Source organism: Ixodes scapularis, unplaced genomic scaffold, assembly GCF_016920785.2.
Source record: "Ixodes scapularis isolate PalLabHiFi unplaced genomic scaffold, ASM1692078v2 PGA_scaffold5__190_contigs__length_132052651, whole genome shotgun sequence".
NCBI classification, from domain to species: Eukaryota; Metazoa; Arthropoda; class Arachnida; order Ixodida; family Ixodidae; genus Ixodes; species Ixodes scapularis.
The window spans coordinates 119749247-119805539 of record NW_024609880.1 but is presented as its reverse complement, the minus strand read 5'-3'; the positions used below and the strand labels follow the sequence as shown (position 1 = coordinate 119805539).

Genomic DNA, 56293 nt, shown 5'->3' with positions numbered 1-56293 from the left:
GTCAAGACTGGGACCGGTCCGTCCAGGACCTAGCCTTGTGATGGAAGGTTGAGCCTTTTTGGGGGCATCTCGCGCCGGTCCGAAGATGTTGACTACAACAGGCGTTTCATGAGAGCACTCAGTCATCGGGTCGTCGTGACATCTTATTCGGAGAGGTTTCTTGTTGCCAGCCCAACTGCTGACATGTGCCACAGGCCGCAAGTTCTGGCGACAGGATGTCCACCAGCGTGTAAAGCCTGGAATTATCACGGAATTTAAATGCGTCCGGAGAAGGGAGGGAATCGTCAGAAGAATCGTCCAAACGTTTTCAAGTTAGGGAAAGTGTGCGATGTGGGCGGCACAGTGGCATGCAACGAAGCAGGTGGGTGTGGCGTAAATAACCTCTTTACTGAGTAACAGTTGCCCGAGTCATTACGGGGCAGCGCAAGCCAATACCCGATTCGCAAGATTAAACAAAAACAGTCCGAACAGCCGCTGTAACCCCATCCTCCGCATTTTCTTATTTTGTAATGATCAGGGAATTGAATAAAATCATTAAAGAAAAACCTTGGGAAAATAAGTGAATTTGAAATATGCAACTTTATAGACGCCCTCTCTTATCATGCAGGCATATTTTGGCTAAAATCTAGAGTTACCTTGGCCTTCAAAGTTTTCAACAGCCTTCCGTCTTTCTACACCGAGAAGTACAGCACTCACTATGCGATGCTTGCAGCACCCTAAGTTAATTATAAAGGGCTCAGAGATATTTTTCTTCGTCAATGCCGTATATAATACTCAGAGTATAATTATCTGCTACGTCTTCATGAGCCTCAAATTCTGAAATTTCATGGTTGCAGTTGAAGTATTTATTTCCCCTATAATTCGAAAAACTCAGCGACAAGTGACGGGACCCAAACGTTAGTCGGGACGATGTTCGCGGGAGGTTCAATTCTAATTCGGTAGATTTGTCAGCGAGATGATTTCTCTCTCGGCCATTTATGGGGCGGTGAATGTCTTAGCGCGTTACATCTGAAATTTTGAAACGGCCGGCAAGCCTCAGTATCAAAGCGCGGCGCGTTAACGTAGCTGAGTCAGGTAAGATGAACGGCACAATGCTCCGGCGCTTGTGGCTTCTACGAAATACCGCCAGCCCATCCAACGTGGGCGTCCATGAGATCCCCGGGCGTCAAGTCACAGTCAGTGCCGTTGCCTTTGCTTTCCTCAGTTAAGGGTTCAACTGAACGTGGGCATTGTTTCACGTTCGTTTACCCGAGTGAATGGTGTAGGTGCAGCTTGTTTTTCACTAATCCTCGAACGCGATTTTGTCGAGGCGAGAACACTGAAAGGGTTACAGACCTCAACAGTCAACTTATTGGTGAATCTGGAAGGCTGCTCGCTGCCGTAGGTATTAGGCTACGAGAAGTCTATTTTCTTGGCTTGAATCGAAGATCACCGACCGGGTGTCGTTGGGCCGAGACAAAATTTCAAATCCCGAACGTTCAGTCCTGCATAGTCAAATTTGGTGCGCCGTGTTTGGAAAAAGGGAATAATAAAGATTTTAACGAGGCAAATGACTGTTTAATGGAAAACAATGACCGTGATAAGAAATGGCGACTCTACCATTTCAAAAAAATTCCCGTTCATATTTTTTTTACAAAACTATTTTACCGCAGTTATTGCGAAACTTGCATTTGTTTCATCAACTAGAAGTCTTGGTTGCGTACGTTCTCTAACTCTAACGGTTGCGCGAAAGTTTCTGCACCATAAACAATACAGCATGTACGATCATAAACTGTATACTCAAACCCCGACACACGGGCCAAATCCGGCTCGCGGACGTCTTCCGACTGTCCCGTAGCTGGCTGCAGTACTCCCAATGAAACACTGCCCGCGGGCCGCGTAGAGCAGGCCCGCTGGTACCGGCACAAATATAAGCGCGCGTAAAGGAACTGCGCCCGACCAGGCATTAGCTGCGTAAACGAAATTACAAGAAAAACGAGATGAAACTTCCAGACTTGTTCATTTATACAGTTACCATAAGGCCATGAGGGAGGAGGAGGAGGGAAGGGTATTGAGAAGAGGGTAGGCTCCTCCTCCCTCTCCTTCTCCTCCCCTCATTCTTCAATATCCTCCGAGGGGGGGGGGGGGGGGGGGTCACGTGACCTTTGGGTGAGGGGGCGCGTGAATCTGGGGGGTCACGTGACCTAAAGGGTCACGCGACCTGGGGGGTCACGTGACCTCGGGGGAAGGGGTCACGTGACCTCGGAGGTCACGTGGTCTGGGGGTCACGTGACTTAGGTGGCTCACGTAACATCGGGGGTTCACGTGACCTTGGGGGGTCACGTAACCTTCTGGTTACGCCGACGGCGACGCCGCTCAAGCCGGAAACGGGCCCCTAAGAACTGGGCTCTAAGACGAGATAAAACTTCCTACCATAAGGCACGTCCTCTCGTCATATTATTAAGGGCGAATGGTACCCCGACATATGACTTCAAGATGTTCTGACATTATCTCAACTTCTCCGGTGTAAAAATGGTTCAAACTTTCCAGGCATATTATGTTGTGCTTCTAGTGATACCAAGCAAAAAATGATGTAAAAGTAGTGAGGCATCTTTAACTTATAAAAATATGAAATTAATAGTTTTCTTACCTTATTTAAGGAACATTTAGAATATAGCTAGTGCTAATAAAGCAATGAAACTTCTCTCACACCTTCTATGCAATATGGCATTTGACTGAACTAAATTAATAAAATTTAACTTTTTGTTCCTGCCTCGCGCAGATCCTCATCGAGATTTATCTCTTTTTTGTGGATCGCGCGGTGAAGGAGCATCTTGCTCGCTCGGGTAATGAATGTAAGATCTTCCGGTACGTTGACGACTATCGCGTTCTTTATACTATCTGAAACTCAGATGTTTCCATCCTTCAGGCATTCAAAACTAACGCCAGCGGCCTCACCTTCAAAAGGGAAGACCCTACTCAGGAGGGCCTTCAATTCCTTGATCTTTTACTGACCTATTTGTCTCACGATCTATGCTGGTCTTTTCAACAGCGCTCCCAGAAACCTGTCCTCAACTTCTCTAGCCATCATTCAAAAACCGTTAAGTCCGGAATTATTCAGTCTCTCCTTTCCTCCCCTTGCAAAAAGTCTTACGATCAAAAGATCAGAGGGAGCCTGTCGCTGCAGCCCACCAGGCTCCGGAGGCCGGGCTACCCGATTGACCTTTTAGATAACATCAGCAAGAAACTCATCCTGCAGTCTAGGAGCCGCCCAAAGGAGGCCCCCTCTGGGATCCGGTCTCCCGCTCTGCGTGCATCTCTTACTCCCACAACACGGCACACCAACTCTGCGCGCTTGCACATCGATTCGGCACCAGAGTTCTTTTCACATGCAAATTTAAATTGGGACGCATGTGCAAGCAAGTCACAAGGCCAAAATCCCCCCCTCCCCACATGCACAAAAATAACAAAAAAAAAAACAAAAACAAAAAAACACGCGCAGTGCTTTCGGCCCTGCACAAGGGAGAAGGTGTATAGTATTCCTCTTGTGTGCGGAGCTGAGTGCATCGGTCAGACGAGGCGCTGCGTGAATGACCGTTTCCGGGAGCACGCCAAGGAGATCTCGTCACCCTCTCCGGGCTTTTTCCATCCAGTCGTGGCTCACGCCAAAAACTGCCCCTCCTGCAACTCCGAGTTCTCGACAGCCAACATTTTTGGAGGGCACAAATTTAGATTCGGCAGGGAAATCCTTGAGTCTCTACATATCAAATCTTCAGTCTCAAACCTGTCCAGCCCATCTCTTTCTCTTTCCGATCGAGAGATTCGCTTCCTGCGTTGCGAGAACGTTCCTCGAAAGACATAAAAAGTCTAAAGTCTTGTATCTTCTTCTCCTCCTATTCTCCGCGCCTATTTCCCCCCTCTCCCCTCCCTTCCCCAAGAGGGCATCGCCGGCACATCTCCTTTTCTCGGCGCCTTTCTCCCCTCCTCCCTTCCTTCCCCAAGAGGGGAACGTCGGCACTCGTGGCTGCGTGTAACCGCGACGTGTCGATTGACACACAGCAGACAACCGCCCCCTTCCACCCTGCACGCTTAGCTGCAGCCAGGGCCACAAGGCTTACGCTTCTCTCACCCAAAATCCTCCCTCTTTACCTCCCCGACGCCCGCCCTCGAGCTTCAGGAGGCGAAGTCGAGCCAGTAAAGGTTTTGTTGAAAATCGAGAGCCCTGCATTGTCTGTTTGTCTTAAATGTCCCTCTTTCCTTATCGTAAAATTAATTGTATATTTCTTGATATTTTGTAATTTTTCGGAATTTGAAAAAAAAAACTCAGGAAGGTATAAAAACATTTTGAAAGAACGATCGCTTAGTACACAACTTTAGGTTGGTGCCTAATTACTTAATAATATTCCCTATATTACACTAAGATACAAACATTAAAGGGGGCCAATTTAAGTCCAGATAGGAGCTCCAAAAACAGGGGACATTACGGTATTACTTATTTTTTATTAATCTTCAAGCTCCGGTTTCAGCCACGGCACTTGTGTCCTTTGTTCTCATATAAGTGATAATTAAATTGCATGTGTTAAATTTCCAAAGCCTTCTTTTGTTGTGTTTATTTGAATTACAATATCTTCAGTTTATACAGAAGCGGCCTTATTAAGAGCCAGAAAAAGCAATGTGGGCAGCGGTGCCCGCAACTTTCGAAATAGCCAAAAGTTTAATCCACCTCATATGCTCAACATATATAACAATTAGAGAAGTAACTTGTGTTGTTAATATATATATATATATATATATATATATATATATATATATATATATATATATATATATCTTTCTTTTTTTTTAAAGATGAGTTTTATGATGCTGCCAGGCGCTGGCCTCGTGGGCGACACACGCCGGCGTTCGCCAACGAGGCATCAACGGTGTGAGGCGCCTCCGCAAGGTCCTTCAACGGTCTCCTGAAAACACGCTCAATTCAGTTGAAGTGGACGTTATCCTCACTTCTATGCATTCTATTTACGTAAGGTAGTGATACTGGCGTTTTTATTTTAAAGGGACACTAAACCAAACAATTTAGTGTCCATAATAAGTAGCGCACGTTCTTTCCAAGAGTAGAAGCCGCCGGTGTGCGCGAGCACAAGCGACGAAAATGACGTCATAGTCGCCCATTCGCGCTGAAGACGACAGTGAAATGTATGGGCTCCTGGCTGAAGGAGAATAGGAACCGGCTTTTCATCTCCACAAGTGAAAGCTACGTGCTCGTTAGACCAATTGATCGATTACTTTTTACACCAGGCCCTACTGTGGAGATGAAAAGCTTCTCATCATTCTCATTTTCCCTGGAGCCCACAAACTTCAGTGTCATCTTAAGCGTGAATGGGGAACTATGATGTCAATTTTGTTGCGTGTGCTCGCGCACACCTGCGGCTGCTGGCTCGTGGAATGATCGTGCGCCGGTTATTATAGATACTGAAATTGCGACGGCGTAGGACCGGATGTGCTGCTATGGAGCGGGTCCTAAGCCCTCGCAAGAGGCTTAAAAACTGGTCTTGTTTCATCCGGTCCTATTCCGCCGCAACTCTGTCAACGGGTCATCACTCTACTTCTGCCCAGGCAACTGTCGACGAACGCAGGCCTGCATTGTCTGCTTCCCGAGTCTGGAAACGAATACAGCGCGTAGGCCTTCTCTGTCGTATGTCGAGATAAAAATCTCGACATACGACAGAGAAGGCTGAATAGGTATTTACCGGTGGAACACGATAACAGTGACTGGCAACATAAGACAGTTGCCATCGGGTTCGTTTAAGTTTATAGGCACAAATTTGCCCCCCTTCAAACTTTAAGTTTTCTGAGTTGTTTATCGTCAGCCATTTTTCATCCGTGACAATATGAATTCGCTGTTCTGTACTGCGTTAGAAGTTGAACTGTAAAATTACACGAAATCATATTTTCACGAATATGACAACAGAGGTGTAAAATCTGTATTTTGTATAAGCGAATATGCCAAATCTAAGCTAAATAAAAATCATTTTATTTAAAATGAATATACAAAAAGATGACACCGCGTAATTAGGGTTTGTAAACAAAGAAACATCATTATTTGATTCGCTTGAACATACACAACCACATGAAAGCAAACAAGAAAAATATTGCATTCTTTAAACTAATTATGTGTTTCTTTCAATCTTCAGGATTGCTTTGAATCGACAGGAAATATCGCCGCTTACCCACAGCGACCTTAAACTCTAGTCAAAGATGTATGGTCGTGACACGGGCCCTTGTGAAAGTATAAGGCATAGATTCCTTTGTGCAAGATATTTGACAGCGACTTTTGTCTTCAAAATTCTTTAATGACAGAAATGCGGCGTTCGAAAAGCAATCTTTTGAATTTTGTAGAACACATTAAACAGTCATTTCGGCGGGTTATTTTGACCCGCCAAATTTAGCGGGTCAAATGAATTGGTGTACAGGTGACGTAACGTCAATTTTCCCGCTAAATTCAGTGTGGAAAATTAATTTATCTGTAGGTCTCGTAACGTCAGGTCACATGAGATCGCATTTCCCGCTACATTTAGCGGGGAAACTGAATTAGTGTTTAGGCCACGTTACTGAAGTTTCCCCGCTAAATTTAGCGGGAAATGCCCGGACGAACGGACGGACAGTCAGAAAATTTGAGAAATTGGCGATTTAGTTAAAAACTATTTCGTGCTATCAAATGATACTCCAATCTCTTTAATCTCCAACGTTGGGCGACGACTCAAACAATCGAGTGAGTGGGACGCCATTTTCCGCATTCCACTGCTGCACCTAAATCACGTCAAACCCAACAATGCTAAAAAAAAACCTCAGGAATTTTGATCCCCGGAGAATCAGTTGACGTGTGTGTTTAGGCACGGCACTCGTAAACAGCAGAAGCGTTAGCATGTACCAGGCGCCGTGCCTTCGATCTCCAGCTGCCGTGCGAAAGTGAATAATGGACACGGGTGTCCTGGGTTCAATACTCGCACGTGCCGGCGTATCGGCGTGCCGTCGCGTACCACTACAACGTGACGCATCTTAAAAACACGTCTACACTCTATTTCACCTTACGGTGCACCGATGAGCTCGCGCTTCTAGCCTTTGCTGCGGAGTATAGCACGGGTACCGCACTGGGTAGATTTTCATCTACAGCGGGGACACCTGCGGGGCCGGCTTGCGATACTGCGTTTCTGCTTAAAGCCAGACGCCGCCGATGAGACAAAGGCGAGCATGTGGTCCTGAGCAGCGCTTGCACTGCACGAGCGGGAGTGCTTGGCAGAGACTCTGAGAGCCCGGAGCTCGCTCTTTTAGCATCCGTTGCGCTTACACTTTAAGAGACTTTGAAATGAATGAAGAAAAAGAAGATTTTTCTTTAGAGCGCAAAGATAAAACACTTATACATATTTTCGTAATTTTTTTTTTTTTTCACACAAAAAAAGAAGAAACCCTGCAATATTTACGTTGTTAGACGATATTTCGGTGGGGGGCAGGACACGACACGTGCGCACAGATCAGTGGCCCCGCCCACTACTATTGGACAGAGTCTCGAACCGATATTTTTATCGGTTCGCAATCGGTTAGGGGTTCATGGCTTTCGGTTCAGTTCCGGTTCAGTTCCGGGCAGCGAAAATGAGGTTCGAACCGGTCTGAACTGGTTCGTACCAGTTCGAATCGCTAAATTTAGAATATATTTTCTGCGTTCTTTTGGCAATAGGCACGATTTCTAAAGTGAAACTGTAACTATATTGCTTTTCATCGTTCGTAGAATCTACTTTTAATTTCAAGGACCAAAAACAAATCGCTTTATTTAATTTCGATGAAACCGTAAAATAAAAGCTAGGTCACCGTATATGACTCAACATCTTTGTTTTGTTTTACCGTAGTCGTAAATATTTTACCTGATCCGAAAAATTATCTGTTTAATAGGTCGCCTAAAATACTCATGATTATTACAAGTTTACGTCGCACTATTAAAAGTAGAATCCTGTTGTGCTCTTGAACTTAGCAATTAATTACAGTTCATAAAGTCGTGAAATGAACACGTCCTCGCCACATATACTGTGAAATCTAGTTTACAAAATACGTTTTACAATATATATGATGACGACGCGACTGAGCTAGAAGCAATAATATTTTCGAAGTGTTAGGAAAGCTTTAGAACAAACCCTTTCAGTGTACCTTCTACAGAAACACTGAGCGGCAATAACAACGCTTGCTTTCCTGGCCAATATTGTTTGCACTCAGCACCGTGATGCAGGCGAATACTTCTGCAGAAAAGAGTGACCTTCGTACTCAGATCGGATCTGACCTAAAATGGCGCGTATCGAGATGAACATTTTCGACATAGCTTGGCGTTTGAGGTGTTTTCTGGACAAGATGCCGGTCAGTTCAATTTGTAAATAAGCATCACCCTTGTTTTTTTTTTGTTAAATCGAGCAATGCTTGACATTGCAGCTACTTAACTGGTTACTCTCTGACGGCCTACGTCCGCAATCGCCGTATTTTTGCCACGCGCCGCTGTGTACTTTGTTTTCGTCCAGCCCACAGACACTAAAAGTTTTTTTTTTTCCATCACATAAAAGAGGCAACATACTTCTTTATATTTGGGGAGTTGAATATGCGTCAGGAACTCCCAGATCACTTATAGACGTGCCTATCGAGGATAAAAACGTCGGTAAAGATTTTCAGAGCATATTTCGGATAATTTGGGGTTGCATTTACTTACGATCTATATCTTTAGTGTGATCGGTCCTTTATTTAAGTTGTCAATTCTACAGGCAGTAATAAAATATTTTTTTCTTGACATTAATAAATTTGACTGTACGAACTTCAGATCCTCCCGTGTCGCTTACTGTCTTCCCGTGTCGATAATTGAGACCGACACGGGAGGACGATAATCGAAAATACGCCATCTGTTGCGTCTGCGGAAAAGATTTTTTTTTTTCTTTTCGCTGTTTAACAGTGTGAAACACCGGGTCGCTAGTATATGCCAGAAAGGACTGTGTGCTCATGTTATAAACCATGTGCTGGACGAGAGATAATAAATGGTATTCCTCTAAATAATCCGATACACGAAGCCTTACTGCAAAAAAAAATATATTGAGATGCATGTTCTAAACGTAAACACGTTTGACGGAACTCCGTCTGGTTGGGTCAAAAATTCGAGCACCAAAACCTTCACCAACCATGTCCTAAACATTTAGGAGCCCCCCCTCCCCCCCCCTCCCCCCCTCCCCCCCCCCTCCCCCCCCCCCCTTTCAGGGTCTACAAGATGTCGATTCATTACTAGCTCGCCCGCACTCCATACCTGCTTACAGCTCATTTTAATAGGTCCAGCTAAATAAGTCGACAGGCACTTAACCACCGGCGTATGTCAACGGAGTAGGGCACTTGAAGAAGAGAAAGTGAGTGAAGAAAACGACACAGCGTAGATGGAAAAGAAGCTGCTGCTCTTTACGTGCAAATAGTTGACCATGATGAAGAAAAAAAATCGTTTTTGAAACGTCGGGTTCCTAACACTTTAGGACATGGTTGGTTATGGTCCGTATTTCTCTAATAGAGTTGCGTGCATTGATGTTCCTAATTAGACATAAATAGCGCGAAGGAGAGACAATGTATTTCTAATTTTTATTACATTAGGACATCGGCTTGCACGAGCTAGAATCTTCGGAAGATACTGCGTCGGGTGGCTAAAGTTATATTCAATTTTACGTGCGCTTATTCTGGGACCTCAATTTACAACTCTGTGCTTTATCAGTCATGCGTGCTCTAACAATTTATTGGGCTGCCGCATATCATCGCGAGACTGCTATATATACTGCACAACTGTACAGTTTGAAAATCCCATTTTGCTTTACTTCGCATCTGCTTAAAGGGGCGGTGCAGCGATATTCGATTGGAATGTTTTTCACTTTACACGAGCTATATGGCACCAGTGGGAGACAACGATACTCGCACGCAACGCCACTGGGCGAGAAGCTCCTTTGTTGTGGTGTAATTTCAAGTACAAAAGCGGGCGGTCTCATTCAATATCTCCTTCCCAAAAATTGATGACTTACCTGGGCGGTCGCAGTACCACACATTGACATTACTTGAATGCAGCTCATAGATTGGACCCGGGCAATGCGTGGGCACTCGATTTGGGCTCGTGATATTCGATAACTCGAGAATACTGAAAATGAAAACGGTCAGGAGCCCTTTTTAGAAAGGGTCTCGGCTAGTTTCCACGGTTTACAAAAATCACATTCCACAATTGCTTAACCACAGTCCAGCCAGCGCTCGCTCGCGAATAGACCGATCTCACCAGCCAGATTAGTCACGCCGCCGCTGCCGCAATCCGTCGAGGGAACTTTTGTCTTTCTGCACGTCGACAACCTTGCTGGAGCTCTGCGCAAGCAGAGCATAAGACGGCGCGTGCCTTTTCGTGCACTTGCTGCCTGTCGCACAGTTGTGCGTGCATAACACTCGAACACAGCAGGGAACGCGCCCTCACACATTTCTTTCGAAAGGTTTATATTAGCAGACCGCACGCAGAAGAAATCCGTTGGCAGCAAAAGAGCCGTCGCCATGCAAGCGTTTCTTTTTTTTTTGCTATGTTTTGCTTTTACTGTTCGCGTGTATTTTTCAATTGAAGGTGCCTTACAGAAAGATTATGTTCATTTTAATAAACCATGGTTGTCGCGAGCAGTCTCGATTCTGGTCTCAACTGCCTTGATATTGCCGCGCGCAGGGCTGAGAAAGCAACGCTCGGTCTCGGACCTCCAGAAAGTTCCCGTTTATTCATGTAGCGCACGCACGTAACTTCTATTATTTATATCCATGTATCTTCTGCTTTTGTTTTCTAGAAAGTGCGTGTTCATTCTCGCCCCGATCACGCGACGCTCGAGCCGCTTTCGCCGAATCTTCGAGATAGCGACGTACTCTAGATAAGAGGCCGCCCGCGACCTTGTCGAGTCAGTCTCGCCTCAGCGTTTGATCGTGCTGCTTCGCCGCCTTCGACGCCCGCGACGCTCTGTTGTTATCTTTCTTTTGTACCCTTTTATTTTTGGCACACGTTCGCCACATTAAACGTTTATTTATTCCTGTTTATTTCTTGATTATTAGTCACCACCCGTGACATTTTGGTGGAGGTGCGGGGTACCGCATGTTCGTGCAGCGCAGCCCCCCAAGTTCCCGCACTGCAAGTCCGAACCCAAGCTCCCGAGGACCCAACGAAGACCAGATCGAGACTCGATCAAGTCGCCGAACCCAAGGGCTACACCCGGAATACGGACCTTTACCACCCAGGACCAGGCAGCCGACGATGGCCAACCAGTCGCAGACCCCCGCCGCTCCTGCCGTCGTTTACCTACCCGTCGCTCCTCGGACACCGGCTCCATTCCACGGCGAGCAGTACGAAGACGCCGAAGACTGGATTGACCAGTATGAACGCGTTGCCCGCCACAATTGCTGGACGGACGAGCAGCGCCTACACAATGTCTATTTTTCGCTTGAGGGGACTGCCAAGCACTGGTACGAGAATCATGAGTCCTCCCTGACGTCGTGGGACATTTTCAAGAACGATCTCAAGGCTACCTTCATCAACCACCACCGCCGAGAGAGAGCCGAGGACCTACTGCGAACCAGAACCCAGGGCCCCAACGAGAGTGTCACCGGCTTTGTAGAGGACGTCCTGCGCCTGAGCGCCCGCGCCGACCCTCGGGCTACAGAGGAGAAGAAGCTACGAATCCTCATGCGGGGCGTGAGAGAAAACATCTTTGGTGGCCTTGTCCGCAGCCCTCCGACAACTGTCGAAGACTTTGTCGCCGAGGCAACGAACATCGAGCGTGCCCTGCAAGCCCGAGCCAGCCACTACCAGAGGCTACCCGGCGTCAGCGCGGTTCCGCCGTCCGCTTGCGACCTTGGGTCCAGCATCCCAAGCATTCGCGAGATCATTCGCGACGTCGTCCGGGAGGAGCTGCGAAAGCTACTACCCGCCGCGGACCGACCAGCTTCGCTCTCCATCGCTGAGGTCGAGCGGGAAGAGGTGCAGAGAGCCATTCAACCAGAGGCTCCCATCAGCGCAGCAGTCTCCGAAGAACCCGCGCTAACTTACGCCGCAGTGGCCCGATGGCCACCGCCTCCACCTCGCGCCTATGTCGCGCCGCCCCGACGCCAGTCTCCTGCGCCGCAGCACGACCGACGCCACGACGACCAGCCCCAGTACGCCAGCCAGGAGCCCCGTGCACCCCGGAAGACTGATGTGTGGCGAACGCCCGACCGACGCCCTCTGTGCTTCCACTGCGGGGAGGCAGACCACACCTACCGCCGATGCCCATACCGTCGACTCGGGCTGCGCGGATTCCACCCAAGCGACCCGCGCCCCCGGTATGGTGAACGCCCTCGGGAGATCGGCGAGTACCTGCGACGACCCCAGTCCCCCGAGCCTGCGTCCCGCCGAGAGTTCCGGTCGCCCTCGCCGCGACGTCCAGCTTCGCCGATGCACCGACCCCGACGTGAAAGCCTGTCGCCCCTCACTCCTCGCCGGGGAAACTATAGCGCGGCAACCCCTGGAGGTATAGTTGCCGAAGACGACCGACGTAAAGAGCCTCCAAGAACGACGGAGCGCTCCCACTCTCCCGACGCCACGCATCACAACGACGCTCCTGCATCGGTGTCCAACAACCTGAACGTTATGATCGACGGCCTCGATGCATCGGCACTCGTGGACACCGGAGCAGACTACTCAGTCTTGAGTGGGAGGCTCTCTCGCCGCCTGCGAAAAGTCATGACGCCGTGGGATGGACCCCAAATACGAACCGCCGGAGGACATCTCATCACGGCAGTCGGGAGATGCACTGCTCGCGTCGAGATCCACGGTGAAACGTGCCCTGTGAAGTTCGTCGTTCTGCAAGACTGTTCGAGGGACGTTATCCTCGGAATGGACTTTCTCTGCGAGTATGGCGCCGTCATCGACCTCGGGGCAAACCAGTTGACGCTGCGGAAACCTGTTTTACCGCCGGTGGAGACCAACCCAACATCAACCGCGATCCGAGTTATCGCCGACCATGTGAACCTACCGCCGCGGTCGAGTGTTTTCGTCACCGTTATGGCCGACGTCGCCATGCACGGCGAAGCTCTTCTGGAAGGCAGCGTCCAACTGCTCCTCGAAAAAGGAATTGGCGTCGCAAGAGGCGTAACGGATCTCCAAGAAAGACACTGTTCTTGTGACGAACTTTCGAGAGGAGCCGCAGCACCTAACGAAGGGTACCACCGTGGGCCACGTCGAGGAGCTTCAAGCGCCAGCGGTGGTCACCGCAATCTCCGAGGAAACCTCGTCGCCACAGCAGAAAAGCACGACGCCGCCGCCGCTCGACATTGACCCCGAGCTCCCAGCTACGAAGCGCCGGCAACTGATTGATCTCCTTGCCGAATACAGTGACTGTTTTGCCACGACATCAAAGATTCGCCAAACACCAATGGCGAAACATCGCATTGTTACCGACGACGACGCACTTCCTGTCCACCAGTCGCCGTATCGGGTCTCCTTAAAGGAAAGGAAAGTGATTCAAGATCAAGTCCAGGAGATGCTCGACGACGACATCATTCAACCCTCAAGGAGCCCATGGGCGTCCCCAGTCGTCCTTGTAAAGAAGAAGGACGGAACCCTGCGGTTCTGCGTGGACTATCGTCGACTGAACGCCGTGACAAGGAAGGACGTCTATCCGCTCCCCCGCATCGATGATACGTTAGACCGACTGCGCCACTCCCGATATTTTTCGTCGATGGACCTGAAGAGTGGTTATTGGCAGATTGAAGTCGACGAACGTGACCTGGAGAAAACTGCCTTCGTCACTCCCGACGGACTATACGAATTCAAAGTGATGCCGTTCGGACTTTGTACAGCACCAGCCACCTTCCAGCGCGTCATGGACACCGTGCTGGCAGGTCTGAAATGGCAGAGCTGCCTTGTCTACCTGGACGATGTCGTGGTATTCTCACGAGATTTCGACGAACACCTCAGACGACTTCGAGCCGTGCTTAAAGCCATCAAGACCGCCGGCCTGTCACTCAAGCCAACAAAGTGTCGGTTCGCCTATGGGGAACTAAAGTTCCTTGGCCACGTCGTGAACAACAAGGGTGTTCTACCTGACCCCGAGAAGACCCGCGCCGTAGCTGCATTTACGCCGCCGTCTGACAAGAAGGCCGTGAGAAGATTTCTCGGACTCTGTGCCTACTACAGGCGCTTTGTTCGAGACTTCGCCAAGCTATCCGCACCGCTGACACACCTCACGAAGGACGCCGTAAAGTTCGAGTGGACAGAAGAACACCAGAGGTCATTCGACGAGCTCAAACGAAGACTCCAGACGCCCCCGATTCTTGGCCATTTCGACCAGTTTGCTGAAACCGAGATCCACACCGACGCCAGTAACACCGGACTGGGTGCGGTACTAGTCCAAGTGCAGGACGGAGTCGAGCGAGTTATCGCATATGCAAGTCGGACGCTGTCTAAAGCGGAGAGGAACTATTCAACGACCGAAAAGGAGTGCCTCGCTGTCGTATGGGCAATAACAAAGTTTCGCCCATATTTGTATGGGAGTTCTTTTCGCGCAGTCACAGACCACCACTCGCTCTGCTGGCTGGCGAATCTGAAGGACCCCTCCGGACGCCTCGCTCGGTGGAGCCTACGACTGCAGGAGTTCGACATGGCTGTGGTGTACAAGTCCGGCCGGAAGCACAATGACGCCGACTGCCTGTCAAGGGCCCCAGTCGAGGCCGGTCCTGCCTGCACCAAAGAGGACGACGATGAGTGTTTCCTCGGCGCTCTGGATGTAAGCGACATGGCAGCACTCCAACGAGACGACCCTGAGCTGCGAGCACTCATCGAACACCTAGAGGGGCAAGGAAGCGCCGTTCCCCGCGGTTTTGTTCGAACACTGCCAACCTTCTCCATCCGACAAGGCGTACTGTACAAGGAGAACTTCAGCGACAGCAACACGGCGTGGCTGTTGGTAATCCCTTCCAGTCTTCGAGAAGAAATTTTTCAAGCCTGCCACGATGACCCGACGGCGGGACACCTTGGTTACAGCAGGACTCTTGCGAGGATGCGCGAAAAGTACTACTGGCCCAAGCTTGCGAAGACAGTACACCACTACACCCGATCTTGCCACGAGTGTCAACGAAGGAAGAAGCCACCGACGAGACCGGCAGGACTTCTTCAGCCTATTGCGCCGCCATCTGCCCCATTCCAGCAAATCGGTATGGATTTACTCGGACGTTTCCCACCGTCGACGCAAGGAAACCGATGGATAATCGTCGCAACCGATTATCTCACGCGGTACGCCGAGACAAAAGCCCTTCCATCAGGAACGGCTGTTGAAGTCGCCAAGTTTTTCATCGAGTCCATTGTCCTCCGGCACGGCGCTCCCGAAGTCCTGATCTCAGACCGTGCATCATCATTCATGGCCCAGCTGACGCAAGAAGTCCTTCGTCTCAGCCACACCAGCCATCGTCGCACCACGGCGTACCACCCGCAGACCAAAGGGCTGACGGAGAGACTCAACAAAACCATCGCCGACATGATCTTCATGTACGTCGACGTGGAGCACAAGACATGGGACGAGGTGTTGCCGTACGTCACATTTGCCTACAACACGGCCGTACAAGAGACCACCGGAGTGACACCCTTTCAACTGGTGCATGGGCGCAAAGTAACGACCATGCTGGACGCGATGCTGCCCCATGAGCCAGCTGACAGTGAGAGCGACGACGCCCAGGTGGTTGCTCAACGGGCCGAAGAAGTCCGCCAGCTCGCCCGACTCAGGATTCAAGACCAGCAACGCGCCGACGCGGGCCAATACAACCTTCGTCGCAGGGACGTTCACTTCCAGCCCGGAGACAGGGTGTGGGTTTGGACGCCCATCCGTCACCGCGGCCTCAGTGAGAAACTGCTGAAACGGTACTTTGGACCATACAAGGTACTTCGTCGCCTCGGCGAGCTGAACTACGAGGTGATGCCCGACGGAACACGAACATCGTCACGCCGCCCACCACGACCTGAGGTCGTCCACGTCGTGCGCCTGAAGCCGTACTACGCTCGATAGGACTGTTGACCTTATGTGCATGCTCCAAAAGACTCTTGAGTTTATCGTTCTTTTTTATTTTGTTTTGTTTTACACTGCATCGGGGCGATGCACTTTTAAAGGGGGGAGTAATGCCGCGCGCAGGGCTGAGAAAGCAACGCTCGGTCTCGGACCTCCAGAAAGTTCCCGTTTATTCATGTAGCGCACGCACGTAACTTCTATTATTTATATCCATGTATCTTCTGCTTTTGTTTTCTAGAAACTGCGTGTTCATTCTCGCCCCGATCACGCGAAGCTCGAGCCGCTTTCGCCGAATCTTCGAGATGGCGACGTACTCTAGATAAGAGGCCGCCCGCGACCTTGTCGAGTCAGTCTCGCCTCAGCGTTTGATCGTGCTGCTTCGCCGCCTTCGACGCCCGCGACACTCTGTTGTTATCTTTCTTTTGTACCCTTTTATTTTTGGCTCAAGTTCGCCACATTAAACGTTTATTTATTCCTGTTTATTTCTTGATTATTAGTCACCACCCGTGGCAATATGGAGGCAGGGCCATCTATCAATACGAACGCCAAACACGCCCCGGAACACAATGTGGTCGTCTGCGTCGCCGCCCGCCGTTGGCTTTGGCAAGTTTCTTGGCTTTTCAGTTTTACAAGAAAAAAATCCACCTGTAAAATAAACTTTAGATTACTGTGTGCAGGCGTCGATTTTTACGGTCCGTTTTAAACTGAGCCTGGTGACTTGGGACACCCTACATATAGTCCCTGACGGTTTAAGAAACACCGGGCGTCACGGATAACATTCACTCTTCTCGCTTCGTGATGCATTCTTGGCCTCTGTTTTCAGCAAATGCCGAGATCTAATTGGTTTCGGAGCAATAATAAAACTATTGGGTCCTGCCACGCGCTGTCTTATTTAGGACGTCAGTGTCCATAGTTAACCACGTTATATCTCCTTTCCTTGTTTCTGATAATAATCACCCCACGGCAGTGCAAGCTAGAAAGTGATAAAAAGTAGACGATTGGCTTGATCTGGAGTACGTCTACGGCATAGTTAACTGTTTTTCTTTCTTAATATTCTCGGGTTAATGTTGAGTTTATTCGAACGACGGTGTACGGCAAAGTGGAACTTTTTCGTTTCTGTTACCTCAAGGCTGTTTCAAGCGTTTGTGCCAGGTGCAACCACAAAAACCAAAGTGACTAGGGCATCGAAACAAGCATTGCTTTCCGAAGCTCCTCTGGAATTTTTGCTCCGTTGCGAATTACGAACACTTGTCTCCCATGTAACCGCAGCCTCTGTGAACAATGCTTTTTTTTCCCTTATGAGAATCTTGTCAAAAACGTCAGCTATGATCCGGTACAGCTGTATTGTAAAATAACAAAAAAAATAGAAACCTATTTTATCACATACGCAGTGCTCAGTCAGTCTCAGAAGAGGAGTGAATGCTGATAGAATACGTTGTAATGGGGCTCCAGAACGCATTGTTGTTCGCATGTCTCGCCACGGCTGAGGTCTGGGCACTGTACAAGGAATGGACGCCGAGCTTTCACTGGGAGGAGAAAATGACAATGAAAAACCCGGAAAACAACCCTACCTTCAACTACCCAGAGCTTGGGTCTTTGCAAGATGCATGGAAGGTATGTGATTAAGATAATAGGGGATGGAGAATGAAATTCAGTGTGTTTTTGAGGCTTTACGAGATTTGGTTTAAAAATACACGAAAGCTATACTTATCCGGACTGTGCAGGTGAGCTACACGGTCAGAGAGAGATTTTATGAATAAATAAACATCAAGACCAATGAGTTAATTAGCTCAAATGTGTTAATGAACTTTTTAATGATTAAAGGTAAAGATATGAGTCCAGTCAGAAATTAGCTGAGTGTCATTGAAAACTTCTGAATCAGTAAATACGCGTGGAGCGTGTATGAAGCTCGATATCGCGCTAAAGTTACAATTATATCATCTGCAGCTTTTCTCCAGGTGACATACGCCATAAGAGGTGAAGCCGGGGGAGACTTCAGGTATAGAGAGACACGCCTCCAACGATGACCAAAACCAAAAGACGCTATTAGACGAAACGCACACCTGATTCGGTGTCAGCAGCGGCTTCGGTGCGGTTTTGGTCACCCTTAGGGGCGTTCCACCGACCACGTCCTCCACTTCCGGCTTCACACCGGCTTTTCTCATTTGGCTAGCTTGTGTCCCTGTGTTGCCTCTTCTTCTTCCTACCTCCATGTTTTCGATAGAAATGCAGTGTTTTATTGAAGACTGGGTAGTGTTGGGACCGGAGACGCTCGTGTGAGGCGCGTGGTGTAGATCGTGACAGGTGTCGACACCGGTGCATTGGTAGTGAGCTCAACGGGGTGGTGGTTGGGCACTTGCTCCTCGATAGCCTCTTTTATACTGACAAAGCCTGGCAGATGGTCACGATAAGCTGCCGCCGAAATGGAAAAGGTAGAGCGGCAGACAACAGATGAGAGGAGAGCCACGTGACTTGCTCCCCGCTGCCGCGAGAAGCCCAAACACACTTCTCCTGAGTGAAAAAAAGAGTGTTTCGGGTCCTCCCCGCTACAAAAGCTGTGCGCTGACATTCGGGTTCCCCGAGAAACGGTTCTTCGATGCTCTATGCTACGAGATCCCCCGCTCCAAATCGGCGAAGGGCACTCCATGACTTTGTCCTCGAACCGCCAGGCTTTGTGAGTATTACCGGCGAGATGCTTGGGTGGCGCCCTCCCTGGTTACCTCTCGTGACGTCATTACTTTCTGAACCAGAAGTTTGATGGTGCTTGTATTTAGGATGGTGGAAGCTAGAAACCAATACGCTTTTAAACGAACACTAACAATACCGTCAAAATCGAAGTACTTACATTACTCTTATTTCTGTCGACGAGAAATCCTTTGCTGACGTTGAAGACAGCATTCGGGCAATCGTGGAAGGCCGTTTACTGCGACGCTTTCCATCGGTCACGTTGCCAATAGGGGAGGCTACGCTACATGCTCGCGCGCACGTGCGGCGGCATGTGCGGGCTTCAGCGACTTTCTGCTCTCGACTCCAGCGTCGTGATTGTTGTCTATACGCGCAGCCTCACGAGCTGCCACTGCCTAGCCGCGCCGGTCCAAACACTACCCCGCATTCTAGTACACTGTAGTAAAACGACCTCATTAAGCGTTCCCCGCGTGCGTGACGTCGCCATAACTGTAGTTCACAGGAGGCAAGCGCCAGTTGACGAGACAGCTCGTGCCGCCTCGTGCTCTGCTCGCGCAGACCCTAGGCGCGGTTGTTGCGCGTGCAGAAAGACACTAGGCGCATTCGATTTACTTGAACCTTTCGCACCTGTGCAGAAAAGTATAGCGCGGTGTACTTCCTGTATGAATATTGCGATACGACCGGAAGATCACCGCCCTACACTTTTCTGCACCAGTGCAGGAGGCAAAGTGTCGACCCGGAAGCGAACCGAACCGAAAACGGGAACCGAACCGAACCGTTACTTTTAGCCGAACCGGAACTGAACCGAACCGAAATTTCCGCCGCCATCTTGGAACTGAACCGTAACCAAACCGGTATTGAACCGAAAAATTATGATAGTAACCAATACAAAACGGTTCACTGTAATTTTTTTTTTGTATTACAAAATGAATGTTTTTTTTTTTTAAATCGAAATTGGCAGCTGTATTTCTACAGTATGATTCAAGGAGACGCCAGACTCTTTAAATCGACCGCAAAATTCGGTTTCTTAACCTATCGCGCTACGACTTTGTGCAGCGTTGCCCACAGATGGTGCATCTTTTTTTTGTTAAGTTTGCAAACAACGAACTTACCTGAGGAAAAAGTAAAGAAAGAAAAAGGCTTAGCTCCTATGAAAACGCAGCGACGCAACCGGTCTTCAAACAACACGGCGCCGTTTTGCACGGGAGACAAGAAATGGCGCAACGAACGCCGCCAACGAACAAGCATTTGCCGCTGAGAGCCGGCGTCTTTAGCAGACGAACTTTCTGACTCAAAAGCGGCGCGCGTTCCGCAGGCGGCGACAGTCGCAGAAACAAAAAAAGGCGCGGTAACAACAAGGAACTGCAGTTCCTTGTCTGCTAAATACTCCGGCTCTCGGCGTCGTATGCTCGTTCGTTGGCGGCAGTTGGCGTCGCGACCGCTTGCGCCATCTCTTGTCTCCCGTGCGAAACGGTGCCGTGTTGTTTGAAGACCGATGGCGTCGCTGGGTTTCCATAGGAGCTAAGCCTTTTTCTTTCTTTGATTTTTCCTCAGGTAAGTTAGCTCTTAAAAATTGCACAAAAAAATGCACCATCTGTGGGCAACGCTGCACAAAGTCGTAGCCGGATAGGTTAAGAAACCGAATTTTGCGGTCGATTTAAAGAGCCTGGCGTCTCCTTGAATTACCCTATAGACCAACACGCGGCCCTGACGTCACGCAGCTGCGGTGGCGCTGTCGACGGCACTGCGCATGCGCAGACACTTCGCTTCACGCGAATTTGGTTTCTGCGCAAGCGCAGTGCCCATGTGGGAAAACACGGGTTTGTTTATAAACAGCGTGTCGGTCTATACGTGGTGATCTAATTGCCATATACCGAATCGCAATGCATGAGAAAATGTGGGTTTTTTTGGCGCTTTTGTATCGTTACCATGATTAATCATGTGCCAGGTGGTCACGTGACGGCATGGTGTCAAGGCACGGTGTTTCTCACTGCCAAACAGCGAACAAAAAAAGCCCGTTTCCGCAGACTCAACATATGGCGTATTTTCGAGTATAGTCCTCTCATTTCGGTCTCAAGTGATTATGTGAACTTCATGCAGTCAAATTTATTGATGATTATACAAATATATTTAGTGACTGAATATTTGACAACATGAATAAATGCCGATCATCTTCAAGATATGCTTGACAAGTAAACGCACCCACAAATTGTCTGAAATATGCCCTTCAAGTATTTTCCGGTGTTTTTATCCTCGATAAGCACATATATAAGTCATTTGAAAGAGCCCTAAAAAATTTCTGAGTTTGAAGATGATATAAATACTCACGTGCTCCCAACTCATAAATGTGTTCCTGAAACATAAATGTGTTGCTGACATATGTGTCCCTGACACAAACTATGATGATTGCGGACGCAGACAGTCAGAAAGTGAGTAATTAAGTAGTGCAATGTCGAGTAGAGTATGGAATACTGCTTTTGTTTTATTTAACAAGAAATCAGGAATTTCCAAAGGTGATGGTTATTTGCAAATTGCATTGATAGGCATCTTGTCAAGAACAAACGTCAAACATCAGGATATGGCGAAATATTCACTCGTGTAGGCGCTATTTTAGGACAGATTGGATCTGAGTATACGAAGTTGCGTATAGATTAGAGTGAACAACGTTGGACCACCCTTTTTTGGGTGATCAAAGTTTCTGAGCAAACAATGCTGGTCAGAAAAACAAACGTTGTTATTCCCACTGAATATCTTTAAAAACTTAGGATGAAATGGATTGTCCTAAAACTTTCGTGGCATTTTGAAAATAGTGTTGCTTTTAGCTCAGTCGCGCCGTTGTAATATATATTGTGAAACGTATTTCCTAAACTAGATTTCACGATATGTATGGCGAGGAGGTGCCGATTCTATGATTTTATGCACTGTAATTAATTCCTGAGTTCAAGAAAACAACTAATATTCACCTTTTAATACTGCGACGCAAAGTCGTATCAATCACGGGGATTTTAGGCGACCTACCAGACTGATGACCTTTCGATTCATGTAAAATACATGCGACTGAGGTAAACAACAAGGTGTTGAGTCATACAAACACGCTGTTTTTTAATGTTAATTTATCTTTTCTAAGACTGTTTCGTCGAAATTAAATAACTTATTGTCTTATTTTTAATGCCTGATAATTAAGGTGGATTGTATGAATAATAAAAAAAAATGTATAGTTACTCGTTTCACGGTTAAAATAATGCCCATTGCCAAAACAACGCAGAAAATATATTCACAATTTTTGCTCCCCTGAACTGAGAGGAATTCAAAATGAAAGGACTATGTACTAAGTGTGCACTATAAATGGGTTGCGGAATATCTAAGCGAGATGCCTTATTTTGACCCCAAAGTGACCGTTGTGGGATATACACCTAAAGGTACGGTACATTATCACCCAATCTTTTAGAAACCATACTACTTTATTACGCAAAACGAAAAAAAAAAAAACAGAAATACCTAAACTATAATTAAACATAATCTCGGGAGTGCTAGAGGATCATTAAATATCGTTTCCTAAAAGCATGGGATGACCGTACGCAAAATAATTTTTTTGAGTGTACATTTTAGTACTAAAGAATTATCAAACCTACACATGCGGCGTGCTAGAGGTGTTTAAAATCCGCTGCGTCGTTTGCACGTGTTACTTCTATGTAAACATATACTTATGCTGAACGGTTACACAAATACGCGCTTGCCAGTAATATATTGGCACGTGCACATTCATGTTGTGGTCGTGTTGAAACCAGTCTTAGTGATACAGGCGTTCGATTTGTTCTTTTTGTATGAGTGTTGATTGAGGCTATGCATTATAGATGAACACCATTACTTTGCTGTGATTTAAAGTGGGGCAATGCCTGAATTTTACTGTCAACAGGACCAGTAATACCCGTGCCACACGGACAACTCGAATCCCATTTAGAACGAATGACATTTGAACGATCGGCCAATGAGCGCGCGACGCCCTGAGCGTGGTGCGTTCCACGCGCGGCAGATCGCGAGCTCATTCGTCGATCACACGAATGTCATTCGTTGGAAATGGCAGTCGAGTTCCCGTGTGGCACGGGTTTAAGTGCCCTATTTAGTTGGCCCTGCCTTGCGTCTTCTCCAAGTATTGAGGAAATAAATAAGAGATGTTTTTCTTTTGATGATTGCAGGTCCTAGAAGAAACGTCAACTGATACGTATTTTCTGTTGTTTCGCGCCGCTGTTCCCGTTAAAAAGAAATGTATCTCCGCAACAGTAAAGATTACTGACAAAACCAACAAAACCGCCACTCACATAATAATGATTTACGATACGCAAAAAAAGAAATAGTAAGTACATTACTACTCAGCTTAATAATAATTATAATAATAATAATAATTATTATTATAATAATATATTTATTGCAGGTGCTTTAATAATATTAATATAATAATAATATTATTATTATTAATCATTTATTCATAAATGCCGCTCTCTCCAAGTGTGTTACTGGGGCCGATCAAAACCAGCAGGGGCTTGTGGGACCGGACCCCGCATTAAATATAAAACAAGTCGAAACTCGCACAGTCTCTCGTGCACAAAAGAAGACCCCGCAAAGAAAGACCCCAAACGTCGGAAATCGATCTACGAAGTTCGCTTTTTAGTTTCAAAACGAACAAGGCGTCTTTTATCGGTGGCGTCACTGACAATGATCTGCGCCTAAAGTATGATTCTATGAAACTTGTGATCCTTCTCATGTTAAATGCTTTCATTCCCTCCGGGATGATCGCGGATGCTTTGAAGGGCGCACTAGTGAAGCCACTATTTCAAAGGAGAGAGCATAAAAAACTTGACAATTATCGACCGATTTCCATTTTGCCTTGCATTGAACAAATCTTAGAAAAACACATTTTCCAAACTATGACAGCCTTTCTTGATCGCTTTAGCATTATGTCGCCCAATCAATATGGATTTGTCAATGAGTGTGGGAGCCAGCCACTTCTGGAAGATTTTGCAGACGAATTGCATCCAGCCTTCGAGGGGCATCAGGTTGCTCGCGCGCTTTTTATTGATGTGGCAAAGGCATTTGATAGAGTGAGTCACAAGATTTTACTGACAAAATTGCAAATCGTTGGATTCCCGGGCCCTTTCCTTTTTCTCCTCCGGTACTTTTTAACTGGGAGGAAACAACAAGTTTCTATAAGTAATAGTCGAAGCTCCCGAGTTACCTTAAAAGCTGGTGTTCTGCTTTTTTATCACGTCTTCTATTTAACATTTTTGTAAACGATATGTTCAACTCAGTTTTAACATGCAAATTGTTCCCATACCCGGATGACACAGTGTTACTTTCGAAACATCTTAATTTTTCCGTAGAAATCACTTTAATCTAAGAGGACACTTGCAAACTTCATGACTGGTTAAGATAAAATGTCTTAGGATAAATACATCTTAAACTCAGCTTGTCTTTTTTCGTAATTTCCTTAAAAATTTAACGTCCGATCATCCTCTCTATTTGCATGCTTCGATTTGTATATCGTGTAATTGTTGTCCTATGTCTTATGGGGTTCATGTTAAATACTGAGAAAATCAATTCGACAACGTGATTTGTCGTGGAATTCCAATCTGTCAAAACTTTGTAATCGACTAAGAAACGCACATTGTTTACTGTACAATACCAGCTCTCTAATACCTAATTCAACGAAAAAGACAATAGCTCACGCTTTAGCGAACAGTGTTTTGGGCTACGGAATAACTATTTTTAGGCACAGGACCGGACGATGGGCAAAAACAAGTTGACTCAATCGAAAGAGCGTTCGGAGAAGGCAACTTCCGCAGTCAACTACGTCAGACAAAGGCAGCTTTAGATCTACCCACTAATCCTCCCAATCAGAACTCAGCGTTCTGAAGTCCCCGCACACTTTCGTCTCCTTCTCTTTCTCAGTTTCTCGGCGGATATGTTTTAAAATTAATTTGGTCGTAAATTATAATATTTACAGCGAGAATACCACAATACAAGTGAGAGCTCTGAATCAAGCTGACTACCCGCTTGAAAACGTTATAAGGGCCAACTTCAATGGTATGTATAAACTTTAACCACGCTTTAAAGGGGAGGGGGGCGGTGGGGATTATTGCCTGGTAGCATAAACCTTCGACCCTTCATTCAAATTTATTCAAATTTTCAGGACGAATTAAGCCCTATTAGGAATTATAAATTCCATAGTTTCAGCCTCTTACACCAATTATACAGCATCTTATGCTTCTCAAGCTCCAGAAAAGAAGTGACTTCATTAGGAAATGTGTTAAAGAAAAATTGTAATTTCAATCCAAAGAATTATATTTAATCTGAAGCAAAGTGCAAATAGTACTAGTTAAGGTAACTACAAATTGTACAAAAAACGGTAATTTTAGAAAAAAAATAACACCCTAAAATAAAAAATAAAATTCACAAAATGTTTATTGTGAAAGAGCTTTTTCTCTTAGATTGAGTACTTTATGATGATAATGCAATTAAATGCAACGGTGCAAGCGGTACCCGGATTAGGCGGAATTTTTCGGTCGCGCACCAGCTGTGTTCGGAGATTTGTGTTTGTCCTTTGTCCCTCTTTTTCCTCTTCCCCAGGGATTACTTTCGCCAGTGAGTACTTTAATTTGTTCTTTAGAAAATATTAGTTCAGGATACCCCTAAATTAAGGTTTTACGCTATGAGAACCTCAAATGATGACATTTCCAGCTAAAAAGTGAAACTGAGAAAAATGCATTTGAAGTTTCCACTTCAGGTTTCTCTAGTTTTTTTTTAGTGTGAGGCTTACGAAATTCACCTGAAGCATAGGGGGACCTTCCTTTTTGAAACGTCCTTGTCCTCATAAACGAAGCAAGCTGACAGCTTGCTTTGTTTATAAGCAAGCTATCTTTGGTAGCAGGCATTCGTCTACAGATAAACTGCCGAGAACAAAGAGGCAAATGATACCAAAGAGCCGCAAAGTAGCAATCTGATTGGAATTTTAAGATGTCAACAGGTCAGTTTTAAAGATAACACTTTATCACGTCACCGGGCAGGACCAATTGTAAGCCCTGTTTCGGGTCTCAAAAACTTGGGAAGGTGCGACAGGCTAAATCTAGATAAATAGGCGCTTCCAAGGAGGGTTAGATGTTCGGGCTATGTTACACGAGAACAAAATAGCCTAATTTAGAAAGTGCGAATTTCTTCCCTGATGCTTTGAAGGGCTGCCGACATGCCGAAAAAAAAGTATATATATATGTATATATATATAGAGAGAGAGAGAGTGAGAGAGAATCAAAGAAAAGTAGCAGATCTTCTAAAAAACAGTGCTGCTTTTTTTTAATTTGGTGACCTTTGAACTTGTGCTACTTTTCTGTCTAATCCTTTTCTTAATAAAGAATATTTTCAATGCACACTTGAAAAAAACATAGAACGAGGACCTACATTCATATGGTGAGGCTATCTATCGTTTCAATGTCACTTTTTAACTATGAAAATTCGTGCACCTTAGCCCGATTCTTTATATATATATATATATAAAGAGAGAGAGGCAGATTCTTCTAACTTAAATAGGTGAAACACGGTGTTGAGTAAATATTGGTTTAAATCTAAAAGGTTGGGTTGGATGACATACCGTACTACACAAAATTAACCAGTATGAGTAAATATTCAAACTCGCTTGCTTTGACTGGCCAATATTACAAATATTGCCAAACCATCGTGCTCATGTTTGCTCATTATCGGTTTGTGTAGGCTACATTTAACCATGTTAGGTTCATTGTTGCAACGTTCGGCCGATGTTTAAAGGCTGTCGTGAACCAAACCGAGCCCTGATTAACTCCCGCGTAAGAGATGATCTACAGAGGTTTTCAGGTTAACTCTAAGATACTGAAGCTCCCGCTACCATGAGAAGAAAGCTAGAATTTGGTTTTTAGGGGATACGCTCAGTGTGGGTCATACGGAAATAAATTTTACGAAGTAATGAATTTAAAAAAAGAAAGAAAACTCTCTTTACTAATACAAGCTTGGAAAACTTTCACCTCAACATTGGTGGCAGTAGAGTCGAAAACTTAATCGATTGAGGATTTCTACTCAGAGTAAGAGTGCTCCGAACATTAGGTAGGTTGTTGTAGTAAAGGTGGATTATATAAAGACAATCAATGCGGGTGTGTATTGGGTCCCCACGGGCAGGCATGGTTGTGGCTTTGAAGCGGCCAGACATGTGTCTGGTTGCAGTGGCCTAGCCAGAAAGGTTTATCTGTGGGGTGATGGCTCGGATGTCCATGACTTGGGGTGTGAGGGCAAGGCGAGGCGGAGGGGGTGCAAATATATCTGTGTATATTATAGGTCGGCTGAATTTTGAGGTGGGGGCAGGGGAGGCTTAAGCTCCGTAAGTTCCTAACCCTGGCAACGTCACAGCTAGGTGGCACCTGCTATATCAGCCCATATTGGTGCCACTATCGTCGGAACTAGCTTTACTACAGAGCTGTAAAAGTTACTTATGACAGCTAATTAGATTACAGTTTCAGTTACCCTAGTTTAAATGGATTCAAGTTACAGTTACACACTTACAATTGTAACTCGTTAAAGTTTGTTTAAAAAAATTTAACTAAGTTGTACATCGCAGTTACTTCACTCTACTCTATACTTTTAGTTCAAAGAAAAACTATCTGCCTTGAACTGACATTTTGAACCCTGGAGAGTGGGGAAACAAAGTGGGGAAGCCATTGCTTGCACTCTGAGCTAAGTTTTTCTTCTAAAATTGTAGGGCAGGGAGTTGTTAAGTTTGTGCTAATGAACTCAACAAAGTTTTCTAGTGCTCACCGTTTGGGCACCGGTTTGGTAAAGCAGCTTCGTAGATTGTTCTTCACGAACTACAGCAGGGCGTTCGTGTTTACGGTCATCCATCATTTGCTAAAAAAGTTCGAACTTACCGAAAGGTGTCGGAGTAGGGAAAAGTGCCGTAAGCTCCCAGAGATGCCCCACTTTTGAAAAATAATGCACGCTTATTTTTGGACGATTTGCTATTTTTTTAAATCGCCGAGAGATAGCCCACTTAGTAATTGCAGGGTCTTGGCCTATCATGACCTCGGCCGAAATTGTGTTACCTAGACACGGCGAGAGATAAGCGAACGTCGCCGACTGGGAGGGAGAGTTGTCTTTTGTTCCTCGCCCCTCTATTGCATTACAGGTTTCGTAAATCCCAAAATCTAAAAATAACTATTTTTTCTTCAATTTTTTATTGATCGCACACCCAAACAGTTAGCCCACCTCTTATTTCACCCTATTTGCTTTTGACTTTAGGTGGGCTAACTCTGGGGATGTTATGGTAGGTTTTTTTTTTGTTTGCCTCATTTTCACAGTGCTTCCAATAACCTCAAAGTGCTAGTGAAGACGTTTGGTGCGACAGCTGTGCGGCTCGACCGGCTTACACCTGTTTCGTCACAGAAGGCTGGTTGTAACAAGAATCAAAGACCCTCTTCTGAATTGCAATCTGGGTGTAGTTGGGAAACTTTCTGTGAAGTTCGGTTCTTGCTATGTGAGTCAGACGGCTAGATGTCTTAATGACAGGTTAACTGAACACAAACGAGCGCACAAAGACGAATCCGCACGTTCAGAATTAGCGAATCACCTCTCTTCATGTAGCAATTGTGTCGTTGTTTGGAGAAAATAGTGAAGTGCCCTACTGGGAAAGGGATTGTTACAAATGTTTAGTGAAAGAGTCATTGATATGATGGACAGCCATGCTATTTGTTTTACCAACATGTTTGTTTCTCTAGACATTCGCATGAAAGCGTTTCGTAATCTAAGACCTTTTCTTTCTTGTGGCTCTGTTAGAAGTTGGTTGACCTCATTATTTTTTGTTGTTGAGTGATCGTTCGGTGTTTAACTTTTACTTCGTCCTCAGTTGTTTGTGTTGGTATGAGGATGTAATCTATCATTTCTATTTTGCCGGATCTCGCTTGGACGTTGATATGTACTCTGGATACGAGTATCCTGCTTGGGTACGCGTGACATCATTGCTGTCATCCGTGTCTTCTTTTGATTTGTTCGTTTTTGTTTTGTTTTTTTCGTCTTGGTTTTGGTTTTTATTTAAGGCTGTGTTTCGTCATATAAACCTCAGCTGTGTGTGGAGAATCGTGTTGTCCTGTCCCTCCGTTTACCCGCTCTGCAGGGTTAAAGGCGTCAGTTCTTAACCAGCTCGCCTGCACCCTTGAATTAAAATTTGTTCAGACCCGTTCCATCTGTATCGAGATACCCTGTCATTTTGTCATGCGCTGGAGAACAGATGCACCAAAAAAGCTTTAGCAGGTTACATTCACGATCATCTTACTCGTTGCATTTACTACAGTGCGGTTATATGTTAGCCTGTTTCAGACAATCGTCTCATGAATTTAATTACCGATAGTGTTAACCGTCTGCTTCAGTTCCAAAAGTGCTGCTCACCATATTTAGTACTCAAAAATTACAAATTGTAGTGTGATGAAAAATCAACCCTGTAATGATTCAAATAATCTCAACGACAGGGGCTTCCGCAGATTTGAAGTGCTCGACGATGATGCTCAAAAGGGAAAATTCGGAAAGTAATTGTAACCAAGCCAAGTTACAAGTCACACAGAAATTACTAAGCTCCATTTATACCGCATGTAAGCTAACGCTTTTAAGGCACATTAGACGTCCCCGAAAAATCGGTTTCTCAATGTATCACACTGCGATTCACTCCAAAGGTGCAAGCATGTAGTGGACGGCTACAATGAAAAAATCAAGGAACAAACTTACCTTGTTCAATACAAAAAAAAATGAAAGACGTTTACAAATCTCTATATTGAACTTAGGGCGCGGCTCTTGTAGGGGAGCAGGAGAGGGTACGGAGCGGAGTGTATGCCCCCCGTACCCTCCCCTCCCCCTCTCCTCCACCTCTCCTCCTCCTTTTCTCCTCCCTCACTCCCCTCCTCCACCTATGTACCCTCCCATCCTCCTCTTCCCACAGTTTTCCCGCTAAATTTAGCTGAAAAATTGACGCCACACTACTTCAACACCAGTTTATTTCCCACTCTAAATTTAGCGGGGAAAATGACCCCACATTACTTCGTGTCACATCACCCATAAACAAATTCAGTTTCTCCGCCAGATTTATCGGGTAAACTGACGTCACGTGACCTGAACACGAATCCAATTTTTCGCTAAATTTAGCGGGGTGGTTACACCGACGGCGACGTCCTATACGGGGAAACAGGCGCCAAAGAGCTGCGCTTAATGCGAAAGCATTAACTCTCCCTTGGAGCGAGCCTACGTCTTCGGCTTAGAAGCCGAGGACGTAGGCTCGCTGGCCAAACGCCTAGCCCCCCCCCCCCCCCATCCCCCCCCCCCCCCCCCCCCGAAACGGTACCTAGGTTCCCCTAACCCAAAGGAGCGGAGTAAGCCTGATGATTTCGGCTATTTCTTTTCCTTTTAAACGACGTAACATCATTTATTGATTTTTTTTCGCTGTAAAATTCCACCACCCGCTTGCACCTCTTTAGAAAGTCGCAGCGCGATACGTTGAGAAACCGATTTTGCAGGCGGTCTATATTTAATTAAAAGCCTTAGTTTACATGATGTTGTTACAGACATTTTATTGTAACTTGAAAAAGTATTTAGTTAGAAAAAATTTAACCAACTACAGAAACTCAAATAGTTGTAATTAGTTTCTTCACTGCTTCGGTTCACTGTCAGGTCAGGATTACCGCGCAGCCCGGGAGGATTTCAGGTGCCTAATCGCCTAAACTATATCAAAAGTGCGTTAAATTGCTTTTGTACCCCCAAATCAGGAAAGCTCCCAAACGCTACTCCAGTTCCCCCAGGAAGCTACACGTACGCTGAGTATGATAACTCCACCTGCTATTCCAGAAGTACTCCCTTTCCTAATAAGGGTAAGTTCAGGTTTAATTCTCGACAAGCTTGGAGCTTGTTTCTGTTGGCGCTATATTCAATTTGAATTGCGAATATGATTTTTTCACTTAGGAAATGCTGTGAGTTCTTGGCAGGGTGCACGACACCATGGTGAATCTGCGAAGAATGTTCTAAATGATTTGTTCCCCTCTCCGGAAAGTGGTGACTATGCTGACATGTATGTCGTATACAACGAGCCGCAATGTTATATCCTTAGGAGTTCCGCAGCCGAAGGAGGTACGTGCACTAAAACTTTTAACACATTGTCTCGTTTTTCGCTAATTTAAATGATGAATATAGCAGCTACGGTTTGCTTTATAGCAGAAGAAGAAACAGCCAAATTAAGGTTACTTAAAACAGGAACCTTGAATTAAACCAGCTGTCCATGAGGCGTGTTACGAAGGATTTACTTTGCGATGCTTTTATTAGGATTCGCGCTTAGACGCGTCCCACATGTGTAAGATAAACCCTACTTTCCGCGGTATGTTCATTGCACAGAGGTCGTGTCTAAAGCCGTTGGTCATTTTCGATGCCTCGCAGGCTCTGATCCATGGGTATAGGTTAACCGAAACAGGAATACTATTGGTACTAAAGTTTTGTTTCAACTAAAAACGAGTGCTCCCAACATTGCCCAGTATCGCGCAATAACGATTGCAGAAGGTGACTTCGCAGGACTGTACTGAAATGTCTTGCAATGCAGGTGTCGTGTGGGATTTCAAATACATTCAGAATGTTAGTGCAACTTAATTTCAGTGGAAGTTCGTGCTAAGTGGGAAACTTGCAAGATAATTGAGAATGAGAGGTGGGCCCTAGTACAAAACAACAACGACACAATAGATGTTTTATGCATCGCTTGTGCAACAAATACCTAAAAGTGAATAGCCCACGTCAGCGATAATATGAAGATTTAATTTATGAAGAGAACACCTTGGGGGCATTCTCAGCCCCCCGGCGATCAAAAAAACTGCGTCTATTCTTGTATCACCATAGCTTGGCTAACGGCGAAGGCTACTTACTGCCCGAGTGAACCAATCAAAGCGTCAGAACAAGACACGTGACAATACTCTATTTCACTAGTTATACGTGGTGGGAGCATCCCGCTAAGGTGAATCGTCGCATTACGGCCAAGAGTTCACTAGGGCCGAAAGGGGCGGGAAGGCCGGGAGTGGCTCTGAAGCAGTAGGGCGTAAGGGCCGAGAACTGCATTAAGGCCGATAGTCTTTGAATGGACTGGTGCGACAGCCTTACCGGGGGTCGCGTTGATGATGATAAAATACGTTTATTTTCTTTCATCATTAAAGCTCAGGCAATTTCTCTACGGCATGGCCTAAGAAAAAATTAAAAAAGTTTTACTTAGGCCCGTTTTCTCCAGGTAGGAAATGACGGATCTGAGCAGTTGAAGTCTTCTTCCGGAATTTCCTGCTGGTTTTATCCATTCTCTAAGGTTTTTGGGCTTATCTTCGGGATCTATTGTTGCATGTGTATCCTAACTTTCTCTTCTGAAGTGTTTGCAGTCCCACAGGAGATGATCGATATTTGGATGGATCTTTTCTTTACAAAAGTTACACTCTGGTGGCTTGGGTATGAATTTCGGGTCCTGTCTCAACTTTGCTTGTGTTTCCCATTTCTTGAGGAGGTGCGGGGTTATAGCACTTCCCGTCCTTACCCTTCTCAAGAGATTTGTTTGGTATCTTTTGAGACCAGAAGGGATAGGGTCCTGTTCTTCAGGATGCCTGTTTTGTAGTTGTTGCTGTAGCTGTTTCTTTGCCTTGTTTATGGTAGCTATAGGATCGTATTTTTTACTCAAACATTTTAATACAGTAGAGTACGGGTGATCTCGTTGAGATTGGCCTGGTCTGTCGGAAAAGAGGGAACGACTATACTCTTTCGCGACTTTGTTGGCAATCCGATTTCCCTTAATCCCCGTATGTCCCGGGATCCAACGCAGGAGTATCGTTGCATTCTTCCTCTTCAATGTTGTTAATGCCGCCTCTAGGACGTTTCGTATTGTCGTGCTTACCGCGAGGTGTACCTTACATACTCTAATAACCTCTGGTGAATGGGTAAAAATGGTTATTCTTTTCTTTTCTGTCGCGTTGTGGTTGACAACTTTAGTTTCCAGAAAATGAGATAGATGGCGCCACACTGAGCAAGGCGGATGAAACGCCATTCTCAGTGTCACAACTCAGACTTCATTTTTAGGCTTAATATATTTTCAATCTCGTCATTCTATATTGCTCCGAGCAGGATGCGGGAAACTAGACGTATGGGTATTTTTAAGAGTGTATCTGTCAGTCACTGCAAATACTGCGGTTTTGGGTTTGTTTCACGGCCGGCACCAGTCGGTACGCCGACCTTGCCTAGCCGAATTTGTTTATTTATTTATTTGCTTTTCTGCTCATTATCATTTCGTATTTGTTTGATCAGTAGTTGCTTCATCTTCATATTTTGATTATTACATGCACACACACACACACACGCATGCACGCACGCATGCACGCACGCGCACACGTATTTTCAAATGAATGCTATTAATTAGGGCGCCTTTCTGGTATAACATTCCCATATTCTAATAATCGACTTTATTAGCTATAATAATATAATATTATAGACATAATTATATTTATAAATTATAAAATAATAAACAAAACTATTTATAATACTATAATTGATAGGAGCTCAGTAAAAACGTTATTGCGTCTTTTCAATATTTAGCACTTCAACTAAATTAATAAAATGTCATTGTTCTACCGGGCGGCTGCGAAAAAGATGAGTGAGGTTTGAATTTAGGAATTTCATTTTCAATCTTTTTACCTCGAAACACTGAAGGGAACACATGCATGCAAGCTGTAAAATATTACACACACATAAGCCATGTTAAGAAAAAAAAACCTGGCCGCCAAGTTTTTTTGTTTTTTTTTTTGACCAGCAGCCAGGACACTTCATCAAGGAAGGCGTTCATGTTGTCTGCGAACTGGTGCTGTAGGTTTCACATGTCTGTCACTCCCATTCCTGCTGCGGCGCTGATGCAGCTCCACTCTCGCGCCAGGTTCGTCTTTTGGGTGCAGATGGCGTCGATTGCCGCATACCTTGGCCTGCTCGTGTAAGGCACTTCTCCGTTGCGGAGACATGCCAAACACGTCTCCGTAAAGAATGAAGCAATAAAATAAAAAAAACGCTCTATTTGCCGTTGCAGAGAGGTATACGATGTGCACTGAAAAATAAAATAAACATCTGGCGCCATCTTTGCAATATGGTGGCCACTACGGTCGTCAACCACAACGCAACCCCCGAGGAGGCGGCCACACCAGCACATTCAAAGACTATCGACCTTAATGCAGTTGTCGGCAGTTATGCCCTATTCGGCCTCAAAGCCACTCCCGGCCCTTCCGGCCCTCTAGGCCTTAACGCACGCTCAGCCGTACCGGAACTATCGGCCGAATTGATAGTGGTGCTGTACGTAGTGCTGTCAAAGCCATGAGCGGTGTAGAAGAGAAATCCCCTTTTGGAAACATTTTGAGCGACGGGCGAATCCCCGAGGGGGAAAACAGCGACGTCTGGGACACACAAAAGTAGGGTTGGGGTTAAAAGGGAAGTTCCTTCTTCCTCTCCTCTCCGACTTCTCGAGTTACGCTCTCTCCCTTGTGTCCTTGTTAAAGGGAAACTGAAGCGGTTCTGTATTTGAGAAAAAACACTTCAATGGCCTTCATTTTACCTCCAGGATTAGGAATATCGAGATTATTGCTCAATTTGCTGCACGGAGACTTCAGAAATTAATTTTTAAAGTTCTGCCGAAGCCCCTCCTTCCTGGGGCGTGACGTCACACTAGGCGTTTTCGGAATCTCTGCTCTCGCGCATCTTCAGCGCTTGTCAAAGCTATGCACGCGCACTCTTGCTATTTTCAGAAAGGTCAAAAAGAGACGTCACGACTGCCGTTATTGCGGAAAAATATACCTGGCAAGCTTGCCATTTCCCGCGCTGCCCACACGAGCGACACGCGCTTGGCGGCCCAAAGATCCTAGTATGACGTCACGACTGGTCGGAGGTTTTCCGCATTTTCTCGCTTTTAGTTGCATCTCCAGGGAAAACGAATGTGATATTCAGATTCACGGGATAAAAATACGCCAGAATTCACCTCTAACTCGTTTTTTTCAAGAAGTGTTTCAGCTTCCCTTTAAGGACTGTCAGGTGTTTTACCACCGTCACTCTGATTGGCTCGAAGGTGCCGTAGTTTTCGCTCTTTGCCAAGCCAACGTGAAACGATACATACTAAAGTTTGTTCCTGGGCTTAGCGGACGATAGTCATCCACGTTTCGCACCGCCAGCCTGTTTTGCAGTTGTACCTTTAGCGCACCTCCGCACTTTGCATGTCCATTAAGTCCCAAAGATTATACAATTTAGTGGTCTTTAATGACCTACAGCAAGTTTCTAATAGGAAACATACGTCTCTTTCACTAACTAAAAGTTACCTAACAAGTTTTAGTCAATTGTCCGACTTATTGTGACAACTATCCCACAATAATATGACCCCCTGATTTTACTCCTCATGTGCACACACAGCAGTTGTGTAATTTTCACGTCTTTTGGTATCACTTCAAATTAAAATGAAACACTATGTGTATTTATTAGGCATTGGCGAATGGAGAACTTTGGATCCGAATCGAATTCGAAGCGAATAGTGATTTTGGCCGAATAATTTCGAATCGAATAGTTCGAATAGTACAAGCAACAAATACCACAAGATGTTTTTAAACTATAGTTTTATATTTGTCCTTATTTGGTATTAGAAGTACTGTAATTGTTAATTTGAAGTGTATTGAGTTCGGGAGCACGAAATGGTCGGAAGCTTGCGCCACCTGGCTGGAAATCCAAGCCAGAGTAAGTCAAACCCATTTATTTCAAACTCGCAAAATGGGTCTTATAACGGGTAATTCGATATAAAAGTTTTAATGAATTTGACTCTCAAAAATCCACTTTCTGCTGAAATATTACACAGTGGAGTAGTCTTGCATCCACTGCTGTTTTTTCTTCATTGCATCCGCGATAACGATATTTTTCTACGGTATCGACGGACTCCAAAATGCTGAGGCCGCTGCCTTCTATATTCGCGCATTAGCGCCGAACTATGCCGAGAGCACGGAGTACGTCCGAGCAGGAGCACCTGCTGTTGCATTGCGCCGTTTTCCTCTGCAAGTTGGCTTTCCCCTAAGACAGGTTGCCGCGCTGGGGGAGGCACCCTAACAAAGCAAGCTTTTTTTTTTTTTTTTTTTTGCCGGCGGTTGCGTAACCACTCGGAAGAAAAAATAATATTCCCTTTAGCGGACGGAGCGGGAAGAGGTAGAGTTCCTGTATAGGCTCCCTACGGGAGCCAGAGTTGCGCATTTGTTTTCCCCGCGCCGCCACGCCGCTATTCGCCGAGATCCATCACGTGAGGAGCAAAGCATCCGTTGGCGTGCAAGAAAGCCACCTTTACGGTCGCTCCGCCGACGTTTCTCTTGCCCCGGCGTATGTTTCCCTGCTTTCCGCCTCCTTTTCCTCCTCTCCTGTTTTCCATGCGCGGCGGCGCGCGCGGCGCCGCTATTCGCCAAATTTAGTCACGTGAGGAGCAAAGCATCCATCTCGTGGGGGAAAGCCGGCGCTACGGCCACGCGCCGAGGCTGAATGCGCAACTCTGCTACCGTAGGTAGCATATACAGGAACTCGAGGATGAGGGAGCACGTAGCGCCCTCTCCCCGCTCCCTCTGCAAAATATGTTTTTTTTTCTTTCCTTCCAAACAATCAACGCGGCCGCCCGGAAAAAAAAAAAAAAATAAAAAAAAGGAAGCCAGTGTGCTCTGCAAGCTGGCTTTTCCCCAATGCGCCCGCTTGCGTTGGGGGAAAGCCAGCTTGCAAAGCAAAACGGCGCTCTTGGCAGTTCGATATATCGGTAGCGGCTGCTTATTTTGTTCGATGTAACCATAGTTTTTACTATATGTTATCACTGTAACATTAATGTGCACTAAAATTGTTCCATGTAAGGAATAATTCGATGTAAACGGGTTCGATATCTTCGGGTTTGACTGTATTTAGTAAGGTCGAATAATTCTATAGAGTCGAATAATTCGATATTGTCGAATACTTAAATTCGATTCGAAGCGAATGCCAAATAGAACAGAATTCAATTGGCTATTCGTAATAACCGAATATTCTCCCATCCCTAGTATATACCACATTTTCAAAACGGTCTGAGAGCGTGGTAGAAGTTCAGCTTTCTAGTTACTTCAAATAAATATTGAATTAATCGCAACAAGGTTTTGTTAAGTCCAAAAGTGTTGAAATTAACTTAGCAGACTATTTGAGTGACGTTGGCTCCATTGGTTGCCTACTATGGGCAGGTCGACGCCATTTATTTTCACTTAACCAAAGCATTTGGTCTTGTGCATCATGATCAATGTGTGCCCGAGCTATCGGAATATGAGGTGTGGTTACCGGTGTGCTCGTGGTTTTATCATAACTTTCCTGGCGCATCAACAACGCTCATGTTAACGGTGCGTTATGTAGATCATAGATATCATATTGCGTTCCTCAGGGTTGTATTCTAGGACCCTTGCCGTTTAACATTTTTCCTATAATGTCTCTTTTAGTATTTCCTTCGATTCGTTGATTATATTAAGATGTTAGACGGACCAAGTCACAGGTTGATTGTGAGCTGCTGCAAGACAAATCTGCTATCTTATCGTGATGAGCAACAAAAAATTACGTCGAAACATTAAAAGACACGTTTTGTTTTTGTCACGGAAGAAATATGCTCTTAATTTATTTCTATAAACAAGACAATCAACCATAGCGACGTGAATATTTCATACATGACTTAGGAGTTTATATTGATCCATCCCTCAGTTCTATCATCTGTCGAATTCGGTTAGTTCTTGATTGTGGCTTTTAGGTTTGTGTTCGCGTAAACCTGTTATTTTAAAGAGATTTCATGCCACGTCAGGCTTTATATATATATTGTTCATTCCATACTAGAGTTTTGTTCTGTACTTTGGAACTGTCTAGGATCAACGAGCCCTGCTAGCCCAGAACGTGTGCACAGAAAGTTGGCACAAATAGAGTACGATTCTTATTACTGCACCCGGTTCTTCAGTAGCTACGCGTCAATGTTACTTCGGTTGAACTGGCCAATACTGGCGCCGGAATTTTCGAGAGTATGCATTTTTGTCTAAACTGCAGATAACAGAATACATTGCCTTGGCTTATTTTCTTTGCTTTCACTATATGGCTCTTCCGTGATTAGCTCTAACTATAAAACAAAATTATTCAATGTCTAATCTTGCCTCTCTCTTTCAAGAAAAATTGATACCCATTCAATGAGATATTCGTATCTTATTTAATTTTTTTGGCGTGTGGTGAAATGGCTCGAGTCTGGGGCTAAAAGACGTAACAAAAAAACACTATGCTTACCTTAATTTTGTTTACTTTAGTAACGACATGATTAACGAAAGCAAAAAAGAACACGCAAAAAATAGAAACAAAAACAGACATGCAGAGAGTCCCTTGCTTTTGCACGTTTGAGTGCCTCCACAGTCTCCCAAAACTGTCTGTACCATGTTCGCAATTGATTGGTATTTTGTCGATTTTATAGGATGCGACTTGTGGCTGAGAAAGACCGAGTTGAAAAAAATAGTGGATGACCTGGAAGATGAACTTATAACAAAAAAAGAGGAAATCTATAAGAAGAATAAGGAAGAATTGGGAATCTACGAAAACTGCACTGCGACAGATGATCAAAAAGAAGACCTAGAACGTTACGTAGAAGATGACTTTGAAACCTTGTTGCACGATGTCGTATGGGAACGGATTTCCCTCGACTGCGTTCTCGCCTTCATGATAAACTGTGGAACGCCATTATATAGAGTTTCCGATCCGATAACCTGTAATACCACACTAACAGGGCAATACGTGTCAATTCATTAGAATTCACACGAGTGATTCTCAATTGCATGTCGGATGGTGAGGAAAAGCCGTGTGTACGCAGACTTGACATTTAAAAAAAAAAAAATCTGTCACTGTGTAGTGTCTTGCATCCTTGGAAATAAAGTGAATTGGGGAAACCAATGATTTCATTTCGTTCTCAGTGCAAACAAAACAAAAACGTACAGGGCCCTCCAGCTAACTTGCGCCAAGACTTAAAAAGACCATGAAGGCAATTTTTTTTTTTTTTAAAGAATGTGTTTTCGGAAGCATTGGGGTCCTGGCATGCCACACAATTTTTTCAAGAACGTTGTGATTCTTATTTTCGTACCTGCAAATAAATTTGGGAAACCGAAACAACCATTCAGATTTCTTCCCTTTTTTCGCCTCTGGAAAGAGAAGTGACGTCAGGGAGCACTGTCGGCATCGGTAGGATTTAGCGCACACTCAGTGTGGTTCCCGTGGTTCGCTCTAGTGCACGGCGCTCTGTAAAGAAAACCTGGAATAAATGGACGACAACCCCGCGCTCGCAAACGAGTTTGAGCTCCCGTTCAGCGACTTCACGCCGACTGAACGGGAGATGCTGCTAAGGACGCAGAACTCTGGATTGGCGACCGATGCAGCAATGCTGCGCATTGCTGCATCGGTCGGCAGTTTCTGCAAACTAACGTTGCCGATTGACCGCACGTCTTTAGCCGACCATTCGCGCAACCTACTACTGCCCATAAAAGCGACATGATTGGTGAGACACCAGTTCGCAAAGCGAACACGAGACGACGCACGAAACCAAAACCAAAAGTCCGCTGCCCCCGGCGCTCGTACCTCTTTTTCTTTTTTTTTTTTTTTTGTCCATTGTTGCTCGATGCTTGTTACGCGCCCGAGGTAGCAGTGCGGGATGATTTCAACCAGTGACAAACGGAGGGATCGCTTCATATTATGCTTTTATACACGGTATGAAACCTATTAATTCCCAACTACGACTTCAAAACATTATCCAACGTTCAAATAAACTTTTTTCATCACATCTCACACACCGAAATCGAAACCAAGACCGCGTCTATCGTTTGAACCAATCGCCAGACGAGGAGCCCGCTGTCGTCACGCTTCGACGGCGCACTTTAGTTCACCTTTCTGCCTCCGCCTCGGTGGGGTCTCAGGCATCGTTCCGGCGCTATTATTACCGCGCCTGTTTGCTCGATTAATGCGGCCCCAAAACTTTTGTTCGGGCTAGAACTTGGTCAACAGTATCTGAGACCTGCCCGACATCCATTTCAATCGTCGAATAAAATTTCGAAACTGCCTTCATGGACCCTTTAAAAAAAATGTGGTGCGCGCGACGCGTTTTAAGCGAAGGCAGGATTGTTCAATTGAGCAAGTCAGGTCACTTTTTTTAATGGGCCAAGCTCGCTAATGAACGTAAATGAAGTAGCCGAGTTTTTAAATATTTTCTGCGCATCCTTTCAACGAAATGGTTGTAGGGCGTGTGGAAAACCATCCGATCGTTTTGTTTTCATTCCATTCGTGCCTAATGTTTCCAAGCGTTAAAGGATGCATGGGATATTTTTTAAACTGTTATTCTAGGCAACTAAGGGCGTTCACACTGCAGTTCGCCAGTCACTAGTTAAGTACGACATTTTAAATTTCGTTCGAGATCTTTAAGCTTTTTTAAGGCTAAAAAAATTAGACAAACAACAGGACTATGAACAATACTGCCTTGGTTCAACAAGCGCGCACCAGCTTTTTTTTAAGTCTCGGCCCAAGTAAAACACCCCCTATACAGGGTTGCTTATCCGTCCATACCGCCGGACGCCTTCCTCCCGCGACGGGTAGAAGAAGCCAAAGAACCTTGTGGTGTCCCGGACTACAACCCTAAATCGGTTTGAGAACCGGGCTTGATTCTTGCTCCTTTGCTCACCGACCTCCCCTACTGGCACAAAACCTTTTTTCTGATAAAAAGAAGACGTTTACAACTCTCTGTAACAAATAATTAGAACCCAGCTCTTGAGCGGGAGGAAGGTATGCCCCTCCTTCTCCGTACCCTCTCCTCCTCCCCTCCTCTCCTTCACCATTTCCTCTCCTTATCCTCCCTCTCCCGTCCTCTATCGTGCTTCCTCTTCTTCCTCTTATCCTCCTCCCCCTCCTCCTTCTCCTCCTTCCCCTCCCTTCCTCCCCTCCCTCCTTCCTTGTGACGTCACTCGTGACCCTAGTGACCCTCGAGACGTCTCTCGTGAAGGTCGTGACCTTCACGTGACCTACATTGTGGAGGTCGTGACCTTTGTCGGGACCTTCATGAGGGGATCCGGACATTTCGGTGTCGGACGTTTCGGAATAGGGCGTTTCGGTGCGGTCTTTTCGGTGCACGGACTTTTCTGTGCACGAACTGTTGGGTGCACGTACTTTTCGGTGCACGGACCTTTCGGTGGACGGATTTACGGTGCACGGCCTTTTCAGTGTAAGAGCTTCGGTGTATAGACATTTCGTGCACGGATTTTTCTGTGCATGGACAATTCGGTGTAAATATGTGCCTCGATTTATCTTTAGGATTACAATTGAATTTTTATATCTGAAACTGCATTTTACTTTTTTTTAACAGCTTGCAAACTCTCCAATGAGAACAACTCTCAATTCTAAAGCAACGTTCTCGGCTCATTGTTTTCTTTTCCCGGTTGTGGCCAGAGAACTCTAAGAACTACAAATTAGCACTAAAACCTTTATTGTTTTATTATTATTAAAAGTGCAAACATGAAACCATGCCTGGCTTGAGAACAAGGCAATGATCAAGCTTCTACAATAAAAAAGCGGAGTTGCTCAGCAAACATTTTGCGCCAGTAGCTCGATGGTTCATATTGCTAATATGGTTCCCTAGAATTCTCTAAAAGGCAACACCTGCCAAACTCACACAAACTACTGTCGCTACATAAACCATATATAAAACTAATTTTGCATGTCCTTGTGGGTGACCTTGTCAACTCGCCGAAAGTCAATCCATCGAAGAATACTCGAAGGCCAATTTTTTAAATAAGCCATATGGTCATTGGACAATTTGCGGAGCGAGAAACTCGTCGGAAAGGCCCACTTGCCCCAGGACAATTTGTTGGGCTCCTGGGGTAGAGTTCGACATGAAATCGCTCTTTCATTATCGGCCTTGCTTATCATTTTCCCGTGAAGTTCTTTTTTTTTTTTCAACTTGTCTGGAGAGTTTGACGGAGTCGATACTGCATACAAATCTGCAAACAAAATATTTAAAATTCAGATTTATTTATATGCTTATTGGTTCCTTGGACGATTTGTAACCAAATCGATAATCTGCCAATATTAAAAAAAAAAGAAGTGATGGCTAATTTAGTTTGGATTTTGTTTGCTGGCCATGAAGTGCACGAGTACGGTAACTTGAGCACTCAAACTCTTCGCTGCGCCGTAAAACATGAAGGATATAATGTGGAGCTGTATGTGCAATCTAGGTTACGTGGAGAATTTTCATCGCCCAAATTTAGAAGATGTTGCGGATCTCATGACTGACTGCTAGGGCTTTCTCTCGTCCATCAAGGATCGAATAAAGCTTCGGTTGGGGTTAGTTGGTTCATATCGAATAAAAGGTGATGAGCGATAAATGAGCGATAAGAATTTTTATTAGTTGTATGTATTTAGGTGATTGGGATTGGGTTTGAGGATGGTTCGTGTTTCAATAAATCAGTTGGAAGTTGGCGCCTGTCCGTGTTGTAAGGGTGTTTTTTTTCGTCCTGTTTGCTCGCGCCTTTTAACCTTTTAGTCCATCAAGGTACTGCAAGAAGGATGAGTTTCAACGGCAGCCGAGTTAGAAGAAGGGATATTACACCTTTCGGCAAGATATCTAGTGAAATATGTTGATTCTATGCAGCAAAAGTTTTAAACATCAACATGTGCTTTTTTTTCGTCGAACTAGTTATAGAAATCTGTCCTTCAAAGCAAAACATGCTTGTCAGTGGGGCCACGCTGACACATTTCATACATTTCGCAGACATATAATACAACCTTGTCCATTTACGAAAACTTGTCAAAAATATCTAAAAAGCTACATTACGGGCAACGCCCCAGAGGAATCGCCCGTCCTGCTTGCGGTCGTAGTCCCTTTAAAGCGTCTGCAAGCGCTCCGCAGCCTTGTCATATTTTTGGGTAGCTTGAACCGGCGGCTCATTTCCAGTTTCCCAAGCCGGTGCAGCTGCAGGCAGTCCTCCCTCTGCAGCCCCTCCAGAAACCTCCATAGTGGCAGGTGGGGGCACTGCAGGTGGGCATGAAACCCCCGGTGCCAAGCCTTTACTAAGTTCGTGGTCTTGGGGTCGCCCTGTACAGCGGTCTCGTGGTGGTTTCATAGTTACACCGAGAACTGGGTGTCTCGCCTTCCTCGAGCTGTCGGCCGGCCTATTAAAACATCTCGAAGTACTCCAGTACCGGGAGCAACTACGTGCGGATGGTTGTCGCCAGTTCGGCGAACACGACCACCACGTCTTTCCGGTGGACAATTGATAGAGCTGGGACCATCCTAGCCTCCAAGTTAATCTGGGAATCAAACGCATACAAGTCCTGTAGTCCTTCCGACTGAATCCTACGGTACACGCACTGCGATACGTGAAAAAGCACCGACGGACTTTACAGTTTGGAAACACCTTCCCGAATGGATTGCTGGCCGCAAGTTCATAATCAACAATTATTGTCGTGGGGTTGCAGACACCACCGCACTCACCGTTGAGGGCGGAAGGTGCTCGGTTGTACTAGTGCGGTATTTTCGCTTAAGCTGCATCTACGCCGCGGGCAGGACAGATCTACAATCATCACAGTGCAGGCTGTACACCTGAAAAAAATAACTCCGGCGCCACCTTAAAGCTGCATTCACATGGCCGCCAAATTCCGAGAACAATGTCCGCAGACCTGCGAAATATGCGTATCACGTGGCTTCGACGTCACAACGGACAAGTCCGAGGACATGCGAATTAATGCGGCATGGTTGCCGTGAAACAAGGCGAGAACTGCGAGTCCGAGCTCGTACACTGTTAGCAAATACTGTGTATTTAGCGAATATTTGGGGTGAAAAACACGCTTGTCACACAAATTACCATAAATTTACACGTTGAGTAATGGATCATTAGTTCAAAAATCATGCGAGGTTGTAAAAAACGTGTTTTGGTTCGGTCATACACGGATATCCGTGTAGCCGACCTAAAAACACGCTTCACCCCCGACGACGACCGCAGCACTGCGGGCTATCGAAGCACCGGAATGCTTGGGGAAATACCTAGAAAGGACCGTGGAGACAAATGCCGCCGAAAGAAACATGTATCGGAGACAGATATGCACCAAAAGCAATTACGCCATGTCGCGGGACGGGGCGAACCCCGCGCTTGCCTCGCTCGCTGCCCATCCTGCCACTGATTCTGGTCGATGGCAATGCGGCTTCCCTCATGTCGTCTATATTTGTATTGATTTTAAGGGTCTTGATAATAGTTTCTTACATACCACAAATAAAATTATGGGCCTAATTACTCGTTCTAAAAAGTTAAAATGGATATAAAAAGCGTGCCCTCGATCTGAACACGTGATATTGCAGTTGGTTTCGTTTTGGCTTCAACCCTTCAACTGCAAGGGAAGGTGCGGCCGCTTCTTACGCACCCTCCTCAGAGTTTACGGCGCTCCGTGGTGGCCGCCGTATTAAAAATGTATACCACTTGCTGCATCTGTAGGTCACCTGGGACGAGCATGTCACAAAACAAATTTTGTCACACCAATTGGGACGAGCATGTCACAAAACAAATTTTGTCACACCAATTGGGACGAGCATGTCACAAAACAAATTTTGTCACACCAATTGGGACGAGCATGTCACAAAAATTTTCCAACAAAAACAAAATTTTTAAAGCAATATTTATCGCGCGGGACTGATTTTCGTCTGCGGCTATTTCGTCCGTTGCAAATCGCGCGCCACAAAATTAGTACGATACGTCACGGAGTGACGTTTTCAAGCCAGTCCGCGCGCGTCGGAAGAACGGGAGTTTCAAATCTTGAGAGGATGTGACTCCGACTAAATTACGTCATGTAACGTAAATATTGCAAAAAAAAAATTTTTTTTTTCGCGGAAGATTTGTTTTGTGACATGCTTGTCATGTCACAAAAAGAAAACGTACGCCCGCATGGGGCAGACGTCTTAACCACTACGCTACACTCCAACGTTGTATGTAGCCGCTCAACGTCTATGCAAGAGAGGGCGCTGCGGTCAAATGCGTATATAATCGCGTTAAACTTTGCGTGCATCGGCTGAACGTTTATAGACGAGAAGGCGCTGCGGTCAAATGCTCAACTGCGTATATAACCACGATCCATACCACACATCCTCTTTCTGACATGAACCGTTGACTTAAGCGGTGGAGATGCGTTCCCACGGCTTCTGGCGGACGCAAGCTGATCCGCTAAAATAACCACTGGCTCTGCATTTCACCGACCATAAAGCGGTAATAATGAAGTCGAAACGCAACCCGGAACTCAGCACTACCTATGAGCAATAAAACAACAATCAGCACCATCAGCACTACCCATGAACAATAAAATCAGTATCATCAGCACCACCACAGCTTGGCCCCAATCAACATCATTCACCACGTGGAGATGCGGTAATTTTTTTTTTCTAGCTCTACAAATTGAACTTCTGATCCCGAGAACGTGTCAAATAACTATTTCCACTTTTTTAGAACGTACAGTCACCACGGAAGGAAACCCGAACGCCGGAAGGGGTGGACATTGATGCAGGCAGCTCCGCCTGGAGTGCCCCTGAGAGCTAATAAAAATGAACCTGGGTTCGAGGGTGCGGGTCCTATAGACCTTTCCAGCGGCAGTCTCGAACGAAGCCATTTACAGCGCGCGTCCCTGGTTTTGAGAGTGTACGTCAGTGTTGCCTGACTGCGCTGAGCTGTGGAGTTTCTCGTCAGTGGGTTGTGGCAGCCTGCGTAGGGGCTATTCCTGACGCTGGTGGCGGCTGAATTGCCGCGTTTACTTTTTTATTTTGTGATCTGTGGCGAACGTAATTTATAGAGGTCTTTAAGAAACCAGTGATCTATTTTTGGGAACAAACACAAAGAAATGAAAGCTGTGTTGGTGAGTCCGTGCGCGACAGAACAAATGCAACTGGAATATTTGTTTCATTTTATGTTGATCTTTATACGGCACCATACACTCAGCCGTGTCAATCTACAAAGGTCAAATCTACCGTCAAAAATATTTGAACACACAGCATATCTGAACTGCATAGATATTCCCCGCCCACAACATGAAATTCAACGAGTCTAAATCGAAAAACATATATTGTACGTACCCCACGGTGCCGCGTTATCCGAACAGGAGTTGAGAAAGGTCTCAAATAACACAGCATATCCAATATATAGTGTCGACGACAGTCACTTCACGACGATCAGACGGAATCCGGCGTGTTTTGGGGAACATGTAGAAGACAGCTCTTTTTTTTTTTTTTTTTTTTCACAGTTTCAAGGGAAATGAACGAACGTGTCTATTCCGTCCCCACACCCCGGACCCGACTCCATCAGCTATTTTACGCGAAAACACGGAACACAGCCACTTTTTGGAGATTACCTCAACGGAAATAATCCTCCAAGAACGTCGAACTGCCTGCGTCGCGGGCTGCTTGGCGTTCGCTCTCTTCGTTGGCCGAGCAGGCTACGACCCCTGGTATTCCCTGGTTCTCACAGTGCAAGATAACATACAAAGGGTAAGCATCCTAAGCAGGCGAATAAAGCAAAAACGTCCAAGAAAAGCCGGCGAACTCCGAATGCAAAATGCAGGTGGGGAGTCACGCTGACCGGGTTTCCACAGCTCAGGCGGGTGCCAGAAATTTCTGGCTGATAGGGGTCGCTCGATTCGCAAAATGGCGGCGGCCAGAGCGCTCTTTTTGCAAAGGTCTATACTGAGATGCCCTCAACCCTCGCGCGGTGCGTCTGGGACTTTTGCGTTTCGCCGATGGCGCGCTGTAAGTCCCCTCCCCTCGTTTTCCTCCTTTTCATCGATGGCAATCCTCCTCGCCCTCTGTCCGCCTCGCGCCCCCCGCCGCCATGTCTGAGCGGGGCCCGCAACGCGCGCCACTGCGCACGCCTGTGTGCCGAGCACAACCGGGTGCCGGGCCGTTCATGTTATTAAATACGGCGGACTAGTTTTTTTTTTTTTTTTGGTTCTTCAAATATAAAGAGAGTTTTGTTTTCTAACATGAGGAAACTAGCGTTTGTTCACCTTTATTTATAAGGTACGGGAAGACGTCTCTATCGGCAAATATAATAGCGCGAGCAGAGTTGGAATCGCTCGGGCGTGAAGACAAGCCTTCTCCTATTCCGCTAAACGCAAACGATGAAAAAAAAAAAAAAAGCAGTTGAGTTTTTTGGGACATCAGCATGCACTGCGAAAATATATTTCGTTTACCCGTTTATTACAGCAAAAGCCGTGTGCCGGCACACGATAGAATGCACCTCTCCTTGTTTCTAAATAGAGTTTCGTGGGCAAGGACTGCGTTGCTAGTGGGAGCTCGTGCCGTCGCTTTGAGCATCAATACACCGATCTCACCAGCTAGTTTGAGTACGCCACCGCTGCCGACATGCATTGTGGGAGCTGTAGTCCTTCTGCATGCGCGATAACCCTGCTGGAGGTCTGCGCGAGCAGAGCACGAGGTGGCATGAGCTGTCTCGTGAACTGGCGTCTGCCTCCTACGAACTACAGTCATTTTGGCGTCACGCATGCGTGGAACTCTTGGTGAGATCGGTCTATTGGGCACGCCCCCGCAAGGCTCGCAATCTTTAGCGTACGCTCTACTAAAACGTTTTAGTATCTTGAACGAAGTGCATTTGGAGAATTGGCATCGCTGGAGTTAGGCAAATAAATGACACCACTATCCGTGTAAAGCAGGACTTTTCGCTAATTTTTAGCATCACCGATCGTTTTCTCAATCCAGCAGCTTGGTTTACTTTATACACATTTTATAAGCGTCGAATACTACCTGCAACTGTGCACATGCGCGCGGAGAAATATGCGACGTCTGCTGTTTACGCACCTCGTGCATAAAACTACCCGTCAAATAATCAAGTACACTCACTTGTATCCCCTCCGTTAAAATGAAAAATGGCGTGTGCTCGGTTGCCTTGCCAGCACGTTTCTCATTTATCACATATATTAGTGTTTTGACGTTCTCACGCTTGAGTTCACCCTCAAAGTGCATAAGCTTTGCCGCACACCCGCGGGCGTACCTTACTGAGTGAGTTACAAAACGAAGACAGAGAGATCCTTCAGCAAAGCCTTCTAAATACAAGAGAAATTTTTTTATTGTCAATAATTGATGTTTTATTAATCACAAAAGACAAATCACATAAAAAGATGAAGACAAGAAAATATTTATTGCTACAAGGCAAAATACTGCACATTCGGAAGATGTCGGTGTGAAAAAATGGAAGGATCTGCATATGGCTTGAGTTTCTTGAGGCCAGTCTTTGCCAAGATCACCGGCACAAACCGATCGTTCGTGAAGTGATCCTGAAAAACAAATGCAGCATCGCATATTTTTAGTTGCCATTTGTGAAGCACCGATCGCGGAAATATGTTGCACAAACAAAATCGCGAGGCGCTCGATCGATGGTGACTCTCCTTGCACTGACGCAAGATGCACGCGGTAACACTACAACCCTTTTTTTTTATTTTAGTGGCACCCTAGTCTCTCGCGCATCGTTCTAAAGTCGGCCGACTCAATGGAAGCGAGCTAAGAGTGAGCGAATCAGTTTCTATGCTCAAATACGCGGGAAAAGACGTGTATAAGTCCTTCGTGCCGGTAATATAGTTCCGTGTTTGTCTCGTCTCATGAATGTACTACGCGATCTTCATCGGCGAGACCGAAAGAGACAGGTAATACGATTCAGAGTTTGACAATGATTTACCGCAAAGTCTCCCTCGGAGGCAGCCGAAACTTTTCCGACCGATCCGGTGGAGCGATTGTCTCCGCTGTTGAAGATTCTCCTTTTCCCTCGGGACGGCAAAAAAAGCTTCTTTCTTTTCGCAATGCTGTTTGTGCAATTTACAGCGCAGCATGATGGCATCGCGTTGCCGCTGAGGTTGTGGTAAAATATAAAAAAAACCTATGGCCGGGCCGCGAACTACAGAGCGGCCGCTACGCCTAGCCCAGTGATGGCGCTGGTTTCGAGCAGACGACCGAATCGCGCGGGATCATGGGAAGACAACGGTCACGTGTCGCGCCAGATCCAATTGAAGCGAGGGGAAAGAGAACTTTTGAGAGGGAGAGGGCATCGGCGAGGAGAAATTTCTCTTACCCATTTGAGACAATGCTTTGCGCTACCTTTCAGTATACATGGGCCTTACGTCACTCGGGGTGCTTTTCTGTCGCCGCACTGTCGCCCGGTCGACACCGGGCGGCCGCTTAACCTGGCTATAGCTCTTTACGATAGGCACTGCTCAGACAGGGTGATGAACTTAAGCCGCTACGGAATCGATACGCCCGGCATATCGGTGGTTACCAAAGAGAGCGTCAGCAAGCAATTTCTCGCATTTTAACATTCGACTGATAACCTCGCACAAAAACATGGGCATTTTTCATAAAAAGCCGAGGCATCCATGTCGGTCTGTTGCAGCATTTTTTTTTTTTCATAAAGAGTATGGTCGTGCGACTAAAGAAATTTTATTTCGCGTTTATGACGTTTCACTATTTACCGTGCGTGGCACGTTGTACACCGGAGCCCCAGCGTGGTTCCGGTGACACGTCATCAAGCACTACGGGTCTTCTGTGCACGAAATGTTTCAAGTTTCATTTCGCCCTTTCCATACTCAAGGCGATAATGAATGACAGCGCTGAAGAGATATCGCTGGGAATCCGATACACAAAGCGAGTAACAGTGCTTTTTGTATCGGATGTGACGGCGCTTACAGCGCACCACCGGCGAAACCCGGAACTCCCAGACGCGCCAAGCGAGAGTCGAGAGCATTTTAGTAGGACCCGCACCCTCGCACCCCTGCGCATTTTCCTTAGTTCTCAGGGGCCCTCCAGGTGGAGCAGCCTGTATCAACGGCCACGCGTTCCGGCGTAAGGGTTTCATTTCGTGATTATTACAATGTGCATGTGTTTCTTTTGTATCGCACCTGCCAAGCCAGGTCCACAAGCCCTTGAGGCTTTCACCGGCTCGCTATTGTACTTTAGAAAATGTATTTTCTTCAAAATAAAACTATCTTCTATATGAACTAGAGGAAGGGTATAGTGAGCTCAGCGAGCGCTCACGGCTGCCGCACTCAGTGTCGACGGCTCGAGAGGACGCCACTAAAGCATGTTTTAGATAGGCTGTATGAAGTGGGCAGCCAAGGCGGCTGGCATTGCATTTGCTCCGCGATTAAACACTAATTCAGCATGACACTTCATTGGCCAGAAACGACAGCAAACACAGGGTAATGATCAGTACAGAACGGAAGCCACCTCGCGCTGCCATACCTCCAAACCGCCAACAGCAAGCCAAACCTGCGGCGAAGGTTTTCGGAACGCCCGGAATCGGTCGGATCCTCGAATCCCTAAACGACCGCAGCGCCGCCGCGTACATCCAGGACCTTTCTACGCTCGCCGCTCCTAGGTGCCTGATGGTGCCTGATCCCACCGCCTTTTTTACCGTTTGGTGGAGGGTATGTCGACGAGTCATTTCTATTTTCCGGACTTTATGAACTGCATTTGTTTCTTTTCTGATCAAAAATACTGAACAAAAACTACTTTCATAAATAATTGAAACGGTTCGCGTCACTTATATTTTGTATTTCCACTAAAAAAAAGCTTTTAGCGGCTCTCACCAGTAGTAAACCCAGGACCAAAGACCTCACATTTCGCGCGCTTTCGGCACCGTGGGTCGCCCCCATAGGGGGAGGAGGTTTCCGTATCGTCCGGTTAAAACATGACGCACTGGTATTTAGTTACTCTCTCCGTGCCCGCTGGCTTGTCCGAACCCCAAGAGATGTGGAAACCGCAAAACAGGTAGACGCGTAAATATGATTGCAGGGCTCCTTTAAAGGAGGACCAGCAGAAATATTCTTCCGCCTGGCGGAAAGTCCTCCTCGCCCTCTTTCTTTCTTGTATTGTAGCACGGCGAGGAGAGGGGAAAGGTCCCCTTTTGCGCCGGCTTCTTCTGAGAGGATAAGCCGAGAAAATCCCCATTCTGAGCGACGGGCGATGGGCGCGGCAGCAGCGACCTCGTGAGTAAGAGGTAGCTTCAGCTCCTATCGCGTAATCTACCCCATTTTTTGGCGCTCACCAAGCCTAGCTCCTCGGGTGTCGGTTTTACGGAGGTGCAAGGCTGCGCCCGCGCAGTCACCGAATTGCCGCTTTCGAAGGTCTTTAGTTTAGCCCGTGGCAAAGTAAACGCATACTTGAGAGCTGCGATGCATCCCCGCACCCATTGAAGGAACGTTTCATAGATATTTTCGGTTGATCAAGGAGCTCAAAACACATGCGCGAGAAGTGGTGACTTGAATATGTAAGGATGACTCACATCTTCACAAAACATTCCATCTTCAAGAAAAAACGGCTTATCACGCTCAAACCTGCCTCAAATTGGGATCGATGGAGAAGAAAACGATGTACCAGGCGCGGGCATCTTCTAGAAGGTCTCTGTTTTCTAGGAGCGAGCACAAATTATTGAAGAACTTTAGCAGACTATGTTTTCAGGCCACGCTATATTTAGCGGGAGCTCGCGCTGCCACTTCGATGCATTCTCTGAAGCGCGCGCCTGAAGTGGCAGCGGCCCTTTGAAAACGATTTACTAAAATGCCCTGTTGTGTGCCTAACTCGCAGAACATGATGGCCAGCAAAATGTATGAAATTCATATTTACACATTCCCAACAAGCACCTGAGGTGAGAGGGCATCAAGGGTGGATGTCAATTTTAGAAAGTTTTAGTGGGTCGCATTTAGCCACTTAGATAACCGTATACGGTCCGTACCCCACAACAAAATGTAAGCTAGACTCGCTGTTTACATTCTTCATCGAGTGCGGCTATGGAGCGAAAAGACAATATTAAAACCCTTTTTGACGAGTCTAGCGTGTCGTGTTAGGGTTCAACGTTGCTTGTATCGGTACCATAGCACGGACCGCCACTTCGAAGTATTTGCGGTGTCTCAAAGAAACTAAGGCAAAAGCAGACAATTTTTTTTAACGTGACACACAATTGTATTTAACATTGTAAAAAAACTTTTAGGTACCCTACGCTACGCAGTTAGCACAAACTATCACCGGTGTTTCCCACTTTTTTTTTGTTAGAAGAGAACGATGTTTAGGAAACTGTTAATGCGAGTATCCAACCTAAGCGGTAGATTTTAGTGCGAGTCGATACATTGCTGGGGAAAATAGCAAAAAGCGCGATGTCGTGTTTGCGCTAACAGTGTCGCGTAATGTACGCATACCGCTGCACAATCAACGCTAACATAGTAAATCAGTAAATTTAGTGGCCCCCAAAAAGTGGTGTTATTTTGTTTTATTTTTACGTTTGAAAAGTTGTTATTTTTAAACGAGCAATTCGGTAAAGAGTGCTTCCGTTGGGCACCAACTTACGAGGCATCAATTTTTTCTTCTACACTAAATTCTGCATGGCCCTTGCGTGAAGATGTCAACATTGTGTTTCGTGCTAGCTGTGTCACGCACAGTAAGAAAACAAGTTCATTGCTCGAACATTTAAACAAGGCCTTTCTTACGCTTTCTTACACCAAATAGACGTTTTGTGAGTACGCTCTATTACTGGTGGTTCATAAAATAATCTACGTTGTTTATTTAGAGGAAGGAAGTGGTGGTGAGGGGAGGGGGAATTGAATACAAAAGACGACTCAGGGAACCTTGAACTTTGTAAATATTTCGCTCAACCTATAATCCTGAGCTAATTAAATCACTTTTGCTTTGTGTGTTTTAGAACTTGTTAACAGTCGCGCAAAAGGCCAAGATGAGTGAAAAGTCAGATGCCCCTGTTTATTTGAGCAAGAAGCTTATTTATGCGAGATAGAACAGAAAAAGCGTACGTGTGTAACCGTAGCAATCTCCGACCAAGCCTGAACCTCACTTTTTCGCCATTTCATCGAAAGCCGTTTCACCGAATGAACGGACACTTCATCGAACGCCGTTTCATCGAACGCCGTTTTATCGAATCGCCAAGCGCCGCTTCATCGAATTTCTCAGTTATGGCTCTGTACCGAGTTTTGGGGCATAACAGTGCTTTATAGATGTTTCACCTTGCATTTGTTAAGACTAAGGTAGTCACTTGAGAAATTGTTTTGAAGGTGGTGTCAAATTACTAAAAATAAAAGCAATTGGCATAAAAAGAAATAAAAACAATTGGGTATGCGACTTACTGAAAAGCCTTACTCATGTACATACATGGCTGAAATTACGACGCTGCAAATAAAGGACAGACACTTAAAACACTTTTAAGCGTCTGTGCTTTCTGTTTTTGCCTCATTTTTAATTGTTTCATGTGACATGGAGTGGGGTCATTGTTTCATGGAGGCTTTCTTCTCGAAGCAGGATATGTTCACGATGGAACTTATCTCGCCACTGCACCCAGTGATATAAAAGCAGAAACAAAAGAAAAAAAAAAAAGAGAGAATGAGATGAAGTTGTGTATAAAAATTAAAGTAAATTCCAAAGTATTACAGACTGTAACATTGTTCGATGAAAAGGCGTTCAATGAAACGGCTTCTATGAAACGGCGTTCGATGAAACGGCGTTCGATGAAACGGCTTCGATGAAACGGCATTCGATGAAACGGCGTTCGGTGAAATGTCCGGACGCACTTGTAGCGGTACGCGTGCATTACGTGGCACTTTTAGCCCGAACGCGACATCGGCGCTTTTTACTATTTCTGCCCAGCAACATGTATTGTCTAGCACTGAGCTCTGCCACTTAGGTTGGATAGTTGCATTGACAGTTTTCTAAATATCATTTATTTCTAAAAAACAAAATCAGAAAGACCGGCAATAGTTTATCCGTGCTAACTAAAATGTGTTTGCACAGACAAATTACAAACGCGTATTATGTTAAAAAAAGGCTACAGTTGATTTTTTATTTTTTTTATTTTTAATGCCTGAGAAATACTTTAAAGGAGCAACACGTGCTATAGCGCCGATTTAAGCAACGTTGAACTATAACATCACACGCTTCGATAGCCGCACTCGATCAAGAATGCTCACAGAAAGGTTATAGCTTATAAATTGTTGTAGGGTGCGGTTATCCAAGAGCTAAAGACGATCCACTAGAACTTTTTAGTATCGACACACACCATAGCTGCCTTCTCACCTCATGTAGTTGCTGGGATACGTAAATATAAATGTCACATACATTCCTTGGCCATCATATAGTGTGAGTTACGCACACAATGTTTGTGCTCGCTGCTAGAAAACAGAGACCTTCTAGAAGGTGCCCGCGCCTGGTACATCGTTCTCTTCTCCATCGATCCCAATTTGAGGCAGGGTTGAGCGTGATAAGCCGTTTTTTTTTTTTTTTTGAGATGGAACGTTTTGCGAAGATGTGAGTCATCCTTACATATTCAAGTCACCACTTCTCGCGCATGTGTTTTGAGCTCCTTGATCAACCGAAAATATCTATGAAACGTTCCTTCAATGGGTGCGGGGATGCATCGCAGCTCTCAAGTATGCGTTTACTTTGCCACGGGCTAAACTAAAGACCTTCGACAGCGGAAATTCGGTGACTGCGCGGGCGCAGCCTTGCAGCTCCGTAAAACCTACACCCGAGGGGCTAGGCTTGGTGAGCGCCAAAAAATGGGGCAGATTACGCGATAGGAGCTGAAGCTACCTCTAAGTCACGAGGTCGCTGCTGCCGCACCGATCGCCCGTCGCTCAGAATGGGGATTTTCTCGGCTTATCCTCTCAGAAGAAGCCGGCGCAAAAGGAGACCTTTCCCCTCGCCTCGCCGTGCTACAATACAAGAAGAAAAAGGGCGAGGAGGACTTTCCGCCAGGCGGAAGAATATTTGTGCTGGTCCTCCTTTAAGGGCCAGATTTGGAATATGTTGCAACTTCGGGGGAAGCGGGGGGGGGGGGGGGGGGGGGGACACAAATAAGTTAATAAAAGTCAAATAATGAATAAAAAAATCTAAATAACAACTTAAATACAAAAATATAAGCTAGAAAAGAAAGGAAACGCCGAGTACATATACATACACTGTTTTTAAATTCGATATGTTTGTAATTATGACATATCAAAGTAATGGTAAACCAGACATTCACCAGGCATGAATCAAAACGCATATAAACTTTTGCATATTTTCACAGAGCAAAAGGCTAAGAAAATGGAAAATCTGATAATCGCAATATGCAAAAGAGGACATTAAGCCCGATACACGTAAGAATGCAAAATAATTCTAACGAAGTTCTAAAAAAATCATTCTAACAGCTTTCAGAATGATTGCGGAATTGATGAGGAAAGATTTTTAGAGTTGCTGCGTTTCTGTCTCGGCTCCACGTATGTTGTTTTTGATGGCGCGAATCATTTGCAGAAAGAAGGTATCTCCATTGGCTCAAGCGTGGCACCAGTCTTAAGTGATGTCGATCTGTAAAAGTGTGGCAGAGGGATTGAACAAATGTTGGAAGCCGATGATATCCGCATTTACAGATATGTGGATAGTTATTTGGTGCTGTTACACCCACAAGAAGCGTCCCAAAACGATCATTTTGTCTAAAATATATTGGGAGTTTTTAGGCAATGCACCCCGGGGGTTAGACTTTACAAAGGAGGATCCTGAAAATGGTAACTTGCGATTTCTGGACCTTACATTGTCGCTTCAGCAATCACATGTATGCTGGTGTTATGCTACCAAATCAAAGAAGTGTCTGCTCCCGCACAGTTAAAACCATTCTAAGGAGGTTAAACGAGCTATAGTTTTTACCTGTCTCCGCGCATCCTTGGCGAAGTCTTTTCCCACAGGATGGTGGAGGGTTTTGCATCCCAGGTGAACAGGCTGAAGAATGGGGTTTTTCTATCGCCACTCCTTACAGGAGTGGGTAAATCACTGCTGCAAAGGCATCGGGGGACTGCTGTGGCCCCAGAGAAGTGTAAGCTGAGAGTGACCCGGCAGTGGTGCCACGTACACAAGGTCAGCCACAGGATTAAGGTGGCGGAGAGACACAAGGTCCCGGTTCTTTTCTCCGCTCCCGAGAAACTGGAGAAGTTGTATGGTAGAATTGGTAGGAGAGCAGCAACGCAGCGCGATGCGAAAATAAGCATAAAAAAAAAAACAGATTGCACCGTGCAAAGTGAAAAATTTGTATAGAGTACCACTATCATGTGGTTAGCAGTATATATTGGACAGTTTGGTAGATGCGCCAACTTTAGACTGAGGGAGCATGCATTATCTGCCGCCGGATTTGGCGATTCAGTGCGACAGGTGTGGGTGCGCCCCTAATGTTGAAGGGACAACAATAATGATGCGACACAACAAGGGGACAGTGTTGTACGGAACGGGGTTCCAAGGAACGACGTTCCTGGGACGCGTTCCTTTTAGGAGAAACGAAGGAACGCCGCCGTTCCATTTTGCATCCATGGAACTGGAACGGGAACTCGTTACATTTTTACGGGAACGGAAG

The 56293-nt window shown here is 45.8% G+C and overlaps 2 protein-coding genes across 2 annotated transcripts; both read left to right on the top strand.

Annotated features, from left to right (window-relative positions):
• Positions 1 to 3019: 3019 nt before the first annotated feature.
• On the top strand, positions 3020 to 3841 carry LOC121838221 (the record flags this gene model as incomplete). Its single annotated transcript, XM_042294318.1, has 2 exons — positions 3020 to 3091; positions 3719 to 3841. Coding segments are annotated over 2 exons (195 nt in total), but the record flags the coding sequence as incomplete, so codon positions are not given.
• A 13657-nt stretch (positions 3842 to 17498) lies between these two features.
• Positions 17499 to 38645, top strand: LOC115324381 (the record flags this gene model as incomplete). Its single annotated transcript, XM_040214789.2, has 6 exons — positions 17499 to 17693; positions 22961 to 23118; positions 24766 to 24845; positions 30581 to 30682; positions 30774 to 30938; positions 38326 to 38645. Coding segments are annotated over exons 1-6 (1020 nt in total), but the record flags the coding sequence as incomplete, so codon positions are not given.
• Positions 38646 to 56293: the final 17648 nt, after the last annotated feature.